This window comes from Rhea pennata, chromosome 10, assembly GCF_028389875.1.
Source record: "Rhea pennata isolate bPtePen1 chromosome 10, bPtePen1.pri, whole genome shotgun sequence".
Taxonomy (NCBI): domain Eukaryota; kingdom Metazoa; phylum Chordata; class Aves; order Rheiformes; family Rheidae; genus Rhea; species Rhea pennata.
The window spans coordinates 24,733,818-24,803,630 of record NC_084672.1 but is presented as its reverse complement, the minus strand read 5'-3'; positions in this window follow the sequence as shown (position 1 = coordinate 24,803,630).

The window sequence follows — 69,813 nt, the reverse complement described above, 5'->3', positions numbered from 1 at the left end:
TTCTGCAGGGAGAGAAGTCTCTCGCGGTCAACCCGAGTCCCTCCACTGGAGGCACTCGAGAGCTGCCTTGAGGTGTACTTCACGGCCGGAGAGCAGCACGGCTCATGGCCACGCTCACCACGGGGAGAGGCGGACGAGCCAAAGGCAATCCACATGACGCAAAGCCACTTCAAACCTCTGCGGACAGCTAGCCTGAGGCCTCCGAGTTTACGGGCCCTAGCAGTCCGCAGTGGTGGCTGCGACACCGATCAGTCCTTCCAACGTCAACTCGTCTGAAGTGGGAGGCAAGCATTTCAGCTGAGAGAGGCAAGGGCTTAATCACCAGCGACAGCAGCAGCAACTACGAGGTGCTCAGGTGCTTCATGAGCAAGGAATGTTTTGGGCCCCCTGGGGCTCTGGGACACAGCATAAAAGGCCTGTGTTGTGCCCAGCTCTGCCATCCTCCACTCTCTGCCTCGCTTTCCTGGGGCAACCAGGTAAGCCGGGGTCTGCTCCCTCGCTTCCTACGGGCTGACTTGCTCTCACGCTGGCTGCTCGGCTTTGATCCATGCCTGATAAGCTTGGCACTTGAACAGAAGTATTTCAGGGCCTTTACCTCTTTCTCTTTTCCAGGGGGGTGGTGAGGGCAAGCTGGGAAGGGGAGGGTTCTTTCCAGGAGAAGGCGGATCTCTGGGTTCAGCTGTGGGCATGCAAGCATGCAAGAATTCCCACCTGCAGCAGGTCACCTCCAACCAAATAGCCAAGCGCATCCTCTACCACCTTGAACGCAGAAACATCCGTTCTGGAGATGTGGCACGACTGGTCTTTAGGCAGGCGCGCACTAATGGATTTCATGGGAAAAGCTGGTCAGCATTCCCGTGCCGTGCTACTTGCCGCGACCATGCCTCTTGAGGTCTCTCTGAGAGTAGGAGGGAAGGGGGCCCTCAGCAGCCTCCACCCGCTCTCAGAGAGGAGGGCATGCGTGAGAAGAGGGAGCAGAGCTCTTCCAGCCCGGGGATTTCTAACAGGGCAGCTACACGGGAAGGCCTGCGTGGCACGGGGGACCAAGGGGCAGGGGAAGGCATTGTGGGTTTGCCCAAACCACGTCTGCAGCTCCTTGCGGGGTCTCGTCCGAGCATATGGCTGGCCTTGCTAAATTGGTTCTGCTCCAGGCTCGGGCGCGGGGCTGTTGCCACGCACTCTCCGTTGCCCGGGGCCCTCCAACTTCTGCGCTCTTTTCCCTCCCCTGCTCTATGTTTCAGCCTTGCCTCTGTCCTCGAGAGATGTCTTGCTTCAGACCTTGCCCGCCACGCCCCTGCGGCACCTCTGGCCCAACCCCACTTGCAAGCAGCTGCAGTGAGCCCTGCATCGCCCGCTGCGCTGACTCGACGGTTGCCATCCAGGCCTCCCCGGTCGTGGTGACCCTGCCTGGCCCCATCCTCACCTCCTTCCCTCAGAGCACAGCCGTGGGATCCTCTCTGTCAGCTGCTGTTGGGAGCTCCCTCAGTGCTGCGGGGGTGCCCATCACCTCTGGGGGCTCCCTTGATCTGGGTGCGGCCGGCCTGTGTCTGCCTCCCCTGCGCTGCAGTCTAAACTGCTGAAGCCAGTCCGTCCTCCCCTTCGCGGCCACCACCCAGGACCCTGGAAGGAAACGGGGAGCCGAGACTGCAAGCACAGCCACGGCTCGCAGATGAGCTGCGTGCCCCCATCCCACCCAGGACGAGGGAACGGGGCCCGCTGCTCCTCGCTGCATGGCCGCTCTTGCCATGCTGCCGCTGGCTCTCTTTTACTCTGAGCTCCTGCGGAGCGTTCTTGGCTGAATCTTCTCTTGGTGGGGGGAGGGTACCTGGGTTAGGAATTGCTGTTGCGGGGACGTGATTGCCACAAGGCAGAGGTGAAAAGGGAAAAGGCAAGCACTTTGCATGGTGCTTGTGCTGGGGAAACGAGCAATTGCCTGTGCTTCACTGAACCCTGGAAACACGTGTCCTGTGGTGCTTCCCTGCCTTTTTTCTTCCTTCCCTCTCATTAAAGACGTTGTGCAGCATAGCTGGAGACTTGTGGTGAAGTTCCTGTCTCCTCCAGCCTCCCTTAGCTGCCTGCTGGACTGCTGCGTGCCTTTCTCAGCCTCCCGGAACGAGGGAGACAGACTTACTGTCTCAGAGGGCCGTCATCAGTGGTGTGCAGTCTAGTTGGAGGCCGGTGGCTAATGGTGTCCCCCGGGCTCAGTACTGGGTCCCACCCTGTTCAACTTTTTCATCAACGACCTGGACGAGGGGACGGAGTGCATCCTCAGCAAGTTTGCTGACGATACCAAGCTGGGAGGAGTGGCTGACACACCTGAGGGCTGTGCTGCCATACAGAGAGACCTGGACAGGCTGGAGAGTTGGGCAGAGAGGAACCTCATGAGGTTCAACAAGGGCAAGTGCAGAGTCCTGTACCTAGGGAAAGATAACCCTAGGCAGCAGTACAAGCTGGGGGCTGACCTTCTGGAGAGCAGCTCTGCAGAGAAAGACCTGGGAGTGCTGGTGGGTGACAGATTGACCATGAGCCAGCAATGTGCCCTTGTGGCCACGAAGGCCAATGGTATCCTGGGGTGCATTAGGAAGAGTGTTGCCAGCAGGTCGAGGGAGGTGATCCGGCCCCTCTTCTCAGCCCTGGTGAGGCCTCATCTCGAGTACTGTGTCCAGTTCGGGGCTCCCCAGGACAAGAGAGACAGGGAGCTACTGGAGAGAGTCCAGCGTGGGGCTACAAAGATGATCAGAGGGCTGGAGCACCTGCCCTACGAGGAAAGGCTGCGAGAGCTGGGCCTCTTTAGCCTGGGGAAGAGAAGACTGCAGGGGGATCTTACCAATGTGTACAAGTACCTGAAGGGAGGGTGTCAAGGGGATGGGGCCAAACTCTTTTCAGTTGCCCCGTGTGACAGGACAAGAGGCAATGGGCAGAAACTGAAGCACAGGACGTTCCGCCTGAATGTGAGGGGGAATTTCTTCACTGGGAGAGTGACGGAGCACTGGACCAGGTTGCCCAGAGAGGTTGCGGCATCTCCTTCTCTGGAGATCTTCAAGGCCCGCCTGGACGCGACCCTGTCTAGCATGCTCTAGGTGACCCTGCTGAGCGGGGAGGTTACACTAGATGATCTCCAGAGGACCCTTCCAACCTTACTGATTCTATGATTCTACTGGCGTGAGCCCAGCAAAGGGCCATGAAAACATTACGGCCTTGGATCATCCGTCATGCCAGGAGAGGCTGGGAGAGAGCTGGGCTTGATGAGCTTGGAGGAGAGAAGGGAGGGCTCGGGGCAGACCTTATGGGTACGTGCCAATACCTGAGGCAGTGGAGGGGGCAGGGGCAGGGGGGTAAAGAAGAAAGAGCCAGCCGCTTCTCAGCGGGGCCCCATGACGGGGCAAGCGGTAGTGGCAACAATCTGAAATGGAGCAAATCCCACCTAAACACGCAGAAGACAACTCTTCTACTGTGAGGGTGCTCAAACACAGGAACGGGTTCCCCAGGCAGCTCGTGCAGTCCCCGTCCTTGGAGACGTTCTCCACCTGACTGCACAAGGCCCTGAGCAGCCTCCTCTGCTGGGCCCTGCTTTGAGCATGGGGGTGGACTAGACGATCTCCAGAGGATCCTGCCCACCTCAGCTCTTCCGTCGTTCTGTGCTCATTGGATCATTTCGGGGGAAGAACAGAGCCGGAGGGGCAGGGAAGGAAGGAAGGCTGGAGTGCCTGAAGCAATCTGCCCCACAGCAACGCACGGGTGCAAAAAATGCAAAGGCGTGAGGAAAGCCACCAGCGAAGCAGCAGCTTGAGGTCCCACGGAGGTCTGACCTCACAGCTGCAGTTTCAGAGCACAGAGGGAGGCAGCGCCGTCACTCCTGGGGGCTCCCTTCTGCAGAGCTTTGGCTTGGGGGGAGGCCGTGGGGCAAGGTAGGCAGGTTGGAGGTGTGGTGCTGGGAGAAGTGCTGTGCTGGGAGTCAGACCGCCTTCTGAGGCATCCCCCGGGGAGCATCAGGCAGCTCTGCTTCTCCTCTCACAGGCTGCCCAAGCAAGTAGGGGCCACCCATGCACTGGTTTAACACCCTTCCCGGTCAGGAGGACATCCTGGATTCACCTTGTAGAAATGCCTGCGTTGTGAGCTTTTATCACAGAAAGCTCCCTGTCCAAAACGGATCACCCAGGACGTTTCAGGAGGGCCTTGAGGACCAGTTCCGGACACAGGCGGCGGCGGAGCTGACGAGGGCAGGCGCTCGGCTGGACCTCACCTTCACAAACAAGGAAGACTTAACTGGTTGGGACCGTGGCGGCTGGGAGCAACCTTGGCACAGTGGTTCTCATGGGATGGAGTTCAGGCTGCTGAGCGGAGGAGAAAAAGCCCAAAGCCACGATCACAGCCCCGGCCTTCCGAAGAGCAGGCTCCAGCCTCTTCAGAAATCTGCTTGGAAGAATCCCGGGGGACACCCTCCTGGAGAGAAGAGGGGTCCCGGCGTGATGGCTGAGTTTCAAGGATCACCTCCTCCGAGCTCCAGAATGGTCCATCCCCACAAGCAAAGGCGGCAGGAGGCCCCGCATGGGCGCACAAGGAGCTCCTGACAGAACTCCGACATTAACGGGAAGCAGACTGGAGGCGGAGGCAGGGCCACGTGAGCTGGGAAGAATACAGAGACTCTGTCCAAGCATGCAGGCATGGGGTCAGGAAGGCCAAGGGCCACCTGGGCCTTACGTGGTAAGGGAGTTGGCCGATGTCATTGTGAGACTACACTCCACTGTCCGTGAAAGGTCACGATGACGGGGAGAGGTTCCTGAGGACTGGAAGAAAGCAAAGGTCACCCCTAGGATCCCAAGAAGGATGATCCTGGAGAACTACACTTGGGTGGGCCGCGCCTTGATCCCTGGGAAGGTAATGGAGCGACTAATCCTGGAATCGTTTTCAAAGGAAATGGACCAGCCACAAAAAGGCATTGCCCTGGAAGGCGGGAGCAAGAATTTCCACAGAGGCGCCACTTTCAGGAATGATGCTACGCCTTTTGCAAATTCCCTTTGGGAAAGCGGCACTTCAGGAAGAATGGGGACGCGAGCCCACTATCCCTGGCACGCCTGAGGCCAGGACGCTGTCTCCCCTGAAGTCAACAGCAGGGTGACTCATGTTTTCCCGGAGTTCAGGGACTTTCCTAGCTCCGGGAGACCGATCCAGCGTTGCTGTGGAATGAAAAAGGCCTGGACTGGTCACGCTATCGCTGGCCCCGCACAGACAGCCCTAAGCCTGTGGCTCGCTGCTCCGAGCCACTCCTGAAAAGCAGGCCATGCAGGCTTTCGGCCTCCGCGATGAACTTGCTGGGCAAAACAGGCCCGTCTGGGTGGGGGTCACTTTCAGGGAAGGATGCAGGAACCTCTTTGGTCTCCCTCCTACAGCTTCATCTGCTTCTCTGCCCGAGGTTCCCCACCGCCCAAGCAGAGCGCAGACCCCCAGCTGGAAGAAGCACAAAGGCCCGCTGCAGTCCCCTATGCCCAAGGCTATGCTGAGATCCTCCAGAGTGGCTGCTTGCCCTTTCCACACCAGAGGGAACCAATCTGCTCTCTGGCCTCGTTTTCCTCATCATGAACCTGCCGTCCTTCCCAGGCTCCAAGGTGGCCAAAACTGGCTGTGGTGCTGCCTGACCAGCACCAGCACCAGCACCAGCACCAGCACCAGCACCAGCACCAGCACCACAGCCCTCACTGCTGCTTCCCTTGAGGCGCTTCCCTGCAGCCCTCCAGGGTCCTTCCTTGCTGTTGAGCTTTGCCACCACCCAGGAGACCTGAGTCTCTTCTCCCTTACGGCACTGTGCAGTCTTCACGTTCTCCCTGAACTTAGCCCACCACCTCTCGAGCATCTGCCATGTTCTGCAGGGAGAGAAGTCTCTCGCGGTCAACCCGAGTCCCTCCACTGGAGGCACTCGAGAGCTGCCTTGAGGTGTACTTCACGGCCGGAGAGCAGCACGGCTCATGGCCACGCTCACCACGGGGAGAGGCGGACGAGCCAAAGGCAATCCACATGACGCAAAGCCACTTCAAACCTCTGCGGACAGCTAGCCTGAGGCCTCCGAGTTTACGGGCCCTAGCAGTCCGCAGTGGTGGCTGCGACACCGATCAGTCCTTCCAACGTCAACTCGTCTGAAGTGGGAGGCAAGCATTTCAGCTGAGAGAGGCAAGGGCTTAATCACCAGCGACAGCAGCAGCAACTACGAGGTGCTCAGGTGCTTCATGAGCAAGGAATGTTTTGGGCCCCCTGGGGCTCTGGGACACAGCATAAAAGGCCTGTGTTGTGCCCAGCTCTGCCATCCTCCACTCTCTGCCTCGCTTTCCTGGGGCAACCAGGTAAGCCGGGGTCTGCTCCCTCGCTTCCTACGGGCTGACTTGCTCTCACGCTGGCTGCTCGGCTTTGATCCATGCCTGATAAGCTTGGCACTTGAACAGAAGTATTTCAGGGCCTTTACCTCTTTCTCTTTTCCAGGGGGGTGGTGAGGGCAAGCTGGGAAGGGGAGGGTTCTTTCCAGGAGAAGGCGGATCTCTGGGTTCAGCTGTGGGCATGCAAGCATGCAAGAATTCCCACCTGCAGCAGGTCACCTCCAACCAAATAGCCAAGCGCATCCTCTACCACCTTGAACGCAGAAACGTCCGTTCTGGAGATGTGGCACGACTGGTCTTTAGGCAGGCGCGCACTAATGGATTTCATGGGAAAAGCTGGTCAGCATTCCCGTGCCGTGCTACTTGCCGCAACCATGCCTCCTGAGGTCTCTCCGAGAGTAGGAGGGAAGGGGGCCCTCAGCAGCCTCCACCCGCTCTCAGAGAGGAGGGCATGCGTGAGAAGAGGGAGCAGAGCTCTTCCAGCCCGGGGATTTCTAACAGGGCAGCTCCACGGGAAGGCCTGCGTGGCACGGGGGACCAAGGGGCAGGGGAAGGCATTGTGGGTTTGCCCAAACCACGTCTGCAGCTCCTTGCGGGGTCTCGTCCGAGCATAGGGCTGGCCTTGCTAAATTGGTTCTGCTCCAGGCTCGGGCGCGGGGCTGTTGCCACGCACTCTCCGTTGCCCGGGGCCCTCCAACTTCTGCGCTCTTTTCCCTCCCCTGCTCTATGTTTCAGCCTTGCCTCCGTCCTCGAGAGATGTCTTGCTTCAGACCTTGCCCGCCACGCCCCTGCGGCACCTCTGGCCCAACCCCACTTGCAAGCAGCTGCAGTGAGCCCTGCATCGCCCGCTGCGCTGACTCGACGGTTGCCATCCAGGCCTCCCCGGTCGTGGTGACCCTACCTGGCCCCATCCTCACCTCCTTCCCTCAGAGCACAGCCGTGGGATCCTCTCTGTCAGCTGCTGTTGGGAGCTCCCTCAGTGCTGCGGGGGTGCCCATCACCTCTGGGGGCTCCCTTGATCTGGGTGCGGCCGGCCTGTGTCTGCCTCCCCTGCGCTGCAGTCTAAACTGCTGAAGCCAGTCCGTCCTCCCCTTCGCGGCCACCACCCAGGACCCTGGAAGGAAACGGGGAGCCGAGACTGCAAGCACAGCCACGGCTCGCAGATGAGCTGCGTGCCCCCATCCCACCCAGGACGAGGGAACGGGGCCCGCTGCTCCTCGCTGCATGGCCGCTCTTGCCATGCTGCCGCTGGCTCTCTTTTACTCTGAGCTCCTGCGGAGCGTTCTTGGCTGAATCTTCTCTTGGTGGGGGGAGGGTACCTGGGTTAGGAATTGCTGTTGCGGGGACGTGATTGCCACAAGGCAGAGGTGAAAAGGGAAAAGGCAAGCACTTTGCATGGTGCTTGTGCTGGGGAAACGAGCAATTGCCTGTGCTTCACTGAACCCCGGAAACGCGTGTCCTGTGGTGCTTCCCTGCCTTTTTTCTTCCTTCCCTCTCATTAAAGACGTTGTGCAGCATAGCTGGAGACTTGTGGTGAAGTTCCTGTCTCCTCCAGCCTCCCTTAGCTGCCTGCTGGACTGCTGCGTGCCTTTCTCAGCCTCCCGGAACGAGGGAGACAGACTTACTGTCTCAGAGGGCCGTCATCAGTGGTGTGCAGTCTAGTTGGAGGCTGGTGGCTAATGGTGTCCCCCGGGCTCAGTACTGGGTCCCACCCTGTTCAACTTTTTCATCAACGACCTGGACGAGGGGACGGAGTGCATCCTCAGCAAGTTTGCTGACGATACCAAGCTGGGAGGAGTGGCTGACACACCTGAGGGCTGTGCTGCCATACAGAGAGACCTGGACAGGCTGGAGAGTTGGGCAGAGAGGAACCTCATGAGGTTCAACAAGGGCAAGTGCAGAGTCCTGCACCTAGGGAAAGATAACCCTAGGCAGCAGTACAAGCTGGGGGCTGACCTTCTGGAGAGCAGCTCTGCAGAGAAAGACCTGGGAGTGCTGGTGGGTGACAGATTGACCATGAGCCAGCAATGTGCCCTTGTGGCCACGAAGGCCAATGGTATCCTGGGGTGCATTAGGAAGAGTGTTGCCAGCAGGTCGAGGGAGGTGATCCGGCCCCTCTTCTCAGCCCTGGTGAGGCCTCATCTCGAGTACTGTGTCCAGTTCGGGGCTCCCCAGGACAAGAGAGACAGGGAGCTACTGGAGAGAGTCCAGCGTGGGGCTACAAAGATGATCAGAGGGCTGGAGCACCTGCCCTACGAGGAAAGGCTGCGAGAGCTGGGCCTCTTTAGCCTGGGGAAGAGAAGACTGCGGGGGGATCTTACCAATGTGTACGAGTACCTGAAGGGAGGGTGTCAAGGGGATGGGGCCAAACTCTTTTCAGTTGCCCCGTGTGACAGGACAAGAGGCAATGGGCAGAAACTGAAGCACGGGAAGTTCCGCCTGAATGTGAGGGGGAATTTCTTCACTGGGAGAGTGACGGAGCACTGGACCAGGTTGCCCAGAGAGGTTGCGGCGTCTCCTTCTCTGGAGATCTTCAAGGCCCGCCTGGACGCGACCCTGTCTAGCATGCTCTAGGTGACCCTGCTGAGCGGGGAGGTTACACTAGATGATCTCCAGAGGACCCTTCCAACCTTACTGATTCTATGATTCTACTGGCGTGAGCCCAGCAAAGGGCCATGAAAACATTACGGCCTTGGATCATCCGTCATGCCAGGAGAGGCTGGGAGAGAGCTGGGCTTGATGAGCTTGGAGGAGAGAAGGGAGGGCTCGGGGCAGACCTTATGGGTACGTGCCAATACCTGAGGCAGTGGAGGGGGCAGGGGCAGGGGGGTAAAGAAGAAAGAGCCAGCCGCTTCTCAGCGGGGCCCCATGACGGGGCAAGCGGTAGTGGCAACAATCTGAAATGGAGCAAATCCCACCTAAACACGCAGAAGACAACTCTTCTACTGTGAGGGTGCTCAAACACAGGAACGGGTTCCCCAGGCAGCTCGTGCAGTCCCCGTCCTTGGAGACGTTCTCCACCTGACTGCACAAGGCCCTGAGCAGCCTCCTCTGCTGGGCCCTGCTTTGAGCATGGGGGTGGACTAGACGATCTCCAGAGGATCCTGCCCACCTCAGCTCTTCCGTCGTTCTGTGCTCATTGGATCATTTCGGGGGAAGAACAGAGCCGGAGGGGCAGGGAAGGAAGGAAGGCTGGAGTGCCTGAAGCAATCTGCCCCACAGCAACGCACGGGTGCAAAAAATGCAAAGGCGCTGAGGAGAGCCGCCAGCGAAGCAGCAGCTTGAGGTCCCACGGAGGTCTGACCTCACAGCTGCAGTTTCAGAGCACAGAGGGAGGCAGCGCCGTCACTCCTGGGGGCTCCCTTCTGCAGAGCTTTGGCTCGGGGGGAGGCCGTGGGGCAAGGGAGGCAGGTTGGAGGTGTGGTGCTGGGAGAAGTGCTGTGCTGGGGGTCAGACCGCCTTCTGAGGCATCCCCCGGGGAGCATCAGGCAGCTCTGCTTCTCCTCTCACAGGCTGCCCAAGCAAGTAGGGGCCACCCATGCACTGGTTTAACACCCTTCCCGGTCAGGAGGACATCCTGGATTCACCTTGTAGAAATGCCTGCGTTGTGAGCTTTTATCACAGAAAGCTACCTGTCCAAGACGGATCACCCAGGACGTTTCAGGAGGGCCTTGACGACCAGTTCCGGACACAGGCGACGGCGGAGCTGACGAGGGCAGGCGCTCGGCTGGACCTCACCTTCACAAACAAGGAAGACTTAACTGGTTGGGACCGTGGCGGCTGGGAGCAACCTTGGCACAGTGGTTCTCATGGGATGGAGTTCAGGCTGCTGAGCGGAGGAGAAAAAGCCCAAAGCCACGATCACAGCCCCGGCCTTCCGAAGAGCAGGCTCCGGCCTCTTCAGAGATCTGCTTGGAAGAATCCCGGGGGACACCCTCCTGGAGAGAAGAGGGGTCCCGGCGTGATGGCTGAGTTTCAAGGATCACCTCCTCCGAGCTCCAGAATGGTCCATCCCCACAAGCAAAGGCGGCAGGAGGCCCCGCATGGGCGCACAAGGAGCTCCTGACGGAACTCCGACATTAACGGGAAGCGGACCGGAGGCGGAGGCAGGGCCACGTGAGCTGGGAAGAATACAGAGACTCTGTCCAAGCATGCAGGCATGGGGTCAGGAAGGCCAAGGGCCACCTGGGCCTTACGTGGTAAGGGAGTTGGCCGATGTCATTGTGAGACTACACTCCACTGTCCGTGAAAGGTCACGATGACGGGGAGAGGTTCCTGAGGACTGGAAGAAAGCAAAGGTCACCCCTAGGATCCCAAGAAGGATGATCCTGGAGAACTATACTTGGGTGGGCTGCGCCTTGATCCCTGGGAAGGTAATGGAGCGACTAATCCTGGAATCGTTTTCAAAGGAAATGGACCAGCCACAAAAAGGCATTGCCCTGGAAGGCGGGAGCAAGAATTTCCACAGAGGCACCACTTTCAGGAATGATGCTACGCCTTTTGCAAATTCCCTTTGGGAAAGCGGCACTTCAGGAAGAATGGGGACGCGAGCCCACTATCCCTGGCACGCCTGAGGCCAGGACGCTGTCTCCCCTGAAGTCAACAGCAGGGTGACTCATGTTTTCCCGGAGTTCAGGGACTTTCCTAGCTCCGGGAGACCGATCCAGCGTTGCTGTGGAATGAAAAAGGCCTGGACTGGTCACGCTATCGCTGGCCCCGCACAGACAGCCCTAAGCCTGTGGCTTGCTGCTCTGAGTCACTCCTGAAAAGCAGGCCATGCAGGCTTTCGGCCTCCGCGATGAACTTGCTGGGCAAAACAGGCCCGTCTGGGTGGGGGTCACTTTCAGGGAAGGACGCAGGAACCTCTTTGGTCTCCCTCTTACAGCTTCATCTGCTTCTCTGCCCGAGGTTCCCCACCGCCCAAGCAGGGCGCAGACCCTCAGCTGGAAGAAGCACAAAGGCCCGCTGCAGTCCCCTATGCCCAAGGCTATGCTGAGATCCTCCAGAGTGGCTGCTTGCCCTTTCCACACCAGAGGGAACCAATCTGCTCTCTGGCCTCGTTTTCCTCATCATGAACCTGCCGTCCTTCCCAGGCTCCAAGGTGGCCAAAACTGGCTGTGGTGCTGCCTGACCAGCACCAGCACCAGCACCAGCACCAGCACCAGCACCACAGCCCTCACTGCTGCTTCCCTTGAGGTGCTTCCCTGCAGCCCTCCAGGGTCCTTCCTTGCTGTTGAGCTTTGCCACCACCCAGGAGACCTGAGTCTCTTCTCCCTTACGGCACTGTGCAGTCTTCACGTTCTCCCTGAACTTAGCCCACCACCTCTCGAGCATCTGCCATGATGGACTCTGAGTATTAGGCAAAGTAAAAATGTCATATTAAAACTGTAGTTTTAATCCCAAGCCAATGGTTGTACCGTAATTTATTGTAGTAAAATTATAGTCACAAATAGTGATGATGTAACGCTATATTTCAACATATTTTACAGCACCACAATGTTATTCTAGTGATTATACTGTAGTTGGAATAAATATTACTAAATTTGAGACAGATTTATTATGGTTTTAAACTTTGTTCTGTTCAGCCCAGGAAACAGAGGAATTACACAGTAACTCTTATTAACTTTAATGGGCATTAATTGCTTATCTGCCTTGCACACCCTGAGGAGTTTGTATCTCTCTGGCTGTCCAGTATTTTAGCACTTTTAAGGTTTCATTTGGGACTAGAAGTCTCTCGCGGTCAACCCGAGTCCCTCCACTGGAGGCACTCGAGAGCTGCCTTGAGGTGTACTTCACGGCCGGAGAGCAGCACGGCTCATGGCCACGCTCACCACAGGGAGAGGCGGACGAGCCAAAGGCAATCCACATGACGCAAAGCCACTTCAAACCTCTGCGGACAGCTAGCCTGAGGCCTCCGAGTTTACGGGCCCTAGCAGTCCGCAGTGGTGGCTGCGACACCGATCAGTCCTTCCAACGTCAACTCGTCTGAAGTGGGAGGCAAGCATTTCAGCTGAGAGAGGCAAGGGCTTAATCACCAGCGACAGCAGCAGCAACTACGAGGTGCTCAGGTGCTTCATGAGCAAGGAATGTTTTGGGCCCCCTGGGGCTCTGGGACACAGCATAAAAGGCCTGTGTTGTGCCCAGCTCTGCCATCCTCCACTCTCTGCCTCGCTTTCCTGGGGCAACCAGGTAAGCCGGGGTCTGCTCCCTCGCTTCCTACGGGCTGACTTGCTCTCACGCTGGCTGCTCGGCTTTGATCCATGCCTGATAAGCTTGGCACTTGAACAGAAGTATTTCAGGGCCTTTACCTCTTTCTCTTTTCCAGGGGGGTGGTGAGGGCAAGCTGGGAAGGGGAGGGTTCTTTCCAGGAGAAGGCGGATCTCTGGGTTCAGCTGTGGGCATGCAAGCATGCAAGAATTCCCACCTGCAGCAGGTCACCTCCAACCAAATAGCCAAGCGCATCCTCTACCACCTTGAACGCAGAAACGTCCGTTCTGGAGATGTGGCACGACTGGTCTTTAGGCAGGCGCGCACTAATGGATTTCATGGGAAAAGCTGGTCAGCATTCCCGTGCCGTGCTACTTGCCGCAACCATGCCTCCTGAGGTCTCTCCGAGAGTAGGAGGGAAGGGGGCCCTCAGCAGCCTCCACCCGCTCTCAGAGAGGAGGGCATGCGTGAGAAGAGGGAGCAGAGCTCTTCCAGCCCGGGGATTTCTAACAGGGCAGCTCCACGGGAAGGCCTGCGTGGCACGGGGGACCAAGGGGCAGGGGAAGGCATTGTGGGTTTGCCCAAACCACGTCTGCAGCTCCTTGCGGGGTCTCGTCCGAGCATAGGGCTGGCCTTGCTAAATTGGTTCTGCTCCAGGCTCGGGCGTGGGGCTGTTGCCACGCACTCTCCGTTGCCCGGGGCCCTCCAACTTCTGCGCTCTTTTCCCTCCCCTGCTCTATGTTTCAGCCTTGCCTCCGTCCTCGAGAGATGTCTTGCTTCAGACCTTGCCCGCCACGCCCCTGCGGCACCTCTGGCCCAACCCCACTTGCAAGCAACTGCAGTGAGCCCTGCATCGCCCGCTGCGCTGACTCGACGGTTGCCATCCAGGCCTCCCCGGTCGTGGTGACCCTACCTGGCCCCATCCTCACCTCCTTCCCTCAGAGCACAGCCGTGGGATCCTCTCTGTCAGCTGCTGTTGGGAGCTCCCTCAGTGCTGCGGGGGTGCCCATCACCTCTGGGGGCTCCCTTGATCTGGGTGCGGCCGGCCTGTGTCTGCCTCCCCTGCGCTGCAGTCTAAACTGCTGAAGCCAGTCCGTCCTCCCCTTCGCGGCCACCACCCAGGACCCTGGAAGGAAACGGGGAGCCGAGACTGCAAGCACAGCCACGGCTCGCAGATGAGCTGCGTGCCCCCATCCCACCCAGGACGAGGGAACGGGGCCCGCTGCTCCTCGCTGCATGGCCGCTCTTGCCATGCTGCCGCTGGCTCTCTTTTACTCTGAGCTCCTGCGGAGCGTTCTTGGCTGAATCTTCTCTTGGTGGGGGGAGGGTACCTGGGTTAGGAATTGCTGTTGCGGGGACGTGATTGCCACAAGGCAGAGGTGAAAAGGGAAAAGGCAAGCACTTTGCATGGTGCTTGTGCTGGGGAAACGAGCAATTGCCTGTGCTTCACTGAACCCCGGAAACGCGTGTCCTGTGGTGCTTCCCTGCCTTTTTTCTTCCTTCCCTCTCATTAAAGACGTTGTGCAGCATAGCTGGAGACTTGTGGTGAAGTTCCTGTCTCCTCCAGCCTCCCTTAGCTGCCTGCTGGACTGCTGCGTGCCTTTCTCAGCCTCCCGGAACGAGGGAGACAGACTTACTGTCTCAGAGGGCCGTCATCAGTGGTGTGCAGTCTAGTTGGAGGCTGGTGGCTAATGGTGTCCCCCGGGCTCAGTACTGGGTCCCACCCTGTTCAACTTTTTCATCAACGACCTGGACGAGGGGACGGAGTGCATCCTCAGCAAGTTTGCTGACGATACCAAGCTGGGAGGAGTGGCTGACACACCTGAGGGCTGTGCTGCCATACAGAGAGACCTGGACAGGCTGGAGAGTTGGGCAGAGAGGAACCTCATGAGGTTCAACAAGGGCAAGTGCAGAGTCCTGCACCTAGGGAAAGATAACCCTAGGCAGCAGTACAAGCTGGGGGCTGACCTTCTGGAGAGCAGCTCTGCAGAGAAAGACCTGGGAGTGCTGGTGGGTGACAGATTGACCATGAGCCAGCAATGTGCCCTTGTGGCCACGAAGGCCAATGGTATCCTGGGGTGCATTAGGAAGAGTGTTGCCAGCAGGTCGAGGGAGGTGATCCGGCCCCTCTTCTCAGCCCTGGTGAGGCCTCATCTCGAGTACTGTGTCCAGTTCGGGGCTCCCCAGGACAAGAGAGACAGGGAGCTACTGGAGAGAGTCCAGCGTGGGGCTACAAAGATGATCAGAGGGCTGGAGCACCTGCCCTACGAGGAAAGGCTGCGAGAGCTGGGCCTCTTTAGCCTGGGGAAGAGAAGACTGCGGGGGGATCTTACCAATGTGTACGAGTACCTGAAGGGAGGGTGTCAAGGGGATGGGGCCAAACTCCTTTCAGTTGCCCCGTGTGACAGGACAAGAGGCAATGGGCAGAAACTGAAGCACAGGAAGTTCCGCCTGAATGTGAGGGGGAATTTCTTCACTGGGAGAGTGACGGAGCACTGGACCAGGTTGCCCAGAGAGGTTGCGGCATCTCCTTCTCTGGAGATCTTCCAGATCTTCAAGGCCTGCCTGGACACGACCCTGTCTAACATGCTCTAGGTGACCCTGCTGAGCGGGGAGGTTACACTAGATGATCTCCAGAGGACCCTTCCAACCTTACTGATTCTATGATTCTACTGGCGTGAGCCCAGCAAAGGGCCATGAAAACATTACGGCCTTGGATCATCCGTCATGCCAGGAGAGGCTGGGAGAGAGCTGGGCTTGATGAGCTTGGAGGAGAGAAGGGAGGGCTCGGGGCAGACCTTATGGGTACGTGCCAATACCTGAGGCAGTGGAGGGGGCAGGGGCAGGGGGGTAAAGAAGAAAGAGCCAGCCGCTTCTCAGCGGGGCCCCATGACGGGGCAAGCGGTAGTGGCAACAATCTGAAATGGAGCAAATCCCACCTAAACACGCAGAAGACAACTCTTCTACTGTGAGGGTGCTCAAACACAGGAACGGGTTCCCCAGGCAGCTCGTGCAGTCCCCGTCCTTGGAGACGTTCTCCACCTGACTGCACAAGGCCCTGAGCAGCCTCCTCTGCTGGGCCCTGCTTTGAGCATGGGGGTGGACTAGACGATCTCCAGAGGATCCTGCCCACCTCAGCTCTTCCGTCGTTCTGTGCTCATTGGATCATTTCGGGGGAAGAACAGAGCCGGAGGGGCAGGGAAGGAAGGAAGGCTGGAGTGCCTGAAGCAATCTGCCCCACAGCAATGCACGGGTGCAAAAAATGCAAAGGCGCTGAGGAGAGCCGCCAGCGAAGCAGCAGCTTGAGGTCCCACGGAGGTCTGACCTCACAGCTGCAGTTTCAGAGCACAGAGGGAGGCAGCGCCGTCACTCCTGGGGGCTCCCTTCTGCAGAGCTTTGGCTCGGGGGGAGGCCGTGGGGCAAGGGAGGCAGGTTGGAGGTGTGGTGCTGGGAGAAGTGCTGTGCTGGGGGTGAGACCGCCTTCTGAGGCATCCCCTGGGGAGCATCAGGCAGCTCTGCTTCTCCTCTCACAGGCTGCCCAAGCAAGTAGGGGCCACCCATGCACTGGTTTAACACCCTTCCCGGTCAGGAGGACATCCTGGATTCACCTTGTAGAAATGCCTGCGTTGTGAGCTTTTATCACAGAAAGCTCCCTGTCCAAGACGGATCACCCAGGACGTTTCTGGAGGGCCTTGAGGACCAGTTCCGGACACAGGCGACGGCGGAGCTGACGAGGGCAGGCGCTCGGCTGGACCTCACCTTCACAAACAAGGAAGACTTAACTGGTTGGGACCGTGGCGGCTGGGAGCAACCTTGGCACAGTGGTTCTCATGGGATGGAGTTCAGGCTGCTGAGCGGAGGAGAAAAAGCCCAAAGCCACGATCACAGCCCCGGCCTTCCGAAGAGCAGGCTCCGGCCTCTTCAGAGATCTGCTTGGAAGAATCCCGGGGGACACCCTCCTGGAGAGAAGAGGGGTCCCGGCGTGATGGCTGAGTTTCAAGGATCACCTCCTCCGAGCTCCAGAATGGTCCATCCCCACAAGCAAAGGCGGCAGGAGGCCCCGCATGGGCGCACAAGGAGCTCCTGACAGAACTCCGACATTAACGGGAAGCGGACCGGAGGCGGAGGCAGGGCCACATGAGCTGGGAAGAATACAGAGACTCTGTCCAAGCATGCAGGCATGGGGTCAGGAAGGCCAAGGGCCACCTGGGCCTTACGTGGTAAGGGAGTTGGCCGATGTCATTGTGAGACTACACTCCACTGTCCGTGAAAGGTCACGATGACGGGGAGAGGTTCCTGAGGACTGGAAGAAAGCAAAGGTCACCCCTAGGATCCCAAGAAGGATGATCCTGGAGAACTACACTTGGGTGGGCTGCGCCTTGATCCCTGGGAAGGTAATGGAGCGACTAATCCTGGAATCGTTTTCAAAGGAAATGGACCAGCCACAAAAAGGCATTGCCCTGGAAGGCGGGAGCAAGAATTTCCACAGAGGCGCCACTTTCAGGAATGATGCTACGCCTTTTGCAAATTCCCTTTGGGAAAGCGGCACTTCAGGAAGAATGGGGACGCGAGCCCACTATCCCTGGCACGCCTGAGGCCAGGACGCTGTCTCCCCTGAAGTCAACAGCAGGGTGACTCATGTTTTCCCGGAGTTCAGGGACTTTCCTAGCTCCGGGAGACCGATCCAGCGTTGCTGTGGAATGAAAAAGGCCTGGACTGGTCACACTATCGCTGGCCCCACACAGACAGCCCTAAGCCTGTGGCTCGCTGCTCCGAGCCACTCCTGAAAAGCAGGCCATGCAGGCTTTTGGCCTCCACGATGAACTTGCTGGGCAAAACAGGCCCGTCTGGGTGGGGGTCACTTTCAGGGAAGGACGCTGGAACCTCTTTGGTCTCCCTCCTACAGCTTCATCTGCTTCTCTGCCGAGGTTCCCCACCGCCCAAGCAGAGAGCAGACCCCCAGCTGGAAGAAGCACAAAGGCCCGCTGCAGTCCCCTATGCCCAAGGCTATGCTGAGATCCTCCAGAGTGGCTGCTTGCCCTCTCCACACCAGAGGGAACCAATCTGCTCTCTGGCCTCGTTTTCCTCATCATGAACCTGCCATCCTTCCCAGGCTCCAAGGTGGCCAAAACTGGCTGTGGTGCTGCCTGACCAGCACCAGCACCAGCAAGAGCACCAGCACCAGCACCAGCACCACAGCCCTCACTGCTGCTTCCCTTGAGGCGCTTCCCTGCAGCCCTCCAGGGTCCTTCCTTGCTGTTGAGCTTTGCCACCACCCAGGAGACCTGAGTCTCTTCTCCCTTACGGCACTGTGCAGTCTTCACGTTCTCCCTGAACTTAGCCCACCACCTCTCGAGCATCTGCCATGTTCTGCAGGGAGAGAAGTCTCTCACGGTCAACCCGAGTCCCTCCACTGGAAGCACTCGAGAGCTGCCTTGAGGTGTACTTCACGGCCGGAGAGCAGCACGGCTCATGGCCACGCTCACCACGGGGAGAGGCGGACGAGCCAAAGGCAATCCACATGACGCAAAGCCACTTCAAACCTCTGCGGACAGCTAGCCTGAGGCCTCCGAGTTTACGGGCCCTAGCAGTCCGCAGTGGTGGCTGCGACACCGATCAGTCCTTCCAACGTCAACTCGTCTGAAGTGGGAGGCAAGCATTTCAGCTGAGAGAGGCAAGGGCTTAATCACCAGCGACAGCAGCAGCAACTACGAGGTGCTCAGGTGCTTCATGAGCAAGGAATGTTTTGGGCCCCCTGGGGCTCTGGGACACAGCATAAAAGGCCTGTGTTGTGCCCAGCTCTGCCATCCTCCACTCTCTGCCTCGCTTTCCTGGGGCAACCAGGTAAGCCGGGGTCTGCTCCCTTGCTTCCTACGGGCTGACTTGCTCTCACGCTGGCTGCTCGGCTTTGATCCATGCCTGATAAGCTTGGCACTTGAACAGAAGTATTTCAGGGCCTTTACCTCTTTCTCTTTTCCAGGGGGGTGGTGAGGGCAAGCTGGGAAGGGGAGGGTTCTTTCCAGGAGAAGGCGGATCTCTGGGTTCAGCTGTGGGCATGCAAGCATGCAAGAATTCCCACCTGCAGCAGGTCACCTCCAACCAAATAGCCAAGCGCATCCTCTACCACCTTGAACGCAGAAACGTCCGTTCTGGAGATGTGGCATGACCGGTCTTTCCGCAGGCGCTTTAAGCGCGCACTAATGGATTTCATGGGAAAAGCTGGTCAGCATTCCCGTGCCGTGCTACTTGCCGCAACCATGCCTCCTGAGGTCTCTCCGAGAGTAGGAGGGAAGGGGGCCCTCAGCAGCCTCCACCCGCTCTCAGAGAGGAGGGCATGCGTGAGAAGAGGGAGCAGAGCTCTTCCAGCCCGGGGATTTCTAACAGGGCAGCTCCACGGGAAGGCCTGCGTGGCACGGGGGACCAAGGGGCAGGGGAAGGCATTGTGGGTTTGCCCAAACCACGTCTGCAGCTCCTTGCGGGGTCTCGTCCGAGCATGGGGCTGGCCTTGCTAAATTGGTTCTGCTCCAGGCTCGGGCGCGGGGCCGTTGCCACGCACTCTCCGTTGCCCGGGGCCCTCCAACTTCTGCGCTCTTTTCCCTCCCCTGCTCTATGTTTCAGCCTTGCCTCCGTCCTCGAGAGATGTCTTGCTTCAGACCTTGCCCGCCACGCCCCTGCGGCACCTCTGGCCCAACCCCACTTGCAAGCAGCTGCAGTGAGCCCTGCATCGCCCGCTGCGCTGACTCGACGGTTGCCATCCAGGCCTCCCCGGTCGTGGTGACCCTGCCTGGCCCCATCCTCACCTCCTTCCCTCAGAGCACAGCCGTGGGATCCTCTCTGTCAGCTGCTGTTGGGAGCTCCCTCAGTGCTGCGGGGGTGCCCATCACCTCTGGGGGCTCCCTTGATCTGGGTGCGGCCGGCCTGTGTCTGCCTCCCCTGCGCTGCAGTCTAAACTGCTGAAGCCAGTCCGTCCTCCCCTTCGCGGCCACCACCCAGGACCCTGGAAGGAAACGGGGAGCCGAGACTGCAAGCACAGCCACGGCTCGCAGATGAGCTGCGTGCCCCCATCCCACCCAGGACGAGGGAACGGGGCCCGCTGCTCCTCGCTGCATGGCCGCTCTTGCCATGCTGCCGCTGGCTCTCTTTTACTCTGAGCTCCTGCGGAGCGTTCTTGGCTGAATCTTCTCTTGGTGGGGGGAGGGTACCTGGGTTAGGAATTGCTGTTGCGGGGACGTGATTGCCACAAGGCAGAGGTGAAAAGGGAAAAGGCAAGCACTTTGCATGGTGCTTGTGCTGGGGAAACGAGCAATTGCCTGTGCTTCACTGAACCCGGAAACGCGTGTCCTGTGGTGCTTCCCTGCCTTTTTTCTTCCTTCCCTCTCATTAAAGACGTTGTGCAGCATAGCTGGAGACTTGTGGTGAAGTTCCTGTCTCCTCCAGCCTCCCTTAGCTGCCTGCTGGACTGCTGCGTGCCTTTCTCAGCCTCCCGGAACGAGGGAGACAGACTTACTGTCTCAGAGGGCCGTCATCAGTGGTGTGCAGTCTAGTTGGAGGCCGGTGGCTAATGGTGTCCCCCCGGGCTCAGTACTGGGTCCCACCCTGTTCAACTTTTTCATCAACGACCTGGACGAGGGGACGGAGTGCATCCTCAGCAAGTTTGCTGACGATACCAAGCTGGGAGGAGTGGCTGACACACCTGAGGGCTGTGCTGCCATACAGAGAGACCTGGACAGGCTGGAGAGTTGGGCAGAGAGGAACCTCATGAGGTTCAACAAGGGCAAGTGCAGAGTCCTGCACCTAGGGAAAGATAACCCTAGGCAGCAGTACAAGCTGGGGGCTGACCTTCTGGAGAGCAGCTCTGCAGAGAAAGACCTGGGAGTGCTGGTGGGTGACAGATTGACCATGAGCCAGCAATGTGCCCTTGTGGCCACGAAGGCCAATGGTATCCTGGGGTGCATTAGGAAGAGTGTTGCCAGCAGGTCGAGGGAGGTGATCCGGCCCCTCTTCTCAGCCCTGGTGAGGCCTCATCTCGAGTACTGTGTCCAGTTCGGGGCTCCCCAGGACAAGAGAGACAGGGAGCTACTGGAGAGAGTCCAGCGTGGGGCTACAAAGATGATCAGAGGGCTGGAGCACCTGCCCTACGAGGAAAGGCTGCGAGAGCTGGGCCTCTTTAGCCTGGGGAAGAGAAGACTGCGGGGGGATCTTACCAATGTGTACGAGTACCTGAAGGGAGGGTGTCAAGGGGATGGGGCCAAACTCCTTTCAGTTGCCCCGTGTGACAGGACAAGAGGCAATGGGCAGAAACTGAAGCACAGGAAGTTCCGCCTGAATGTGAGGGGGAATTTCTTCACTGGGAGAGTGACGGAGCACTGGACCAGGTTGCCCAGAGAGGTTGCGGCATCTCCTTCTCTGGAGATCTTCAAGGCCCGCCTGGACGCGACCCTGTCTAACATGCTCTAGGTGACCCTGCTGAGCGGGGAGGTTACACTAGATGATCTCCAGAGGACCCTTCCAACCTTACTGATTCTATGATTCTACTGGCGTGAGCCCAGCAAAGGGCCATGAAAACATTACGGCCTTGGATCATCCGTCATGCCAGGAGAGGCTGGGAGAGAGCTGGGCTTGATGAGCTTGGAGGAGAGAAGGGAGGGCTCGGGGCAGACCTTATGGGTACGTGCCAATACCTGAGGCAGTGGAGGGGGCAGGGGCAGGGGGGTAAAGAAGAAAGAGCCAGCCGCTTCTCAGCGGGGCCCCATGACGGGGCAAGCGGTAGTGGCAACAATCTGAAATGGAGCAAATCCCACCTAAACACGCAGAAGACAACTCTTCTACTGTGAGGGTGCTCAAACACAGGAACGGGTTCCCCAGGCAGCTCGTGCAGTCCCCGTCCTTGGAGACGTTCTCCACCTGACTGCACAAGGCCCTGAGCAGCCTCCTCTGCTGGGCCCTGCTTTGAGCATGGGGGTGGACTAGACGATCTCCAGAGGATCCTGCCCACCTCAGCTCTTCCGTCGTTCTGTGCTCATTGGATCATTTCGGGGGAAGAACAGAGCCGGAGGGGCAGGGAAGGAAGGAAGGCTGGAGTGCCTGAAGCAATCTGCCCCACAGCAACGCACGGGTGCAAAAAATGCAAAGGCGCTGAGGAGAGCTGCCAGCGAAGCAGCAGCTTGAGGTCCCACAGAGGTCTGACCTCACAGCTGCAGTTTCAGAGCACAGAGGGAGGCAGCGCCGTCACTCCTGGGGGCTCCCTTCTGCAGAGCTTTGGCTCGGGGGGAGGCCGTGGGGCAAGGGAGGCAGGTTGGAGGTGTGGTGCTGGGAGAAGTGCTGTGCTGGGGGTGAGACCGCCTTCTGAGGCATCCCCTGGGGAGCATCAGGCAGCTCTGCTTCTCCTCTCACAGGCTGCCCAAGCAAGTAGGGGCCACCCATGCACTGGTTTAACACCCTTCCCGGTCAGGAGGACATCCTGGATTCACCTTGTAGAAATGCCTGCGTTGTGAGCTTTTATCACAGAAAGCTCCCTGTCCAAGACGGATCACCCAGGACGTTTCAGGAGGGCCTTGACGACCAGTTCCGGACACAGGCGACGGCGGAGCTGACGAGGGCAGGCGCTCGGCTGGACCTCACCTTCACAAACAAGGAAGACTTAACTGGTTGGGACCGTGGCGGCTGGGAGCAACCTTGGCACAGTGGTTCTCATGGGATGGAGTTCAGGCTGCTGAGCGGAGGAGAAAAAGCCCAAAGCCACGATCACAGCCCCGGCCTTCCGAAGAGCAGGCTCCGGCCTCTTCAGAGATCTGCTTGGAAGAATCCCGGGGGACACCCTCCTGGAGAGAAGAGGGGTCCCGGCGTGATGGCTGAGTTTCAAGGATCACCTCCTCCGAGCTGCAGAATGGTCCATCCCCACAAGCAAAGGCGGCAGGAGGCCCCGCATGGGCGCACAAGGAGCTCCTGACGGAACTCCGACATTAACGGGAAGCAGACTGGAGGCGGAGGCAGGGCCACGTGAGCTGGGAAGAATACAGAGACTCTGTCCAAGCATGCAGGCATGGGGTCAGGAAGGCCAAGGGCCACCTGGGCCTTACGTGGTAAGGGAGTTGGCCGATGTCATTGTGAGACTACACTCCACTGTCCGTGAAAGGTCACGATGACGGGGAGAGGTTCCTGAGGACTGGAAGAAAGCAAAGGTCACCCCTAGGATCCCAAGAAGGATGATCCTGGAGAACTACACTTGGGTGGGCCGCGCCTTGATCCCTGGGAAGGTAATGGAGCGACTAATCCTGGAATCGTTTTCAAAGGAAATGGACCAGCCACAAAAAGGCATTGCCCTGGAAGGCGGGAGCAAGAATTTCCACAGAGGCGCCACTTTCAGGAATGATGCTACGCCTTTTGCAAATTCCCTTTGGGAAAGCGGCACTTCAGGAAGAATGGGGACGCGAGCCCACTATCCCTGGCCCGCCTGAGGCCAGGACGCTGTCTCCCCTGAAGTCAACAGCAGGGTGACTCATGTTTTCCCGGAGTTCAGGGACTTTCCTAGCTCCGGGAGACCGATCCAGCGTTGCTGTGGAATGAAAAAGGCCTGGACTGGTCACGCTATCGCTGGCCCCACACAGACAGCCCTAAGCCTGTGGCTCGCTGCTCCGAGCCACTCCTGAAAAGCAGGCCATGCAGGCTTTCGGCCTCCGCGATGAACTTGCTGGGCAAAACAGGCCCGTCTGGGTGGGGGTCACTTTCAGGGAAGGACGCAGGAACCTCTTTGGTCTCCCTCCTACAGCTTCATCTGCTTCTCTGCCCGAGGTTCCCCACCGCCCAAGCAGAGAGCAGACCCCCAGCTGGAAGAAGCACAAAGGCCCGCTGCAGTCCCCTATGCCCAAGGCTATGCTGAGATCCTCCAGAGTGGCTGCTTGCCCTTTCCACACCAGAGGGAACCAATCTGCTCTCTGGCCTCGTTTTCCTCATCATGAACCTGCCGTCCTTCCCAGGCTCCAAGGTGGCCAAAACTGGCTGTGGTGCTGCCTGACCAGCACCAGCACCAGCACCAGCACCAGCACCACAGCCCTCACTGCTGCTTCCCTTGAGGTGCTTCCCTGCAGCCCTCCAGGGTCCTTCCTTGCTGTTGAGCTTTGCCACCACCCAGGAGACCTGAGTCTCTTCTCCCTTACGGCACTGTGCAGTCTTCACGTTCTCCCTGAACTTAGCCCACCACCTCTCGAGCATCTGCCATGTTCTGCAGGGAGAGAAGTCTCTCGCGGTCAACCCGAGTCCCTCCACTGGAGGCACTCGAGAGCTGCCTTGAGGTGTACTTCACGGCCGGAGAGCAGCACGGCTCATGGCCACGCTCACCACGGGGAGAGGCGGACGAGCCAAAGGCAATCCACATGACGCAAAGCCACTTCAAACCTCTGCGGACAGCTAGCCTGAGGCCTCCGAGTTTACGGGCCCTAGCAGTCCGCAGTGGTGCGACACCGATCAGTCCTTCCAACGTCAACTCGTCTGAAGTGGGAGGCAAGCATTTCAGCTGAGAGAGGCAAGGGCTTAATCACCAGCGACAGCAGCAGCAACTACGAGGTGCTCAGGTGCTTCATGAGCAAGGAATGTTTTGGGCCCCCTGGGGCTCTGGGACACAGCATAAAAGGCCTGTGTTGTGCCCAGCTCTGCCATCCTCCACTCTCTGCCTCGCTTTCCTGGGGCAACCAGGTAAGCCGGGGTCTGCTCCCTCGCTTCCTACGGGCTGACTTGCTCTCACGCTGGCTGCTCGGCTTTGATCCATGCCTGATAAGCTTGGCACTTGAACAGAAGTATTTCAGGGCCTTTACCTCTTTCTCTTTTCCAGGGGGGTGGTGAGGGCAAGCTGGGAAGGGGAGGGTTCTTTCCAGGAGAAGGCGGATCTCTGGGTTCAGCTGTGGGCATGCAAGCATGCAAGAATTCCCACCTGCAGCAGGTCACCTCCAACCAAATAGCCAAGCGCATCCTCTACCACCTTGAACGCAGAAACATCCGTTCTGGAGATGTGGCACGACTGGTCTTTAGGCAGGCGCGCACTAATGGATTTCATGGGAAAAGCTGGTCAGCATTCCCGTGCCGTGCTACTTGCCGCGACCATGCCTCTTGAGGTCTCTCTGAGAGTAGGAGGGAAGGGGGCCCTCAGCAGCCTCCACCCGCTCTCAGAGAGGAGGGCATGCGTGAGAAGAGGGAGCAGAGCTCTTCCAGCCCGGGGATTTCTAACAGGGCAGCTCCACGGGAAGGCCTGCGTGGCACGGGGGACCAAGGGGCAGGGGAAGGCATTGTGGGTTTGCCCAAACCACGTCTGCAGCTCCTTGCGGGGTCTCGTCCGAGCATATGGCTGGCCTTGCTAAATTGGTTCTGCTCCAGGCTCGGGCGCGGGGCTGTTGCCACGCACTCTCCGTTGCCCGGGGCCCTCCAACTTCTGCGCTCTTTTCCCTCCCCTGCTCTATGTTTCAGCCTTGCCTCTGTCCTCGAGAGATGTCTTGCTTCAGACCTTGCCCGCCACGCCCCTGCGGCACCTCTGGCCCAACCCCACTTGCAAGCAGCTGCAGTGAGCCCTGCATCGCCCGCTGCGCTGACTCGACGGTTGCCATCCAGGCCTCCCCGGTCGTGGTGACCCTGCCTGGCCCCATCCTCACCTCCTTCCCTCAGAGCACAGCCGTGGGATCCTCTCTGTCAGCTGCTGTTGGGAGCTCCCTCAGTGCTGCGGGGGTGCCCATCACCTCTGGGGGCTCCCTTGATCTGGGTGCGGCCGGCCTGTGTCTGCCTCCCCTGCGCTGCAGTCTAAACTGCTGAAGCCAGTCCGTCCTCCCCTTCGCGGCCACCACCCAGGACCCTGGAAGGAAACGGGGAGCCGAGACTGCAAGCACAGCCACGGCTCGCAGATGAGCTGCGTGCCCCCATCCCACCCAGGACGAGGGAACGGGGCCCGCTGCTCCTCGCTGCATGGCCGCTCTTGCCATGCTGCCGCTGGCTCTCTTTTACTCTGAGCTCCTGCGGAGCGTTCTTGGCTGAATCTTCTCTTGGTGGGGGGAGGGTACCTGGGTTAGGAATTGCTGTTGCGGGGACGTGATTGCCACAAGGCAGAGGTGAAAAGGGAAAAGGCAAGCACTTTGCATGGTGCTTGTGCTGGGGAAACGAGCAATTGCCTGTGCTTCACTGAACCCTGGAAACACGTGTCCTGTGGTGCTTCCCTGCCTTTTTTCTTCCTTCCCTCTCATTAAAGACGTTGTGCAGCATAGCTGGAGACTTGTGGTGAAGTTCCTGTCTCCTCCAGCCTCCCTTAGCTGCCTGCTGGACTGCTGCGTGCCTTTCTCAGCCTCCCGGAACGAGGGAGACAGACTTACTGTCTCAGAGGGCCGTCATCAGTGGTGTGCAGTCTAGTTGGAGGCCGGTGGCTAATGGTGTCCCCCGGGCTCAGTACTGGGTCCCACCCTGTTCAACTTTTTCATCAACGACCTGGACGAGGGGACGGAGTGCATCCTCAGCAAGTTTGCTGACGATACCAAGCTGGGAGGAGTGGCTGACACACCTGAGGGCTGTGCTGCCATACAGAGAGACCTGGACAGGCTGGAGAGTTGGGCAGAGAGGAACCTCATGAGGTTCAACAAGGGCAAGTGCAGAGTCCTGTACCTAGGGAAAGATAACCCTAGGCAGCAGTACAAGCTGGGGGCTGACCTTCTGGAGAGCAGCTCTGCAGAGAAAGACCTGGGAGTGCTGGTGGGTGACAGATTGACCATGAGCCAGCAATGTGCCCTTGTGGCCACGAAGGCCAATGGTATCCTGGGGTGCATTAGGAAGAGTGTTGCCAGCAGGTCGAGGGAGGTGATCCGGCCCCTCTTCTCAGCCCTGGTGAGGCCTCATCTCGAGTACTGTGTCCAGTTCGGGGCTCCCCAGGACAAGAGAGACAGGGAGCTACTGGAGAGAGTCCAGCGTGGGGCTACAAAGATGATCAGAGGGCTGGAGCACCTGCCCTACGAGGAAAGGCTGCGAGAGCTGGGCCTCTTTAGCCTGGGGAAGAGAAGACTGCAGGGGGATCTTACCAATGTGTACAAGTACCTGAAGGGAGGGTGTCAAGGGGATGGGGCCAAACTCTTTTCAGTTGCCCCGTGTGACAGGACAAGAGGCAATGGGCAGAAACTGAAGCACAGGACGTTCCGCCTGAATGTGAGGGGGAATTTCTTCACTGGGAGAGTGACGGAGCACTGGACCAGGTTGCCCAGAGAGGTTGCGGCATCTCCTTCTCTGGAGATCTTCAAGGCCCGCCTGGACGCGACCCTGTCTAGCATGCTCTAGGTGACCCTGCTGAGCGGGGAGGTTACACTAGATGATCTCCAGAGGACCCTTCCAACCTTACTGATTCTATGATTCTACTGGCGTGAGCCCAGCAAAGGGCCATGAAAACATTACGGCCTTGGATCATCCGTCATGCCAGGAGAGGCTGGGAGAGAGCTGGGCTTGATGAGCTTGGAGGAGAGAAGGGAGGGCTCGGGGCAGACCTTATGGGTACGTGCCAATACCTGAGGCAGTGGAGGGGGCAGGGGCAGGGGGGTAAAGAAGAAAGAGCCAGCCGCTTCTCAGCGGGGCCCCATGACGGGGCAAGCGGTAGTGGCAACAATCTGAAATGGAGCAAATCCCACCTAAACACGCAGAAGACAACTCTTCTACTGTGAGGGTGCTCAAACACAGGAACGGGTTCCCCAGGCAGCTCGTGCAGTCCCCGTCCTTGGAGACGTTCTCCACCTGACTGCACAAGGCCCTGAGCAGCCTCCTCTGCTGGGCCCTGCTTTGAGCATGGGGGTGGACTAGACGATCTCCAGAGGATCCTGCCCACCTCAGCTCTTCCGTCGTTCTGTGCTCATTGGATCATTTCGGGGGAAGAACAGAGCCGGAGGGGCAGGGAAGGAAGGAAGGCTGGAGTGCCTGAAGCAATCTGCCCCACAGCAACGCACGGGTGCAAAAAATGCAAAGGCGTGAGGAAAGCCACCAGCGAAGCAGCAGCTTGAGGTCCCACGGAGGTCTGACCTCACAGCTGCAGTTTCAGAGCACAGAGGGAGGCAGCGCCGTCACTCCTGGGGGCTCCCTTCTGCAGAGCTTTGGCTTGGGGGGAGGCCGTGGGGCAAGGTAGGCAGGTTGGAGGTGTGGTGCTGGGAGAAGTGCTGTGCTGGGAGTCAGACCGCCTTCTGAGGCATCCCCCGGGGAGCATCAGGCAGCTCTGCTTCTCCTCTCACAGGCTGCCCAAGCAAGTAGGGGCCACCCATGCACTGGTTTAACACCCTTCCCGGTCAGGAGGACATCCTGGATTCACCTTGTAGAAATGCCTGCGTTGTGAGCTTTTATCACAGAAAGCTCCCTGTCCAAAACGGATCACCCAGGACGTTTCAGGAGGGCCTTGAGGACCAGTTCCGGACACAGGCGGCGGCGGAGCTGACGAGGGCAGGCGCTCGGCTGGACCTCACCTTCACAAACAAGGAAGACTTAACTGGTTGGGACCGTGGCGGCTGGGAGCAACCTTGGCACAGTGGTTCTCATGGGATGGAGTTCAGGCTGCTGAGCGGAGGAGAAAAAGCCCAAAGCCACGATCACAGCCCCGGCCTTCCGAAGAGCAGGCTCCAGCCTCTTCAGAAATCTGCTTGGAAGAATCCCGGGGGACACCCTCCTGGAGAGAAGAGGGGTCCCGGCGTGATGGCTGAGTTTCAAGGATCACCTCCTCCGAGCTCCAGAATGGTCCATCCCCACAAGCAAAGGCGGCAGGAGGCCCCGCATGGGCGCACAAGGAGCTCCTGACAGAACTCCGACATTAACGGGAAGCAGACTGGAGGCGGAGGCAGGGCCACGTGAGCTGGGAAGAATACAGAGACTCTGTCCAAGCATGCAGGCATGGGGTCAGGAAGGCCAAGGGCCACCTGGGCCTTACGTGGTAAGGGAGTTGGCCGATGTCATTGTGAGACTACACTCCACTGTCCGTGAAAGGTCACGATGACGGGGAGAGGTTCCTGAGGACTGGAAGAAAGCAAAGGTCACCCCTAGGATCCCAAGAAGGATGATCCTGGAGAACTACACTTGGGTGGGCCGCGCCTTGATCCCTGGGAAGGTAATGGAGCGACTAATCCTGGAATCGTTTTCAAAGGAAATGGACCAGCCACAAAAAGGCATTGCCCTGGAAGGCGGGAGCAAGAATTTCCACAGAGGCGCCACTTTCAGGAATGATGCTACGCCTTTTGCAAATTCCCTTTGGGAAAGCGGCACTTCAGGAAGAATGGGGACGCGAGCCCACTATCCCTGGCACGCCTGAGGCCAGGACGCTGTCTCCCCTGAAGTCAACAGCAGGGTGACTCATGTTTTCCCGGAGTTCAGGGACTTTCCTAGCTCCGGGAGACCGATCCAGCGTTGCTGTGGAATGAAAAAGGCCTGGACTGGTCACGCTATCGCTGGCCCCGCACAGACAGCCCTAAGCCTGTGGCTCGCTGCTCCGAGCCACTCCTGAAAAGCAGGCCATGCAGGCTTTCGGCCTCCGCGATGAACTTGCTGGGCAAAACAGGCCCGTCTGGGTGGGGGTCACTTTCAGGGAAGGATGCAGGAACCTCTTTGGTCTCCCTCCTACAGCTTCATCTGCTTCTCTGCCCGAGGTTCCCCACCGCCCAAGCAGAGCGCAGACCCCCAGCTGGAAGAAGCACAAAGGCCCGCTGCAGTCCCCTATGCCCAAGGCTATGCTGAGATCCTCCAGAGTGGCTGCTTGCCCTTTCCACACCAGAGGGAACCAATCTGCTCTCTGGCCTCGTTTTCCTCATCATGAACCTGCCGTCCTTCCCAGGCTCCAAGGTGGCCAAAACTGGCTGTGGTGCTGCCTGACCAGCACCAGCACCAGCACCAGCACCAGCACCAGCACCAGCACCAGCACCAGCACCACAGCCCTCACTGCTGCTTCCCTTGAGGCGCTTCCCTGCAGCCCTCCAGGGTCCTTCCTTGCTGTTGAGCTTTGCCACCACCCAGGAGACCTGAGTCTCTTCTCCCTTACGGCACTGTGCAGTCTTCACGTTCTCCCTGAACTTAGCCCACCACCTCTCGAGCATCTGCCATGTTCTGCAGGGAGAGAAGTCTCTCGCGGTCAACCCGAGTCCCTCCACTGGAGGCACTCGAGAGCTGCCTTGAGGTGTACTTCACGGCCGGAGAGCAGCACGGCTCATGGCCACGCTCACCACGGGGAGAGGCGGACGAGCCAAAGGCAATCCACATGACGCAAAGCCACTTCAAACCTCTGCGGACAGCTAGCCTGAGGCCTCCGAGTTTACGGGCCCTAGCAGTCCGCAGTGGTGGCTGCGACACCGATCAGTCCTTCCAACGTCAACTCGTCTGAAGTGGGAGGCAAGCATTTCAGCTGAGAGAGGCAAGGGCTTAATCACCAGCGACAGCAGCAGCAACTACGAGGTGCTCAGGTGCTTCATGAGCAAGGAATGTTTTGGGCCCCCTGGGGCTCTGGGACACAGCATAAAAGGCCTGTGTTGTGCCCAGCTCTGCCATCCTCCACTCTCTGCCTCGCTTTCCTGGGGCAACCAGGTAAGCCGGGGTCTGCTCCCTCGCTTCCTACGGGCTGACTTGCTCTCACGCTGGCTGCTCGGCTTTGATCCATGCCTGATAAGCTTGGCACTTGAACAGAAGTATTTCAGGGCCTTTACCTCTTTCTCTTTTCCAGGGGGGTGGTGAGGGCAAGCTGGGAAGGGGAGGGTTCTTTCCAGGAGAAGGCGGATCTCTGGGTTCAGCTGTGGGCATGCAAGCATGCAAGAATTCCCACCTGCAGCAGGTCACCTCCAACCAAATAGCCAAGCGCATCCTCTACCACCTTGAACGCAGAAACGTCCGTTCTGGAGATGTGGCACGACTGGTCTTTAGGCAGGCGCGCACTAATGGATTTCATGGGAAAAGCTGGTCAGCATTCCCGTGCCGTGCTACTTGCCGCAACCATGCCTCCTGAGGTCTCTCCGAGAGTAGGAGGGAAGGGGGCCCTCAGCAGCCTCCACCCGCTCTCAGAGAGGAGGGCATGCGTGAGAAGAGGGAGCAGAGCTCTTCCAGCCCGGGGATTTCTAACAGGGCAGCTCCACGGGAAGGCCTGCGTGGCACGGGGGACCAAGGGGCAGGGGAAGGCATTGTGGGTTTGCCCAAACCACGTCTGCAGCTCCTTGCGGGGTCTCGTCCGAGCATAGGGCTGGCCTTGCTAAATTGGTTCTGCTCCAGGCTCGGGCGCGGGGCTGTTGCCACGCACTCTCCGTTGCCCGGGGCCCTCCAACTTCTGCGCTCTTTTCCCTCCCCTGCTCTATGTTTCAGCCTTGCCTCCGTCCTCGAGAGATGTCTTGCTTCAGACCTTGCCCGCCACGCCCCTGCGGCACCTCTGGCCCAACCCCACTTGCAAGCAGCTGCAGTGAGCCCTGCATCGCCCGCTGCGCTGACTCGACGGTTGCCATCCAGGCCTCCCCGGTCGTGGTGACCCTACCTGGCCCCATCCTCACCTCCTTCCCTCAGAGCACAGCCGTGGGATCCTCTCTGTCAGCTGCTGTTGGGAGCTCCCTCAGTGCTGCGGGGGTGCCCATCACCTCTGGGGGCTCCCTTGATCTGGGTGCGGCCGGCCTGTGTCTGCCTCCCCTGCGCTGCAGTCTAAACTGCTGAAGCCAGTCCGTCCTCCCCTTCGCGGCCACCACCCAGGACCCTGGAAGGAAACGGGGAGCCGAGACTGCAAGCACAGCCACGGCTCGCAGATGAGCTGCGTGCCCCCATCCCACCCAGGACGAGGGAACGGGGCCCGCTGCTCCTCGCTGCATGGCCGCTCTTGCCATGCTGCCGCTGGCTCTCTTTTACTCTGAGCTCCTGCGGAGCGTTCTTGGCTGAATCTTCTCTTGGTGGGGGGAGGGTACCTGGGTTAGGAATTGCTGTTGCGGGGACGTGATTGCCACAAGGCAGAGGTGAAAAGGGAAAAGGCAAGCACTTTGCATGGTGCTTGTGCTGGGGAAACGAGCAATTGCCTGTGCTTCACTGAACCCCGGAAACGCGTGTCCTGTGGTGCTTCCCTGCCTTTTTTCTTCCTTCCCTCTCATTAAAGACGTTGTGCAGCATAGCTGGAGACTTGTGGTGAAGTTCCTGTCTCCTCCAGCCTCCCTTAGCTGCCTGCTGGACTGCTGCGTGCCTTTCTCAGCCTCCCGGAACGAGGGAGACAGACTTACTGTCTCAGAGGGCCGTCATCAGTGGTGTGCAGTCTAGTTGGAGGCTGGTGGCTAATGGTGTCCCCCGGGCTCAGTACTGGGTCCCACCCTGTTCAACTTTTTCATCAACGACCTGGACGAGGGGACGGAGTGCATCCTCAGCAAGTTTGCTGACGATACCAAGCTGGGAGGAGTGGCTGACACACCTGAGGGCTGTGCTGCCATACAGAGAGACCTGGACAGGCTGGAGAGTTGGGCAGAGAGGAACCTCATGAGGTTCAACAAGGGCAAGTGCAGAGTCCTGCACCTAGGGAAAGATAACCCTAGGCAGCAGTACAAGCTGGGGGCTGACCTTCTGGAGAGCAGCTCTGCAGAGAAAGACCTGGGAGTGCTGGTGGGTGACAGATTGACCATGAGCCAGCAATGTGCCCTTGTGGCCACGAAGGCCAATGGTATCCTGGGGTGCATTAGGAAGAGTGTTGCCAGCAGGTCGAGGGAGGTGATCCGGCCCCTCTTCTCAGCCCTGGTGAGGCCTCATCTCGAGTACTGTGTCCAGTTCGGGGCTCCCCAGGACAAGAGAGACAGGGAGCTACTGGAGAGAGTCCAGCGTGGGGCTACAAAGATGATCAGAGGGCTGGAGCACCTGCCCTACGAGGAAAGGCTGCGAGAGCTGGGCCTCTTTAGCCTGGGGAAGAGAAGACTGCGGGGGGATCTTACCAATGTGTACGAGTACCTGAAGGGAGGGTGTCAAGGGGATGGGGCCAAACTCTTTTCAGTTGCCCCGTGTGACAGGACAAGAGGCAATGGGCAGAAACTGAAGCACGGGAAGTTCCGCCTGAATGTGAGGGGGAATTTCTTCACTGGGAGAGTGACGGAGCACTGGACCAGGTTGCCCAGAGAGGTTGCGGCGTCTCCTTCTCTGGAGATCTTCAAGGCCCGCCTGGACGCGACCCTGTCTAGCATGCTCTAGGTGACCCTGCTGAGCGGGGAGGTTACACTAGATGATCTCCAGAGGACCCTTCCAACCTTACTGATTCTATGATTCTACTGGCGTGAGCCCAGCAAAGGGCCATGAAAACATTACGGCCTTGGATCATCCGTCATGCCAGGAGAGGCTGGGAGAGAGCTGGGCTTGATGAGCTTGGAGGAGAGAAGGGAGGGCTCGGGGCAGACCTTATGGGTACGTGCCAATACCTGAGGCAGTGGAGGGGGCAGGGGCAGGGGGGTAAAGAAGAAAGAGCCAGCCGCTTCTCAGCGGGGCCCCATGACGGGGCAAGCGGTAGTGGCAACAATCTGAAATGGAGCAAATCCCACCTAAACACGCAGAAGACAACTCTTCTACTGTGAGGGTGCTCAAACACAGGAACGGGTTCCCCAGGCAGCTCGTGCAGTCCCCGTCCTTGGAGACGTTCTCCACCTGACTGCACAAGGCCCTGAGCAGCCTCCTCTGCTGGGCCCTGCTTTGAGCATGGGGGTGGACTAGACGATCTCCAGAGGATCCTGCCCACCTCAGCTCTTCCGTCGTTCTGTGCTCATTGGATCATTTCGGGGGAAGAACAGAGCCGGAGGGGCAGGGAAGGAAGGAAGGCTGGAGTGCCTGAAGCAATCTGCCCCACAGCAACGCACGGGTGCAAAAAATGCAAAGGCGCTGAGGAGAGCCGCCAGCGAAGCAGCAGCTTGAGGTCCCACGGAGGTCTGACCTCACAGCTGCAGTTTCAGAGCACAGAGGGAGGCAGCGCCGTCACTCCTGGGGGCTCCCTTCTGCAGAGCTTTGGCTCGGGGGGAGGCCGTGGGGCAAGGGAGGCAGGTTGGAGGTGTGGTGCTGGGAGAAGTGCTGTGCTGGGGGTCAGACCGCCTTCTGAGGCATCCCCCGGGGAGCATCAGGCAGCTCTGCTTCTCCTCTCACAGGCTGCCCAAGCAAGTAGGGGCCACCCATGCACTGGTTTAACACCCTTCCCGGTCAGGAGGACATCCTGGATTCACCTTGTAGAAATGCCTGCGTTGTGAGCTTTTATCACAGAAAGCTACCTGTCCAAGACGGATCACCCAGGACGTTTCAGGAGGGCCTTGACGACCAGTTCCGGACACAGGCGACGGCGGAGCTGACGAGGGCAGGCGCTCGGCTGGACCTCACCTTCACAAACAAGGAAGACTTAACTGGTTGGGACCGTGGCGGCTGGGAGCAACCTTGGCACAGTGGTTCTCATGGGATGGAGTTCAGGCTGCTGAGCGGAGGAGAAAAAGCCCAAAGCCACGATCACAGCCCCGGCCTTCCGAAGAGCAGGCTCCGGCCTCTTCAGAGATCTGCTTGGAAGAATCCCGGGGGACACCCTCCTGGAGAGAAGAGGGGTCCCGGCGTGATGGCTGAGTTTCAAGGATCACCTCCTCCGAGCTCCAGAATGGTCCATCCCCACAAGCAAAGGCGGCAGGAGGCCCCGCATGGGCGCACAAGGAGCTCCTGACGGAACTCCGACATTAACGGGAAGCGGACCGGAGGCGGAGGCAGGGCCACGTGAGCTGGGAAGAATACAGAGACTCTGTCCAAGCATGCAGGCATGGGGTCAGGAAGGCCAAGGGCCACCTGGGCCTTACGTGGTAAGGGAGTTGGCCGATGTCATTGTGAGACTACACTCCACTGTCCGTGAAAGGTCACGATGACGGGGAGAGGTTCCTGAGGACTGGAAGAAAGCAAAGGTCACCCCTAGGATCCCAAGAAGGATGATCCTGGAGAACTATACTTGGGTGGGCTGCGCCTTGATCCCTGGGAAGGTAATGGAGCGACTAATCCTGGAATCGTTTTCAAAGGAAATGGACCAGCCACAAAAAGGCATTGCCCTGGAAGGCGGGAGCAAGAATTTCCACAGAGGCACCACTTTCAGGAATGATGCTACGCCTTTTGCAAATTCCCTTTGGGAAAGCGGCACTTCAGGAAGAATGGGGACGCGAGCCCACTATCCCTGGCACGCCTGAGGCCAGGACGCTGTCTCCCCTGAAGTCAACAGCAGGGTGACTCATGTTTTCCCGGAGTTCAGGGACTTTCCTAGCTCCGGGAGACCGATCCAGCGTTGCTGTGGAATGAAAAAGGCCTGGACTGGTCACGCTATCGCTGGCCCCGCACAGACAGCCCTAAGCCTGTGGCTTGCTGCTCTGAGTCACTCCTGAAAAGCAGGCCATGCAGGCTTTCGGCCTCCGCGATGAACTTGCTGGGCAAAACAGGCCCGTCTGGGTGGGGGTCACTTTCAGGGAAGGACGCAGGAACCTCTTTGGTCTCCCTCTTACAGCTTCATCTGCTTCTCTGCCCGAGGTTCCCCACCGCCCAAGCAGGGCGCAGACCCTCAGCTGGAAGAAGCACAAAGGCCCGCTGCAGTCCCCTATGCCCAAGGCTATGCTGAGATCCTCCAGAGTGGCTGCTTGCCCTTTCCACACCAGAGGGAACCAATCTGCTCTCTGGCCTCGTTTTCCTCATCATGAACCTGCCGTCCTTCCCAGGCTCCAAGGTGGCCAAAACTGGCTGTGGTGCTGCCTGACCAGCACCAGCACCAGCACCAGCACCAGCACCAGCACCACAGCCCTCACTGCTGCTTCCCTTGAGGTGCTTCCCTGCAGCCCTCCAGGGTCCTTCCTTGCTGTTGAGCTTTGCCACCACCCAGGAGACCTGAGTCTCTTCTCCCTTACGGCACTGTGCAGTCTTCACGTTCTCCCTGAACTTAGCCCACCACCTCTCGAGCATCTGCCATGATGGACTCTGAGTATTAGGCAAAGTAAAAATGTCATATTAAAACTGTAGTTTTAATCCCAAGCCAATGGTTGTACCGTAATTTATTGTAGTAAAATTATAGTCACAAATAGTGATGATGTAACGCTATATTTCAACATATTTTACAGCACCACAATGTTATTCTAGTGATTATACTGTAGTTGGAATAAATATTACTAAATTTGAGACAGATTTATTATGGTTTTAAACTTTGTTCTGTTCAGCCCAGGAAACAGAGGAATTACACAGTAACTCTTATTAACTTTAATGGGCATTAATTGCTTATCTGCCTTGCACACCCTGAGGAGTTTGTATCTCTCTGGCTGTCCAGTATTTTAGCACTTTTAAGGTTTCATTTGGGACTAGAAGTCTCTCGCGGTCAACCCGAGTCCCTCCACTGGAGGCACTCGAGAGCTGCCTTGAGGTGTACTTCACGGCCGGAGAGCAGCACGGCTCATGGCCACGCTCACCACAGGGAGAGGCGGACGAGCCAAAGGCAATCCACATGACGCAAAGCCACTTCAAACCTCTGCGGACAGCTAGCCTGAGGCCTCCGAGTTTACGGGCCCTAGCAGTCCGCAGTGGTGGCTGCGACACCGATCAGTCCTTCCAACGTCAACTCGTCTGAAGTGGGAGGCAAGCATTTCAGCTGAGAGAGGCAAGGGCTTAATCACCAGCGACAGCAGCAGCAACTACGAGGTGCTCAGGTGCTTCATGAGCAAGGAATGTTTTGGGCCCCCTGGGGCTCTGGGACACAGCATAAAAGGCCTGTGTTGTGCCCAGCTCTGCCATCCTCCACTCTCTGCCTCGCTTTCCTGGGGCAACCAGGTAAGCCGGGGTCTGCTCCCTCGCTTCCTACGGGCTGACTTGCTCTCACGCTGGCTGCTCGGCTTTGATCCATGCCTGATAAGCTTGGCACTTGAACAGAAGTATTTCAGGGCCTTTACCTCTTTCTCTTTTCCAGGGGGGTGGTGAGGGCAAGCTGGGAAGGGGAGGGTTCTTTCCAGGAGAAGGCGGATCTCTGGGTTCAGCTGTGGGCATGCAAGCATGCAAGAATTCCCACCTGCAGCAGGTCACCTCCAACCAAATAGCCAAGCGCATCCTCTACCACCTTGAACGCAGAAACGTCCGTTCTGGAGATGTGGCACGACTGGTCTTTAGGCAGGCGCGCACTAATGGATTTCATGGGAAAAGCTGGTCAGCATTCCCGTGCCGTGCTACTTGCCGCAACCATGCCTCCTGAGGTCTCTCCGAGAGTAGGAGGGAAGGGGGCCCTCAGCAGCCTCCACCCGCTCTCAGAGAGGAGGGCATGCGTGAGAAGAGGGAGCAGAGCTCTTCCAGCCCGGGGATTTCTAACAGGGCAGCTCCACGGGAAGGCCTGCGTGGCACGGGGGACCAAGGGGCAGGGGAAGGCATTGTGGGTTTGCCCAAACCACGTCTGCAGCTCCTTGCGGGGTCTCGTCCGAGCATAGGGCTGGCCTTGCTAAATTGGTTCTGCTCCAGGCTCGGGCGTGGGGCTGTTGCCACGCACTCTCCGTTGCCCGGGGCCCTCCAACTTCTGCGCTCTTTTCCCTCCCCTGCTCTATGTTTCAGCCTTGCCTCCGTCCTCGAGAGATGTCTTGCTTCAGACCTTGCCCGCCACGCCCCTGCGGCACCTCTGGCCCAACCCCACTTGCAAGCAACTGCAGTGAGCCCTGCATCGCCCGCTGCGCTGACTCGACGGTTGCCATCCAGGCCTCCCCGGTCGTGGTGACCCTACCTGGCCCCATCCTCACCTCCTTCCCTCAGAGCACAGCCGTGGGATCCTCTCTGTCAGCTGCTGTTGGGAGCTCCCTCAGTGCTGCGGGGGTGCCCATCACCTCTGGGGGCTCCCTTGATCTGGGTGCGGCCGGCCTGTGTCTGCCTCCCCTGCGCTGCAGTCTAAACTGCTGAAGCCAGTCCGTCCTCCCCTTCGCGGCCACCACCCAGGACCCTGGAAGGAAACGGGGAGCCGAGACTGCAAGCACAGCCACGGCTCGCAGATGAGCTGCGTGCCCCCATCCCACCCAGGACGAGGGAACGGGGCCCGCTGCTCCTCGCTGCATGGCCGCTCTTGCCATGCTGCCGCTGGCTCTCTTTTACTCTGAGCTCCTGCGGAGCGTTCTTGGCTGAATCTTCTCTTGGTGGGGGGAGGGTACCTGGGTTAGGAATTGCTGTTGCGGGGACGTGATTGCCACAAGGCAGAGGTGAAAAGGGAAAAGGCAAGCACTTTGCATGGTGCTTGTGCTGGGGAAACGAGCAATTGCCTGTGCTTCACTGAACCCCGGAAACGCGTGTCCTGTGGTGCTTCCCTGCCTTTTTTCTTCCTTCCCTCTCATTAAAGACGTTGTGCAGCATAGCTGGAGACTTGTGGTGAAGTTCCTGTCTCCTCCAGCCTCCCTTAGCTGCCTGCTGGACTGCTGCGTGCCTTTCTCAGCCTCCCGGAACGAGGGAGACAGACTTACTGTCTCAGAGGGCCGTCATCAGTGGTGTGCAGTCTAGTTGGAGGCTGGTGGCTAATGGTGTCCCCCGGGCTCAGTACTGGGTCCCACCCTGTTCAACTTTTTCATGAACGACCTGGACGAGGGGACGGAGTGCATCCTCAGCAAGTTTGCTGACGATACCAAGCTGGGAGGAGTGGCTGACACACCTGAGGGCTGTGCTGCCATACAGAGAGACCTGGACAGGCTGGAGAGTTGGGCAGAGAGGAACCTCATGAGGTTCAACAAGGGCAAGTGCAGAGTCCTGCACCTAGGGAAAGATAACCCTAGGCAGCAGTACAAGCTGGGGGCTGACCTTCTGGAGAGCAGCTCTGCAGAGAAAGACCTGGGAGTGCTGGTGGGTGACAGATTGACCATGAGCCAGCAATGTGCCCTTGTGGCCACGAAGGCCAATGGTATCCTGGGGTGCATTAGGAAGAGTGTTGCCAGCAGGTCGAGGGAGGTGATCCGGCCCCTCTTCTCAGCCCTGGTGAGGCCTCATCTCGAGTACTGTGTCCAGTTCGGGGCTCCCCAGGACAAGAGAGACAGGGAGCTACTGGAGAGAGTCCAGCGTGGGGCTACAAAGATGATCAGAGGGCTGGAGCACCTGCCCTACGAGGAAAGGCTGCGAGAGCTGGGCCTCTTTAGCCTGGGGAAGAGAAGACTGCGGGGGGATCTTACCAATGTGTACGAGTACCTGAAGGGAGGGTGTCAAGGGGATGGGGCCAAACTCTTTTCAGTTGCCCCGTGTGACAGGACAAGAGGCAATGGGCAGAAACTGAAGCACGGGAAGTTCCGCCTGAATGTGAGGGGGAATTTCTTCACTGGGAGAGTGACGGAGCACTGGACCAGGTTGCCCAGAGAGGTTGCGGCGTCTCCTTCTCTGGAGATCTTCAAGGCCCGCCTGGACGCGACCCTGTCTAGCATGCTCTAGGTGACCCTGCTGAGCGGGGAGGTTACACTAGATGATCTCCAGAGGACCCTTCCAACCTTACTGATTCTATGATTCTACTGGCGTGAGCCCAGCAAAGGGCCATGAAAACATTACGGCCTTGGATCATCCGTCATGCCAGGAGAGGCTGGGAGAGAGCTGGGCTTGATGAGCTTGGAGGAGAGAAGGGAGGGCTCGGGGCAGACCTTATGGGTACGTGCCAATACCTGAGGCAGTGGAGGGGGCAGGGGCAGGGGGGTAAAGAAGAAAGAGCCAGCCGCTTCTCAGCGGGGCCCCATGACGGGGCAAGCGGTAGTGGCAACAATCTGAAATGGAGCAAATCCCACCTAAACACGCAGAAGACAACTCTTCTACTGTGAGGGTGCTCAAACACAGGAACGGGTTCCCCAGGCAGCTCGTGCAGTCCCCGTCCTTGGAGACGTTCTCCACCTGACTGCACAAGGCCCTGAGCAGCCTCCTCTGCTGGGCCCTGCTTTGAGCATGGGGGTGGACTAGACGATCTCCAGAGGATCCTGCCCACCTCAGCTCTTCCGTCGTTCTGTGCTCATTGGATCATTTCGGGGGAAGAACAGAGCCGGAGGGGCAGGGAAGGAAGGAAGGCTGGAGTGCCTGAAGCAATCTGCCCCACAGCAACGCACGGGTGCAAAAAATGCAAAGGCGCTGAGGAGAGCCGCCAGCGAAGCAGCAGCTTGAGGTCCCACGGAGGTCTGACCTCACAGCTGCAGTTTCAGAGCACAGAGGGAGGCAGCGCCGTCACTCCTGGGGGCTCCCTTCTGCAGAGCTTTGGCTCGGGGGGAGGCCGTGGGGCAAGGGAGGCAGGTTGGAGGTGTGGTGCTGGGAGAAGTGCTGTGCTGGGGGTCAGACCGCCTTCTGAGGCATCCCCCGGGGAGCATCAGGCAGCTCTGCTTCTCCTCTCACAGGCTGCCCAAGCAAGTAGGGGCCACCCATGCACTGGTTTAACACCCTTCCCGGTCAGGAGGACATCCTGGATTCACCTTGTAGAAATGCCTGCGTTGTGAGCTTTTATCACAGAAAGCTACCTGTCCAAGACGGATCACCCAGGACGTTTCAGGAGGGCCTTGACGACCAGTTCCGGACACAGGCGACGGCGGAGCTGACGAGGGCAGGCGCTCGGCTGGACCTCACCTTCACAAACAAGGAAGACTTAACTGGTTGGGACCGTGGCGGCTGGGAGCAACCTTGGCACAGTGGTTCTCATGGGATGGAGTTCAGGCTGCTGAGCGGAGGAGAAAAAGCCCAAAGCCACGATCACAGCCCCGGCCTTCCGAAGAGCAGGCTCCGGCCTCTTCAGAGATCTGCTTGGAAGAATCCCGGGGGACACCCTCCTGGAGAGAAGAGGGGTCCCGGCGTGATGGCTGAGTTTCAAGGATCACCTCCTCCGAGCTCCAGAATGGTCCATCCCCACAAGCAAAGGCGGCAGGAGGCCCCGCATGGGCGCACAAGGAGCTCCTGACGGAACTCCGACATTAACGGGAAGCGGACCGGAGGCGGAGGCAGGGCCACGTGAGCTGGGAAGAATACAGAGACTCTGTCCAAGCATGCAGGCATGGGGTCAGGAAGGCCAAGGGCCACCTGGGCCTTACGTGGTAAGGGAGTTGGCCGATGTCATTGTGAGACTACACTCCACTGTCCGTGAAAGGTCACGATGACGGGGAGAGGTTCCTGAGGACTGGAAGAAAGCAAAGGTCACCCCTAGGATCCCAAGAAGGATGATCCTGGAGAACTATACTTGGGTGGGCTGCGCCTTGATCCCTGGGAAGGTAATGGAGCGACTAATCCTGGAATCGTTTTCAAAGGAAATGGACCAGCCACAAAAAGGCATTGCCCTGGAAGGCGGGAGCAAGAATTTCCACAGAGGCGCCACTTTCAGGAATGATGCTACGCCTTTTGCAAATTCCCTTTGGGAAAGCGGCACTTCAGGAAGAATGGGGACGCGAGCCCACTATCCCTGGCACGCCTGAGGCCAGGACGCTGTCTCCCCTGAAGTCAACAGCAGGGTGACTCATGTTTTCCCGGAGTTCAGGGACTTTCCTAGCTCCGGGAGACCGATCCAGCGTTGCTGTGGAATGAAAAAGGCCTGGACTGGTCACGCTATCGCTGGCCCCGCACAGACAGCCCTAAGCCTGTGGCTTGCTGCTCTGAGTCACTCCTGAAAAGCAGGCCATGCAGGCTTTCGGCCTCCGCGATGAACTTGCTGGGCAAAACAGGCCCGTCTGGGTGGGGGTCACTTTCAGGGAAGGACGCAGGAACCTCTTTGGTCTCCCTCTTACAGCTTCATCTGCTTCTCTGCCCGAGGTTCCCCACCGCCCAAGCAGGGCGCAGACCCTCAGCTGGAAGAAGCACAAAGGCCCGCTGCAGTCCCCTATGCCCAAGGCTATGCTGAGATCCTCCAGAGTGGCTGCTTGCCCTTTCCACACCAGAGGGAACCAATCTGCTCTCTGGCCTCGTTTTCCTCATCATGAACCTGCCGTCCTTCCCAGGCTCCAAGGTGGCCAAAACTGGCTGTGGTGCTGCCTGACCAGCACCAGCACCAGCACCAGCACCAGCACCAGCACCACAGCCCTCACTGCTGCTTCCCTTGAGGTGCTTCCCTGCAGCCCTCCAGGGTCCTTCCTTGCTGTTGAGCTTTGCCACCACCCAGGAGACCTGAGTCTCTTCTCCCTTACGGCACTGTGCAGTCTTCACGTTCTCCCTGAACTTAGCCCAACACCTCTCGAGCATCTGCCATGTTCTGCAGGGAGAGAAGTCTCTCGCGGTCAACCCGAGTCCCTCCACTGGAGGCACTCGAGAGCTGCCTTGAGGTGTACTTCACGGCCGGAGAGCAGCACGGCTCATGGCCACGCTCACCACGGGGAGAGGCGGACGAGCCAAAGGCAATCCACATGACGCAAAGCCACTTCAAACCTCTGCGGACAGCTAGCCTGAGGCCTCCGAGTTTACGGGCCCTAGCAGTCCGCAGTGGTGGCTGCGACACCGATCAGTCCTTCCAACGTCAACTCGTCTGAAGTGGGAGGCAAGCATTTCAGCTGAGAGAGGCAAGGGCTTAATCACCAGTGACAGCAGCAGCAACTACGAGGTGCTCAGGTGCTTCATGAGCAAGGAATGTTTTGGGCCCCCAGGGGCTCTGGAACACAGCATAAAAGGCCTGTGTTGTGCCCAGCTCTGCCATCCTCCACTCTCTGCCTCGCTTTCCTGGGGCAACCAGGTAAGCCGGGGTCTGCTCCCTCGCTTCCTACGGGCTGACTTGCTCTCACGCTGGCTGCTCGGCTTTGATCCATGCCTGATAAGCTTGGCACTTGAACAGAAGTATTTCAGGGCCTTTACCTCTTTCTCTTTTCCAGGGGGGTGGTGAGGGCAAGCTGGGAAGGGGAGGGTTCTTTCCAGGAGAAGGCGGATCTCTGGGTTCAGCTGTGGGCATGCAAGCATGCAAGAATTCCCACCTGCAGCAGGTCACCTCCAACCAAATAGCCAAGCGCATCCTCTACCACCTTGAACGCAGAAACGTCCGTTCTGGAGATGTGGCACGACTGGTCTTTCCGCAGGCGCGCACTAATGGATTTCATGGGAAAAGCTGGTCAGCATTCCCGTGCCGTGCTACTTGCCGCGACCATGCCTCCTGAGGTCTCTCTGAGAGTAGGAGGGAAGGGGGCCCTCAGCAGCCTCCACCCGCTCTCAGAGAGGAGGGCATGCGTGAGAAGAGGGAGCAGAGCTCTTCCAGCCCGGGGATTTCTAACAGAGCAGCTACACGGGAAGGCCTGCGTGGCACGGGGGACCAAGGGGCAGGGGAAGGCATTGTGGGTTTGCCCAAACCACGTCTGCAGCTCCTTGCGGGGGTCTCGTCCGAGCATGGGGCTGGCCTTGCTAAATTGGTTCTGCTCCAGGCTCGGGCGCGGGGCTGTTGCCACGCACTCTCCGTTGCCCGGGGCCCTCCAACTTCTGCGCTCTTTTCCCTCCCCTGCTCTATGTTTCAGCCTTGCCTCCGTCCTCGAGAGATGTCTTGCTTCAGACCTTGCCCGCCACGCCCCTGCGGCACCTCTGGCCCAACCCCACTTGCAAGCAGCTGCAGTGAGCCCTGCATCGCCCGCTGCGCTGACTCGACGGTTGCCATCCAGGCCTCCCCGGTCGTGGTGACCCTGCCTGGCCCCATCCTCACCTCCTTCCCTCAGAGCACAGCCGTGGGATCCTCTCTGTCAGCTGCTGTTGGGAGCTCCCTCAGTGCTGCGGGGGTGCCCATCACCTCTGGGGGCTCCCTTGATCTGGGTGCGGCCGGCCTGTGTCTGCCTCCCCTGCGCTGCAGTCTAAACTGCTGAAGCCAGTCCGTCCTCCCCTTCGCGGCCACCACCCAGGACCCTGGAAGGAAACGGGGAGCCGAGACTGCAAGCACAGCCACGGCTCGCAGATGAGCTGCGTGCCCCCATCCCACCCAGGACGAGGGAACGGGGCCCGCTGCTCCTCGCTGCATGGCCGCTCTTGCCATGCTGCCGCTGGCTCTCTTTTACTCTGAGCTCCTGCGGAGCGTTCTTGGCTGAATCTTCTCTTGGTGGGGGGAGGGTACCTGGGTTAGGAATTGCTGTTGCGGGGACGTGATTGCCACAAGGCAGAGGTGAAAAGGGAAAAGGCAAGCACTTTGCATGGTGCTTGTGCTGGGGAAACGAGCAATTGCCTGTGCTTCACTGAACCCCGGAAACGCGTGTCCTGTGGTGCTTCCCTGCCTTTTTTCTTCCTTCCCTCTCATTAAAGACGTTGTGCAGCATAGCTGGAGACTTGTGGTGAAGTTCCTGTCTCCTCCAGCCTCCCTTAGCTGCCTGCTGGACTGCTGCGTGCCTTTCTCGGCCTCCCGGAACGAGGGAGACAGACTTACTGTCTCAGAGGGCCGTCATCAGTGGTGTGCAGTCTAGTTGGAGGCCGGTGGCTAATGGTGTCCCCCCGGGCTCAGTACTGGGTCCCACCCTGTTCAACTTTTTCATCAACGACCTGGACGAGGGGACGGAGTGCATCCTCAGCAAGTTTGCTGACGATACCAAGCTGGGAGGAGTGGCTGACACACCTGAGGGCTGTGCTGCCATACAGAGAGACCTGGACAGGCTGGAGAGTTGGGCAGAGAGGAACCTCATGAGGTTCAACAAGGGCAAGTGCAGAGTCCTGCACCTAGGGAAAGATAACCCTAGGCAGCAGTACAAGCTGGGGGCTGACCTTCTGGAGAGCAGCTCTGCAGAGAAAGACCTGGGAGTGCTGGTGGGTGACAGATTGACCATGAGCCAGCAATGTGCCCTTGTGGCCACGAAGGCCAATGGTATCCTGGGGTGCATTAGGAAGAGTGTTGCCAGCAGGTCGAGGGAGGTGATCCGGCCCCTCTTCTCAGCCCTGGTGAGGCCTCATCTCGAGTACTGTGTCCAGTTCGGGGCTCCCCAGGACAAGAGAGACAGGGAGCTACTGGAGAGAGTCCAGCGTGGGGCTACAAAGATGATCAGAGGGCTGGAGCACCTGCCCTACGAGGAAAGGCTGCGAGAGCTGGGCCTCTTTAGCCTGGGGAAGAGAAGACTGCGGGGGGATCTTACCAATGTGTATGAGTACCTGAAGGGAGGGTGTCAAGGGGATGGGGCCAAACTCTTTTCAGTTGCCCCGTGTGACAGGACAAGAGGCAATGGGCAGAAACTGAAGCACAGGAAGTTCCGCCTGAATGTGAGGGGGAATTTCTTCACTGGGAGAGTGACGGAGCACTGGACCAGGTTGCCCAGAGAGGTTGCGGCGTCTCCTTCTCTGGAGATCTTCAAGGCCCGCCTGGACGCGACCCTGTCTAGCATGCTCTAGGTGACCCTGCTGAGCGGGGAGGTTACACTAGATGATCTCCAGAGGACCCTTCCAACCTTACTGATTCTATGATTCTACTGGCGTGAGCCCAGCAAAGGGCCATGAAAACATTACGGCCTTGGATCATCCGTCATGCCAGGAGAGGCTGGGAGAGAGCTGGGCTTGATGAGCTTGGAGGAGAGAAGGGAGGGCTCGGGGCAGACCTTATGGGTACGTGCCAATACCTGAGGCAGTGGAGGGGGCAGGGGCAGGGGGGTAAAGAAGAAAGAGCCAGCCGCTTCTCAGCGGGGCCCCATGACGGGGCAAGTGGTAGTGGCAACAATCTGAAATGGAGCAAATCCCACCTAAACACGCAGAAGACAACTCTTCTACTGTGAGGGTGCTCAAACACAGGAACGGGTTCCCCAGGCAGCTCGTGCAGTCCCCGTCCTTGGAGACGTTCTCCACCTGACTGCACAAGGCCCTGAGCAGCCTCCTCTGCTGGGCCCTGCTTTGAGCATGGGGGTGGACTAGACGATCTCCAGAGGATCCTGCTCACCTCAGCTCTTCCGTCGTTCTGTGCTCATTGGATCATTTCGGGGGAAGAACAGAGCCGGAGGGGCAGGGAAGGAAGGAAGGCTGGAGTGCCTGAAGCAATCTGCCCCACAGCAACGCACGGGTGCAAAAAATGCAAAGGCGCTGAGGAGAGCCGCCAGTGAAGCAGCAGCTTGAGGTCCCACGGAGGTCTGACCTCACAGCTGCAGTTTCAGAGCACAGAGGGAGGCAGCGCCGTCACTCCTGGGGGCTCCCTTCTGCAGAGCTTTGGCTCGGGGGGAGGCCGTGGGGCAAGGGAGGCAGGTTGGAGGTGTGGTGCTGGGAGAAGTGCTGTGCTGGGGGTCAGACCGCCTTCTGAGGCATCCCCCGGGGAGCATCAGGCAGCTCTGCTTCTCCTCTCACAGGCTGCCCAAGCAAGTAGGGGCCACCCATGCACTGGTTTAACACCCTTCCCGGTCAGGAGGACATCCTGGATTCACCTTGTAGAAATGCCTGCGTTGTGAGCTTTTATCACAGAAAGCTCCCTGTCCAAGATGGATCACCCAGGACGTTTCTGGAGGGCCTTGAGGACCAGTTCCGGACACAGGCGACGGCGGAGCTGACGAGGGCAGGCGCTCGGCTGGACCTCACCTTCACAAACAAGGAAGACTTAACTGGTTGGGACCGTGGCGGCTGGGAGCAACCTTGGCACAGTGGTTCTCATGGGATGGAGTTCAGGCTGCTGAGCGGAGGAGAAAAAGCCCAAAGCCACGATCACAGCCCCGGCCTTCCGAAGAGCAGGCTCCGGTCTCTTCAGAGATCTGCTTGGAAGAATCCTGGGGGACACCCTCCTGGAGAGAAGAGGGGTCCCGGCGTGATGGCTGAGTTTCAAGGATCACCTCCTCCGAGCTCCAGAATGGTCCATCCCCACAAGCAAAGGCGGCAGGAGGCCCCGCATGGGCTCACAAGGAGCTCCTGACGGAACTCCGACATTAACGGGAAGCGGACCGGAGGCGGAGGCAGGGCCACGTGAGCTGGGAAGAATACAGAGACTCTGTCCAAGCATGCAGGCATGGGGTCAGGAAGGCCAAGGGCCACCTGGGCCTTACGTGGTAAGGGAGTTGGCCGATGTCATTGTGAGACTACACTCCACTGTCCGTGAAAGGTCACGATGACGGGGAGAGGTTCCTGAGGACTGGAAGAAAGCAAAGGTCACCCCTAGGATCCCAAGAAGGATGATCCTGGAGAACTACACTTGGGTGGGCCGCGCCTTGATCCCTGGGAAGGTAATGGAGCGACTAATCCTGGAATCGTTTTCAAAGGAAATGGACCAGCCACAAAAAGGCATTGCCCTGGAAGGCGGGAGCAAGAATTTCCACAGAGGCGCCACTTTCAGGAATGATGCTACGCCTTTTGCAAATTCCCTTTGGGAAAGCGGCACTTCAGGAAGAATGGGGACGCGAGCCCACTATCCCTGGCACGCCTGAGGCCAGGACGCTGTCTCCCCTGAAGTCAACAGCAGGGTGACTCATGTTTTCCTGGAGTTCAGGGACTTTCCTAGCTCCGGGAGACTGATCCAGCGTTGCTGTGGAATGAAAAAGGCCTGGACTGGTCACGCTATCGCTGGCCCCGCACAGACAGCCCTAAGCCTGTGGCTCGCTGCTCCAAGCCACTCCTGAAAAGCAGGCCATGCAGGCTTTTGGCCTCCACGATGAACTTGCTGGGCAAAACAGGCCCGTCTGGGTGGGGGTCACTTTCAGGGAAGGACGCAGGAACCTCTTTGGTCTCCCTCCTACAGCTTCATCTGCTTCTCTGCCCGAGGTTCCCCACCGCCCAAGCAGGGCGCAGACCCCCAGCTGGAAGAAGCACAAAGGCCCGCTGCAGTCCCCTATGCCCAAGGCTATGCCGAGATCCTCCAGAGTGGCTGCTTGCCCTTTCCACACCAGAGGGAACCAATCTGCTCTCTGGCCTCGTTTTCCTCATCATGAACCTGCCGTCCTTCCCAGGCTCCAAGGTGGCCAAAACTGGCTGTGGTGCTGCCTGACCAGCACCAGCACCAGCACCAGCACCAGCACCACAGCCCTCACTGCTGCTTCCCTTGAGGTGCTTCCCTGCAGCCCTCCAGGGTCCTTCCTTGCTGTTGAGCTTTGCCACCACCCAGGAGACCTGAGTCTCTTCTCCCTTACGGCACTGTGCAGTCTTCACGTTCTCCCTGAACTTAGCCCACCACCTCTCGAGCATCTGCCACGTTCTGCAGGGAGAGAAGTCTCTCGCGGTCAACCCGAGTCCCTCCACTGGAGGCACTCGAGAGCTGCCTTGAGGTGTACTTCACGGCCGGAGAGCAGCACGGCTCATGGCCACGCTCACCACGGGGAGAGGCGGACGAGCCAAAGGCAATCCACATGACGCAAAGCCACTTCAAACCTCTGCGGACAGCTAGCCTGAGGCCTCCGAGTTTACGGGCCCTAGCAGTCCGCAGTGGTGGCTGCGACACCGATCAGTCCTTCCAACGTCAACTCGTCTGAAGTGGGAGGCAAGCATTTCAGCTGAGAGAGGCAAGGGCTTAATCACCAGTGACAGCAGCAGCAACTACGAGGTGCTCAGGTGCTTCATGAGCAAGGAATGTTTTGGGCCCCCTGGGGCTCTGGGACACAGCATAAAAGGCCTGTGTTGTGCCCAGCTCTGCCATCCTCCACTCTCTGCCTCGCTTTCCTGGGGCAACCAGGTAAGCCGGGGTCTGCTCCCTCGCTTCCTACGGGCTGACTTGCTCTCACGCTGGCTGCTCGGCTTTGATCCATGCCTGATAAGCTTGGCACTTGAACAGAAGTATTTCAGGGCCTTTACCTCTTTCTCTTTTCCAGGGGGGTGGTAGGGCAAGCTGGGAAGGGGAGGGTTCTTTCCAGGAGAAGGCGGATCTCTGGGTTCAGCTGTGGGCATGCAAGCATGCAAGAATTCCCACCTGCAGCAGGTCACCTCCAACCAAATAGCCAAGCGCATCCTCTACCACCTTGAACGCAGAAACGTCCGTTCTGGAGATGTGGCACGACTGGTCTTTCCGCAGGCGCGCACTAATGGATTTCATGGGAAAAGCTGGTCAGCATTCCCGTGCCGTACTACTTGCCGCGACCATGCCTCTTGAGGTCTCTCTGAGAGTAGGAGGGAAGGGGGCCCTCAGCAGCCTCCACCCGCTCTCAGAGAGGAGGGCATGCGTGAGAAGAGGGAGCAGAGCTCTTCCAGCCCGGGGATTTCTAACAGGGCAGCTACACGGGAAGGCCTGCGTGGCACGGGGGACCAAGGGGCAGGGGAAGGCATTGTGGGTTTGCCCAAACCACGTCTGCAGCTCCTTGCGGGGTCTCGTCCGAGCATAGGGCTGGCCTTGCTAAATTGGTTCTGCTCCAGGCTCGGGCGCGGGGCTGTTGCCACGCACTCTCCGTTGCCCGGGGCCCTCCAACTTCTGCGCTCTTTTCCCTCCCCTGCTCTATGTTTCAGCCTTGCCTCCGTCCTCGAGAGATGTCTTGCTTCAGACCTTGCCCGCCACACCCCTGCGGCACCTCTGGCCCAACCCCACTTGCAAGCAGCTGCAGTGAGCCCTGCATCGCCCGCTGCGCTGACTCGACGGTTGCCATCCAGGCCTCCCCGGTCGTGGTGACCCTGCCTGGCCCCATCCTCACCTCCTTCCCTCAGAGCACAGCCGTGGGATCCTCTCTGTCAGCTGCTGTTGGGAGCTCCCTCAGTGCTGCGGGGGTGCCCATCACCTCTGGGGGCTCCCTTGATCTGGGTGCGGCCGGCCTGTGTCTGCCTCCCCTGCGCTGCAGTCTAAACTGCTGAAGCCAGTCCGTCCTCCCCTTCGCGGCCACCACCCAGGACCCTGGAAGGAAACGGGGAGCCGAGACTGCAAGCACAGCCACGGCTCGCAGATGAGCTGCGTGCCCCCATCCCACCCAGGACGAGGGAACGGGGCCCGCTGCTCCTCGCTGCATGGCCGCTCTTGCCATGCTGCCGCTGGCTCTCTTTTACTCTGAGCTCCTGCGGAGCGTTCTTGGCTGAATCTTCTCTTGGTGGGGGGAGGGTACCTGGGTTAGGAATTGCTGTTGCGGGGATGTGATTGCCACAAGGCAGAGGTGAAAAGGGAAAAGGCAAGCACTTTGCATGGTGCTTGTGCTGGGGAAACGAGCAATTGCCTGTGCTTCACTGAACCCCGGAAACGCGTGTCCTGTGGTGCTTCCCTGCCTTTTTTCTTCCTTCCCTCTCATTAAAGACGTTGTGCAGCATAGCTGGAGACTTGTGGTGAAGTTCCTGTCTCCTCCAGCCTCCCTTAGCTGCCTGCTGGACTGCTGCGTGCCTTTCTCGGCCTCCCAGAACGAGGGAGACAGACTTACTGTCTCAGAGGGCCGTCATCAGTGGTGTGCAGTCTAGTTGGAGGCCGGTGGCTAATGGTGTCCCCCCGGGCTCAGTACTGGGTCCCACCCTGTTCAACTTTTTCATCAACGACCTGGACGAGGGGACGGAGTGCATCCTCAGCAAGTTTGCTGACGATACCAAGCTGGGAGGAGTGGCTGACACACCTGAGGGCTGTGCTGCCATACAGAGAGACCTGGACAGGCTGGAGAGTTGGGCAGAGAGGAACCTCATGAGGTTCAACAAGGGCAAGTGCAGAGTCCTGCACCTAGGGAAAGATAACCCTAGGCAGCAGTACAAGCTGGGGGCTGACCTTCTGGAGAGCAGCTCTGCAGAGAAAGACCTGGGAGTGCTGGTGGGTGACAGATTGACCATGAGCCAGCAATGTGCCCTTGTGGCCACGAAGGCCAATGGTATCCTGGGGTGCATTAGGAAGAGTGTTGCCAGCAGGTCGAGGGAGGTGATCCGGCCCCTCTTCTCAGCCCTGGTGAGGCCTCATCTCGAGTACTGTGTCCAGTTCGGGGCTCCCCAGGACAAGAGAGACAGGGAGCTACTGGAGAGAGTCCAGCGTGGGGCTACAAAGATGATCAGAGGGCTGGAGCACCTGCCCTACGAGGAAAGGCTGCGAGAGCTGGGCCTCTTTAGCCTGGGGAAGAGAAGACTGCGGGGGGATCTTACCAATGTGTATGAGTACCTGAAGGGAGGGTGTCAAGGGGATGGGGCCAAACTCTTTTCAGTTGCCCCGTGTGACAGGACAAGAGGCAATGGGCAGAAACTGAAGCACAGGAAGTTCCGCCTGAATGTGAGGGGGAATTTCTTCACTGGGAGAGTGACGGAGCACTGGACCAGGTTGCCCAGAGAGGTTGCGGCGTCTCCTTCTCTGGAGATCTTCAAGGCCCGCCTGGACGCGACCCTGTCTAGCATGCTCTAGGTGACCCTGCTGAGCGGGGAGGTTACACTAGATGATCTCCAGAGGACCCTTCCAACCTTACTGATTCTATGATTCTACTGGCGTGAGCCCAGCAAAGGGCCATGAAAACATTACGGCCTTGGATCATCCGTCATGCCAGGAGAGGCTGGGAGAGAGCTGGGCTTGATGAGCTTGGAGGAGAGAAGGGAGGGCTCGGGGCAGACCTTATGGGTACGTGCCAATACCTGAGGCAGTGGAGGGGGCAGGGGCAGGGGGGTAAAGAAGAAAGAGCCAGCCGCTTCTCAGCGGGGCCCCATGACGGGGCAAGTGGTAGTGGCAACAATCTGAAATGGAGCAAATCCCACCTAAACACGCAGAAGACAACTCTTCTACTGTGAGGGTGCTCAAACACAGGAACGGGTTCCCCAGGCAGCTCGTGCAGTCCCCGTCCTTGGAGACGTTCTCCACCTGACTGCACAAGGCCCTGAGCAGCCTCCTCTGCTGGGCCCTGCTTTGAGCATGGGGGTGGACTAGACGATCTCCAGAGGATCCTGCCCACCTCAGCTCTTCCGTCGTTCTGTGCTCATTGGATCATTTCGGGGGAAGAACAGAGCCGGAGGGGCAGGGAAGGAAGGAAGGCTGGAGTGCCTGAAGCAATCTGCCCCACAGCAACGCACGGGTGCAAAAAATGCAAAGGCGCTGAGGAGAGCCGCCAGTGAAGCAGCAGCTTGAGGTCCCACGGAGGTCTGACCTCACAGCTGCAGTTTCAGAGCACAGAGGGAGGCAGCGCCGTCACTCCTGGGGGCTCCCTTCTGCAGAGCTTTGGCTCGGGGGGAGGCCGTGGGGCAAGGGAGGCAGGTTGGAGGTGTGGTGCTGGGAGAAGTGCTGTGCTGGGGGTCAGACCGCCTTCTGAGGCATCCCCCGGGGAGCATCAGGCAGCTCTGCTTCTCCTCTCACAGGCTGCCCAAGCAAGTAGGGGCCACCCATGCACTGGTTTAACACCCTTCCCGGTCAGGAGGACATCCTGGATTCACCTTGTAGAAATGCCTGCGTTGTGAGCTTTTATCACAGAAAGCTCCCTGTCCAAGATGGATCACCCAGGACGTTTCTGGAGGGCCTTGAGGACCAGTTCCGGACACAGGCGACGGCGGAGCTGACGAGGGCAGGCGCTCGGCTGGACCTCACCTTCACAAACAAGGAAGACTTAACTGGTTGGGACCATGGCGGCTGGGAGCAACCTTGGCACAGTGGTTCTCATGGGATGGAGTTCAGGCTGCTGAGCGGAGGAGAAAAAGCCCAAAGCCACGATCACAGCCCCAGCCTTCCGAAGAGCAGGCTCCGGTCTCTTCAGAGATCTGCTTGGAAGAATCCTGGGGGACACCCTCCTGGAGAGAAGAGGGGTCCCGGCGTGATGGCTGAGTTTCAAGGATCACCTCCTCCGAGCTCCAGAATGGTCCATCCCCACAAGCAAAGGCGGCAGGAGGCCCCGCATGGGCTCACAAGGAGCTCCTGACGGAACTCCGACATTAACGGGAAGCGGACCGGAGGCGGAGGCAGGGCCACGTGAGCTGGGAAGAATACAGAGACTCTGTCCAAGCATGCAGGCATGGGGTCAGGAAGGCCAAGGGCCACCTGGGCCTTACGTGGTAAGGGAGTTGGCCGATGTCATTGTGAGACTACACTCCACTGTCCGTGAAAGGTCACGATGACGGGGAGAGGTTCCTGAGGACTGGAAGAAAGCAAAGGTCACCCCTAGGATCCCAAGAAGGATGATCCTGGAGAACTACACTTGGGTGGGCCGCGCCTTGATCCCTGGGAAGGTAATGGAGCGACTAATCCTGGAATCGTTTTCAAAGGAAATGGACCAGCCACAAAAAGGCATTGCCCTGGAAGGCGGGAGCAAGAATTTCCACAGAGGCGCCACTTTCAGGAATGATGCTACGCCTTTTGCAAATTCCCTTTGGGAAAGCGGCACTTCAGGAAGAATGGGGACGCGAGCCCACTATCCCTGGCACGCCTGAGGCCAGGACGCTGTCTCCCCTGAAGTCAACAGCAGGGTGACTCATGTTTTCCTGGAGTTCAGGGACTTTCCTAGCTCCGGGAGACTGATCCAGCGTTGCTGTGGAATGAAAAAGGCCTGGACTGGTCACGCTATCGCTGGCCCCGCACAGACAGCCCTAAGCCTGTGGCTCGCTGCTCCAAGCCACTCCTGAAAAGCAGGCCATGCAGGCTTTTGGCCTCCACGATGAACTTGCTGGGCAAAACAGGCCCGTCTGGGTGGGGGTCACTTTCAGGGAAGGACGCAGGAACCTCTTTGGTCTCCCTCCTACAGCTTCATCTGCTTCTCTGCCCGAGGTTCCCCACCGCCCAAGCAGGGCGCAGACCCCCAGCTGGAAGAAGCACAAAGGCCCGCTGCAGTCCCCTATGCCCAAGGCTATGCCGAGATCCTCCAGAGTGGCTGCTTGCCCTTTCCACACCAGAGGGAACCAATCTGCTCTCTGGCCTCGTTTTCCTCATCATGAACCTGCCGTCCTTCCCAGGCTCCAAGGTGGCCAAAACTGGCTGTGGTGCTGCCTGACCAGCACCAGCACCAGCACCAGCACCAGCACCACAGCCCTCACTGCTGCTTCCCTTGAGGTGCTTCCCTGCAGCCCTCCAGGGTCCTTCCTTGCTGTTGAGCTTTGCCACCACCCAGGAGACCTGAGTCTCTTCTCCCTTACGGCACTGTGCAGTCTTCACGTTCTCCCTGAACTTAGCCCACCACCTCTCGAGCATCTGCCACGTTCTGCAGGGAGAGAAGTCTCTCGCGGTCAACCCGAGTCCCTCCACTGGAGGCACTCGAGAGCTGCCTTGAGGTGTACTTCACGGCCGGAGAGCAGCACGGCTCATGGCCACGCTCACCACGGGGAGAGGCGGACGAGCCAAAGGCAATCCACATGACGCAAAGCCACTTCAAACCTCTGCGGACAGCTAGCCTGAGGCCTCCGAGTTTACGGGCCCTAGCAGTCCGCAGTGGTGGCTGCGACACCGATCAGTCCTTCCAACGTCAACTCGTCTGAAGTGGGAGGCAAGCATTTCAGCTGAGAGAGGCAAGGGCTTAATCACCAGCGACAGCAGCAGCAACTACGAGGTGCTCAGGTGCTTCATGAGCAAGGAATGTTTTGGGCCCCCTGGGGCTCTGGGACACAGCATAAAAGGCCTGTGTTGTGCCCAGCTCTGCCATCCTCCACTCTCTGCCTCGCTTTCCTGGGGCAACCAGGTAAGCCGGGGTCTGCTCCCTCGCTTCCTACGGGCTGACTTGCTCTCACGCTGGCTGCTCGGCTTTGATCCATGCCTGATAAGCTTGGCACTTGAACAGAAGTATTTCAGGGCCTTTACCTCTTTCTCTTTTCCAGGGGGGTGGTAGGGCAAGCTGGGAAGGGGAGGGTTCTTTCCAGGAGAAGGCGGATCTCTGGGTTCAGCTGTGGGCATGCAAGCATGCAAGAATTCCCACCTGCAGCAGGTCACCTCCAACCAAATAGCCAAGCGCATCCTCTACCACCTTGAACGCAGAAACGTCCGTTCTGGAGATGTGGCACGACTGGTCTTTCCGCAGGCGCGCACTAATGGATTTCATGGGAAAAGCTGGTCAGCATTCCCGTGCCGTGCTACTTGCCGCGACCATGCCTCTTGAGGTCTCTCTGAGAGTAGGAGGGAAGGGGGCCCTCAGCAGCCTCCACCCGCTCTCAGAGAGGAGGGCATGCGTGAGCTCTTCCAGCCCGGGGATTTCTAACAGGGCAGCTCCACGGGAAGGCCTGCGTGGCACGGGGGACCAAGGGGCAGGGGAAGGCATTGTGGGTTTGCCCAAACCACGTCTGCAGCTCCTTGCGGGGTCTCGTCCGAGCATAGGGCTGGCCTTGCTAAATTGGTTCTGCTCCAGGCTCGGGCGCGGGGCTGTTGCCACGCACTCTCCGTTGCCCGGGGCCCTCCAACTTCTGCGCTCTTTTCCCTCCCCTGCTCTATGTTTCAGCCTTGCCTCCGTCCTCGAGAGATGTCTTGCTTCAGACCTTGCCCGCCACGCCCCTGCGGCACCTCTGGCCCAACCCCACTTGCAAGCAGCTGCAGTGAGCCCTGCATCGCCCGCTGCGCTGACTCGACGGTTGCCATCCAGGCCTCCCCGGTCGTGGTGACCCTGCCTGGCCCCATCCTCACCTCCTTCCCTCAGAGCACAGCCGTGGGATCCTCTCTGTCAGCTGCTGTTGGGAGCTCCCTCAGTGCTGCGGGGGTGCCCATCACCTCTGGGGGCTCCCTTGATCTGGGTGCGGCCGGCCTGTGTCTGCCTCCCCTGCGCTGCAGTCTAAACTGCTGAAGCCAGTCCGTCCTCCCCTTCGCGGCCACCACCCAGGACCCTGGAAGGAAACGGGGAGCCGAGACTGCAAGCACAGCCACGGCTCGCAGATGAGCTGCGTGCCCCCATCCCACCCAGGACGAGGGAACGGGGCCCGCTGCTCCTCGCTGCATGGCCGCTCTTGCCATGCTGCCGCTGGCTCTCTTTTACTCTGAGCTCCTGCGGAGCGTTCTTGGCTGAATCTTCTCTTGGTGGGGGGAGGGTACCTGGGTTAGGAATTGCTGTTGCGGGGACGTGATTGCCACAAGGCAGAGGTGAAAAGGGAAAAGGCAAGCACTTTGCATGGTGCTTGTGCTGGGGAAACGAGCAATTGCCTGTGCTTCACTGAACCCCGGAAACGCGTGTCCTGTGGTGCTTCCCTGCCTTTTTTCTTCCTTCCCTCTCATTAAAGACGTTGTGCAGCATAGCTGGAGACTTGTGGTGAAGTTCCTGTCTCCTCCAGCCTCCCTTAGCTGCCTGCTGGACTGCTGCGTGCCTTTCTCGGCCTCCCGGAACGAGGGAGACAGACTTACTGTCTCAGAGGGCCGTCATCAGTGGTGTGCAGTCTAGTTGGAGGCCGGTGGCTAATGGTGTCCCCCGGGCTCAGTACTGGGTCCCACCCTGTTCAACTTTTTCATCAACGACCTGGACGAGGGGACGGAGTGCATCCTCAGCAAGTTTGCTGACGATACCAAGCTGGGAGGAGTGGCTGACACACCTGAGGGCTGTGCTGCCATACAGAGAGACCTGGACAGGCTGGAGAGTTGGGCAGAGAGGAACCTCATGAGGTTCAACAAGGGCAAGTGCAGAGTCCTGCACCTAGGGAAAGATAACCCTAGGCAGCAGTACAAGCTGGGGGCTGACCTTCTGGAGAGCAGCTCTGCAGAGAAAGACCTGGGAGTGCTGGTGGGTGACAGATTGACCATGAGCCAGCAATGTGCCCTTGTGGCCACGAAGGCCAATGGTATCCTGGGGTGCATTAGGAAGAGTGTTGCCAGCAGGTCGAGGGAGGTGATCCGGCCCCTCTTCTCAGCCCTGGTGAGGCCTCATCTCGAGTACTGTGTCCAGTTCGGGGCTCCCCAGGACAAGAGAGACAGGGAGCTACTGGAGAGAGTCCAGCGTGGGGCTACAAAGATGATCAGAGGGCTGGAGCACCTGCCCTACGAGGAAAGGCTGCGAGAGCTGGGCCTCTTTAGCCTGGGGAAGAGAAGACTGCGGGGGGATCTTACCAATGTGTATGAGTACCTGAAGGGAGGGTGTCAAGGGGATGGGGCCAAACTCTTTTCAGTTGCCCCGTGTGACAGGACAAGAGGCAATGGGCAGAAACTGAAGCACAGGAAGTTCCGCCTGAATGTGAGGGGGAATTTCTTCACTGGGAGAGTGACGGAGCACTGGACCAGGTTGCCCAGGGAGGTTGCGGCGTCTCCTTCTCTGGAGATCTTCAAGGCCCGCCTGGACGCGACCCTGTCTAGCATGCTCTAGGTGACCCTGCTGAGCGGGGAGGTTACACTAGATGATCTCCAGAGGACCCTTCCAACCTTACTGATTCTATGATTCTACTGGCGTGAGCCCAGCAAAGGGCCATGAAAACATTACGGCCTTGGATCATCCGTCATGCCAGGAGAGGCTGGGAGAGAGCTGGGCTTGATGAGCTTGGAGGAGAGAAGGGAGGGCTCGGGGCAGACCTTATGGGTACGTGCCAATACCTGAGGCAGTGGAGGGGGCAGGGGCAGGGGGGTAAAGAAGAAAGAGCCAGCCGCTTCTCAGCGGGGCCCCATGACGGGGCAAGTGGTAGTGGCAACAATCTGAAATGGAGCAAATCCCACCTAAACACGCAGAAGACAACTCTTCTACTGTGAGGGTGCTCAAACACAGGAACGGGTTCCCCAGGCAGCTCGTGCAGTCCCCGTCCTTGGAGACGTTCTCCACCTGACTGCACAAGGCCCTGAGCAGCCTCCTCTGCTGGGCCCTGCTTTGAGCATGGGGGTGGACTAGACGATCTCCAGAGGATCCTGCTCACCTCAGCTCTTCCGTCGTTCTGTGCTCATTGGATCATTTCGGGGAAGAACAGAGCCGGAGGGGCAGGGAAGGAAGGAAGGCTGGAGTGCCTGAAGCAATCTGCCCCACAGCAACGCACGGGTGCAAAAAATGCAAAGGCGCTGAGGAGAGCCGCCAGCGAAGCAGCAGCTTGAGGTCCCACGGAGGTCTGACCTCACAGCTGCAGTTTCAGAGCACAGAGGGAGGCAGCGCCGTCACTCCTGGGGGCTCCCTTCTGCAGAGCTTTGGCTCGGGGGGAGGCCGTGGGGCAAGGGAGGCAGGTTGGAGGTGTGGTGCTGGGAGAAGTGCTGTGCTGGGGGTCAGACCGCCTTCTGAGGCATCCCCCGGGGAGCATCAGGCAGCTCTGCTTCTCCTCTCACAGGCTGCCCAAGCAAGTAGGGGCCACCCATGCACTGGTTTAACACCCTTCCCGGTCAGGAGGACATCCTGGATTCACCTTGTAGAAATGCCTGCGTTGTGAGCTTTTATCACAGAAAGCTCCCTGTCCAAGATGGATCACCCAGGACGTTTCTGGAGGGCCTTGAGGACCAGTTCCGGACACAGGCGACGGCGGAGCTGACGAGGGCAGGCGCTCGGCTGGACCTCACCTTCACAAACAAGGAAGACTTAACTGGTTGGGACCATGGCGGCTGGGAGCAACCTTGGCACAGTGGTTCTCATGGGATGGAGTTCAGGCTGCTGAGCGGAGGAGAAAAAGCCCAAAGCCACGATCACAGCCCCAGCCTTCCGAAGAGCAGGCTCCGGTCTCTTCAGAGATCTGCTTGGAAGAATCCCGGGGGACACCCTCCTGGAGAGAAGAGGGGTCCCGGCGTGATGGCTGAGTTTCAAGGATCACCTCCTCCGAGCTCCAGAATGGTCCATCCCCACAAGCAAAGGCGGCAGGAGGCCCCGCATGGGCTCACAAGGAGCTCCTGACGGAACTCCGACATTAACGGGAAGCGGACCGGAGGCGGAGGCAGGGCCACGTGAGCTGGGAAGAATACAGAGACTCTGTCCAAGCATGCAGGCATGGGGTCAGGAAGGCCAAGGGCCACCTGGGCCTTACGTGGTAAGGGAGTTGGCCGATGTCATTGTGAGACTACACTCCACTGTCCGTGAAAGGTCACGATGACGGGGAGAGGTTCCTGAGGACTGGAAGAAAGCAAAGGTCACCCCTAGGATCCCAAGAAGGATGATCCTGGAGAACTACACTTGGGTGGGCCGCGCCTTGATCCCTGGGAAGGTAATGGAGCGACTAATCCTGGAATCGTTTTCAAAGGAAATGGACCAGCCACAAAAAGGCATTGCCCTGGAAGGCGGGAGCAAGAATTTCCACAGAGGCGCCACTTTCAGGAATGATGCTACGCCTTTTGCAAATTCCCTTTGGGAAAGCGGCACTTCAGGAAGAATGGGGACGCGAGCCCACTATCCCTGGCACGCCTGAGGCCAGGACGCTGTCTCCCCTGAAGTCAACAGCAGGGTGACTCATGTTTTCCCGGAGTTCAGGGACTTTCCTAGCTCCGGGAGACTGATCCAGCGTTGCTGTGGAATGAAAAAGGCCTGGACTGGTCACGCTATCGCTGGCCCCGCACAGACAGCCCTAAGCCTGTGGCTCGCTGCTCCAAGCCACTCCTGAAAAGCAGGCCATGCAGGCTTTTGGCCTCCACGATGAACTTGCTGGGCAAAACAGGCCCGTCTGGGTGGGGGTCACTTTCAGGGAAGGACGCAGGAACCTCTTTGGTCTCCCTCCTACAGCTTCATCTGCTTCTCTGCCCGAGGTTCCCCACCGCCCAAGCAGGGCGCAGACCCCCAGCTGGAAGAAGCACAAAGGCCCGCTGCAGTCCCCTATGCCCAAGGCTATGCCGAGATCCTCCAGAGTGGCTGCTTGCCCTCTCCACACCAGAGGGAACCAATCTGCTCTCTGGCCTCGTTTTCCTCATCATGAACCTGCCGTCCTTCCCAGGCTCCAAGGTGGCCAAAACTGGCTGTGGTGCTGCCTGACCAGCACCAGCACCAGCACCAGCACCAGCACCACAGCCCTCACTGCTGCTTCCCTTGAGGTGCTTCCCTGCAGCCCTCCAGGGTCCTTCCTTGCTGTTGAGCTTTGCCACCACCCAGGAGACCTGAGTCTCTTCTCCCTTACGGCACTGTGCAGTCTTCACGTTCTCCCTGAACTTAGCCCACCACCTCTCGAGCATCTGCCACGTTCTGCAGGGAGAGAAGTCTCTCGCGGTCAACCCGAGTCCCTCCACTGGAGGCACTCGAGAGCTGCCTTGAGGTGTACTTCACGGCCGGAGAGCAGCACGGCTCATGGCCACGCTCACCACGGGGAGAGGCGGACGAGCCAAAGGCAATCCACATGACGCAAAGCCACTTCAAACCTCTGCGGACAGCTAGCCTGAGGCCTCCGAGTTTACGGGCCCTAGCAGTCCGCAGTGGTGGCTGCGACACCGATCAGTCCTTCCAACGTCAACTCGTCTGAAGTGGGAGGCAAGCATTTCAGCTGAGAGAGGCAAGGGCTTAATCACCAGCGACAGCAGCAGCAACTACGAGGTGCTCAGGTGCTTCATGAGCAAGGAATGTTTTGGGCCCCCTGGGGCTCTGGGACACAGCATAAAAGGCCTGTGTTGTGCCCAGCTCTGCCATCCTCCACTCTCTGCCTCGCTTTCCTGGGGCAACCAGGTAAGCCGGGGTCTGCTCCCTCGCTTCCTACGGGCTGACTTGCTCTCACGCTGGCTGCTCGGCTTTGATCCATGCCTGATAAGCTTGGCACTTGAACAGAAGTATTTCAGGGCCTTTACCTCTTTCTCTTTTCCAGGGGGGTGGTAGGGCAAGCTGGGAAGGGGAGGGTTCTTTCCAGGAGAAGGCGGATCTCTGGGTTCAGCTGTGGGCATGCAAGCATGCAAGAATTCCCACCTGCAGCAGGTCACCTCCAACCAAATAGCCAAGCGCATCCTCTACCACCTTGAACGCAGAAACGTCCGTTCTGGAGATGTGGCACGACTGGTCTTTCCGCAGGCGCGCACTAATGGATTTCATGGGAAAAGCTGGTCAGCATTCCCGTGCCGTGCTACTTGCCGCGACCATGCCTCTTGAGGTCTCTCTGAGAGTAGGAGGGAAGGGGGCCCTCAGCAGCCTCCACCCGCTCTCAGAGAGGAGGGCATGCGTGAGAAGAGGGAGCAGAGCTCTTCCAGCCCGGGGATTTCTAACAGGGCAGCTCCACGGGAAGGCCTGCGTGGCACGGGGGACCAAGGGGCAGGGGAAGGCATTGTGGGTTTGCCCAAACCACGTCTGCAGCTCCTTGCGGGGTCTCGTCCGAGCATAGGGCTGGCCTTGCTAAATTGGTTCTGCTCCAGGCTCGGGCGCGGGGCTGTTGCCACGCACTCTCCGTTGCCCGGGGCCCTCCAACTTCTGCGCTCTTTTCCCTCCCCTGCTCTATGTTTCAGCCTTGCCTCCGTCCTCGAGAGATGTCTTGCTTCAGACCTTGCCCGCCACACCCCTGCGGCACCTCTGGCCCAACCCCACTTGCAAGCAGCTGCAGTGAGCCCTGCATCGCCCGCTGCGCTGACTCGACGGTTGCCATCCAGGCCTCCCCGGTCATGGTGACCCTGCCTGGCCCCATCCTCACCTCCTTCCCTCAGAGCACAGCCGTGGGATCCTCTCTGTCAGCTGCTGTTGGGAGCTCCCTCAGTGCTGCGGGGGTGCCCATCACCTCTGGGGGCTCCCTTGATCTGGGTGCGGCCGGCCTGTGTCTGCCTCCCCTGCGCTGCAGTCTAAACTGCTGAAGCCAGTCCGTCCTCCCCTTCGCGGCCACCACCCAGGACCCTGGAAGGAAACGGGGAGCCGAGACTGCAAGCACAGCCACGGCTCGCAGATGAGCTGCGTGCCCCCATCCCACCCAGGACGAGGGAACGGGGCCCGCTGCTCCTCGCTGCATGGCCGCTCTTGCCATGCTGCCGCTGGCTCTCTTTTACTCTGAGCTCCTGCGGAGCGTTCTTGGCTGAATCTTCTCTTGGTGGGGGGAGGGTACCTGGGTTAGGAATTGCTGTTGCGGGGACGTGATTGCCACAAGGCAGAGGTGAAAAGGGAAAAGGCAAGCACTTTGCATGGTGCTTGTGCTGGGGAAACGAGCAATTGCCTGTGCTTCACTGAACCCCGGAAACGCGTGTCCTGTGGTGCTTCCCTGCCTTTTTTCTTCCTTCCCTCTCATTAAAGACGTTGTGCAGCATAGCTGGAGACTTGTGGTGAAGTTCCTGTCTCCTCCAGCCTCCCTTAGCTGCCTGCTGGACTGCTGCGTGCCTTTCTCGGCCTCCCAGAACGAGGGAGACAGACTTACTGTCTCAGAGGGCCGTCATCAGTGGTGTGCAGTCTAGTTGGAGGCCGGTGGCTAATGGTGTCCCCCCGGGCTCAGTACTGGGTCCCACCCTGTTCAACTTTTTCATCAACGACCTGGACGAGGGGACGGAGTGCATCCTCAGCAAGTTTGCTGACGATACCAAGCTGGGAGGAGTGGCTGACACACCTGAGGGCTGTGCTGCCATACAGAGAGACCTGGACAGGCTGGAGAGTTGGGCAGAGAGGAACCTCATGAGGTTCAACAAGGGCAAGTGCAGAGTCCTGCACCTAGGGAAAGATAACCCTAGGCAGCAGTACAAGCTGGGGGCTGACCTTCTGGAGAGCAGCTCTGCAGAGAAAGACCTGGGAGTGCTGGTGGGTGACAGATTGACCATGAGCCAGCAATGTGCCCTTGTGGCCACGAAGGCCAATGGTATCCTGGGGTGCATTAGGAAGAGTGTTGCCAGCAGGTCGAGGGAGGTGATCCGGCCCCTCTTCTCAGCCCTGGTGAGGCCTCATCTCGAGTACTGTGTCCAGTTCGGGGCTCCCCAGGACAAGAGAGACAGGGAGCTACTGGAGAGAGTCCAGCGTGGGGCTACAAAGATGATCAGAGGGCTGGAGCACCTGCCCTACGAGGAAAGGCTGCGAGAGCTGGGCCTCTTTAGCCTGGGGAAGAGAAGACTGCGGGGGGATCTTACCAATGTGTATGAGTACCTGAAGGGAGGGTGTCAAGGGGATGGGGCCAAACTCTTTTCAGTTGCCCCGTGTGACAGGACAAGAGGCAATGGGCAGAAACTGAAGCACAGGAAGTTCCGCCTGAATGTGAGGGGGAATTTCTTCACTGGGAGAGTGACGGAGCACTGGACCAGGTTGCCCAGGGAGGTTGCGGCGTCTCCTTCTCTGGAGATCTTCAAGGCCCGCCTGGACGCGACCCTGTCTAGCATGCTCTAGGTGACCCTGCTGAGCGGGGAGGTTACACTAGATGATCTCCAGAGGACCCTTCCAACCTTACTGATTCTATGATTCTACTGGCGTGAGCCCAGCAAAGGGCCATGAAAACATTACGGCCTTGGATCATCCGTCATGCCAGGAGAGGCTGGGAGAGAGCTGGGCTTGATGAGCTTGGAGGAGAGAAGGGAGGGCTCGGGGCAGACCTTATGGGTACGTGCCAATACCTGAGGCAGTGGAGGGGGCAGGGGCAGGGGGGTAAAGAAGAAAGAGCCAGCCGCTTCTCAGCGGGGCCCCATGACGGGGCAAGTGGTAGTGGCAACAATCTGAAATGGAGCAAATCCCACCTAAACACGCAGAAGACAACTCTTCTACTGTGAGGGTGCTCAAACACAGGAACGGGTTCCCCAGGCAGCTCGTGCAGTCCCCGTCCTTGGAGACGTTCTCCACCTGACTGCACAAGGCCCTGAGCAGCCTCCTCTGCTGGGCCCTGCTTTGAGCATGGGGGTGGACTAGACGATCTCCAGAGGATCCTGCCCACCTCAGCTCTTCCGTCGTTCTGTGCTCATTGGATCATTTCGGGGGAAGAACAGAGCCGGAGGGGCAGGGAAGGAAGGAAGGCTGGAGTGCCTGAAGCAATCTGCCCCACAGCAACGCACGGGTGCAAAAAATGCAAAGGCGCTGAGGAGAGCCGCCAGCGAAGCAGCAGCTTGAGGTCCCACGGAGGTCTGACCTCACAGCTGCAGTTTCAGAGCACAGAGGGAGGCAGCGCCGTCACTCCTGGGGGCTCCCTTCTGCAGAGCTTTAGCTCGGGGGGAGGCCGTGGGGCAAGGGAGGCAGGTTGGAGGTGTGGTGCTGGGAGAAGTGCTGTGCTGGGGGTCAGACCGCCTTCTGAGGCATCCCCCGGGGAGCATCAGGCAGCTCTGCTTCTCCTCTCACAGGCTGCCCAAGCAAGTAGGGGCCACCCATGCACTGGTTTAACACCCTTCCCGGTCAGGAGGACATCCTGGATTCACCTTGTAGAAATGCCTGCGTTGTGAGCTTTTATCACAGAAAGCTCCCTGTCCAAGATGGATCACCCAGGACGTTTCTGGAGGGCCTTGAGGACCAGTTCCGGACACAGGCGACGGCGGAGCTGACGAGGGCAGGCGCTCGGCTGGACCTCACCTTCACAAACAAGGAAGACTTAACTGGTTGGGACCATGGCGGCTGGGAGCAACCTTGGCACAGTGGTTCTCATGGGATGGAGTTCAGGCTGCTGAGCGGAGGAGAAAAAGCCCAAAGCCACGATCACAGCCCCAGCCTTCCGAAGAGCAGGCTCCGGTCTCTTCAGAGATCTGCTTGGAAGAATCCCGGGGGACACCCTCCTGGAGAGAAGAGGGGTCCCGGCGTGATGGCTGAGTTTCAAGGATCACCTCCTCCGAGCTCCAGAATGGTCCATCCCCACAAGCAAAGGCGGCAGGAGGCCCCGCATGGGCTCACAAGGAGCTCCTGACGGAACTCCGACATTAACGGGAAGCGGACCGGAGGCGGAGGCAGGGCCACGTGAGCTGGGAAGAATACAGAGACTCTGTCCAAGCATGCAGGCATGGGGTCAGGAAGGCCAAGGGCCACCTGGGCCTTACGTGGTAAGGGAGTTGGCCGATGTCATTGTGAGACTACACTCCACTGTCCGTGAAAGGTCACGATGACGGGGAGAGGTTCCTGAGGACTGGAAGAAAGCAAAGGTCACCCCTAGGATCCCAAGAAGGATGATCCTGGAGAACTACACTTGGGTGGGCCGCGCCTTGATCCCTGGGAAGGTAATGGAGCGACTAATCCTGGAATCGTTTTCAAAGGAAATGGACCAGCCACAAAAAGGCATTGCCCTGGAAGGCGGGAGCAAGAATTTCCACAGAGGCGCCACTTTCAGGAATGATGCTACGCCTTTTGCAAATTCCCTTTGGGAAAGCGGCACTTCAGGAAGAATGGGGACGCGAGCCCACTATCCCTGGCCCGCCTGAGGCCAGGACGCTGTCTCCCCTGAAGTCAACAGCAGGGTGACTCATGTTTTCCCGGAGTTCAGGGACTTTCCTAGCTCCGGGAGACTGATCCAGCGTTGCTGTGGAATGAAAAAGGCCTGGACTGGTCACGCTATCGCTGGCCCCGCACAGACAGCCCTAAGCCTGTGGCTCGCTGCTCCAAGCCACTCCTGAAAAGCAGGCCATGCAGGCTTTTGGCCTCCACGATGAACTTGCTGGGCAAAACAGGCCCGTCTGGGTGGGGGTCACTTTCAGGGAAGGACGCAGGAACCTCTTTGGTCTCCCTCCTACAGCTTCATCTGCTTCTCTGCCCGAGGTTCCCCACCGCCCAAGCAGGGCGCAGACCCCCAGCTGGAAGAAGCACAAAGGCCCGCTGCAGTCCCCTATGCCCAAGGCTATGCCGAGATCCTCCAGAGTGGCTGCTTGCCCTCTCCACACCAGAGGGAACCAATCTGCTCTCTGGCCTCGTTTTCCTCATCATGAACCTGCCGTCCTTCCCAGGCTCCAAGGTGGCCAAAACTGGCTGTGGTGCTGCCTGACCAGCACCAGCACCAGCACCAGCACCAGCACCACAGCCCTCACTGCTGCTTCCCTTGAGGTGCTTCCCTGCAGCCCTCCAGGGTCCTTCCTTGCTGTTGAGCTTTGCCACCACCCAGGAGACCTGAGTCTCTTCTCCCTTACGGCACTGTGCAGTCTTCACGTTCTCCCTGAACTTAGCCCACCACCTCTCGAGCATCTGCCACGTTCTGCAGGGAGAGAAGTCTCTCGCGGTCAACCCGAGTCCCTCCACTGGAGGCACTCGAGAGCTGCCTTGAGGTGTACTTCACGGCCGGAGAGCAGCACGGCTCATGGCCACGCTCACCACGGGGAGAGGCGGACGAGCCAAAGGCAATCCACATGACGCAAAGCCACTTCAAACCTCTGCGGACAGCTAGCCTGAGGCCTCCGAGTTTACGGGCCCTAGCAGTCCGCAGTGGTGGCTGCGACACCGATCAGTCCTTCCAACGTCAACTCGTCTGAAGTGGGAGGCAAGCATTTCAGCTGAGAGAGGCAAGGGCTTAATCACCAGCGACAGCAGCAGCAACTACGAGGTGCTCAGGTGCTTCATGAGCAAGGAATGTTTTGGGCCCCCTGGGGCTCTGGGACACAGCATAAAAGGCCTGTGTTGTGCCCAGCTCTGCCATCCTCCACTCTCTGCCTCGCTTTCCTGGGGCAACCAGGTAAGCCGGGGTCTGCTCCCTCGCTTCCTACGGGCTGACTTGCTCTCACGCTGGCTGCTCGGCTTTGATCCATGCCTGATAAGCTTGGCACTTGAACAGAAGTATTTCAGGGCCTTTACCTCTTTCTCTTTTCCAGGGGGGTGGTAGGGCAAGCTGGGAAGGGGAGGGTTCTTTCCAGGAGAAGGCGGATCTCTGGGTTCAGCTGTGGGCATGCAAGCATGCAAGAATTCCCACCTGCAGCAGGTCACCTCCAACCAAATAGCCAAGCGCATCCTCTACCACCTTGAACGCAGAAACGTCCGTTCTGGAGATGTGGCACGACTGGTCTTTCCGCAGGCGCGCACTAATGGATTTCATGGGAAAAGCTGGTCAGCATTCCCGTGCCGTGCTACTTGCCGCGACCATGCCTCTTGAGGTCTCTCTGAGAGTAGGAGGGAAGGGGGCCCTCAGCAGCCTCCACCCGCTCTCAGAGAGGAGGGCATGCGTGAGAAGAGGGAGCAGAGCTCTTCCAGCCCGGGGATTTCTAACAGGGCAGCTCCACGGGAAGGCCTGCGTGGCACGGGGGACCAAGGGGCAGGGGAAGGCATTGTGGGTTTGCCCAAACCACGTCTGCAGCTCCTTGCGGGGTCTCGTCCGAGCATAGGGCTGGCCTTGCTAAATTGGTTCTGCTCCAGGCTCGGGCGCGGGGCTGTTGCCACGCACTCTCCGTTGCCCGGGGCCCTCCAACTTCTGCGCTCTTTTCCCTCCCCTGCTCTATGTTTCAGCCTTGCCTCCGTCCTCGAGAGATGTCTTGCTTCAGACCTTGCCCGCCACACCCCTGCGGCACCTCTGGCCCAACCCCACTTGCAAGCAGCTGCAGTGAGCCCTGCATCGCCCGCTGCGCTGACTCGACGGTTGCCATCCAGGCCTCCCCGGTCATGGTGACCCTGCCTGGCCCCATCCTCACCTCCTTCCCTCAGAGCACAGCCGTGGGATCCTCTCTGTCAGCTGCTGTTGGGAGCTCCCTCAGTGCTGCGGGGGTGCCCATCACCTCTGGGGGCTCCCTTGATCTGGGTGCGGCCGGCCTGTGTCTGCCTCCCCTGCGCTGCAGTCTAAACTGCTGAAGCCAGTCCGTCCTCCCCTTCGCGGCCACCACCCAGGACCCTGGAAGGAAACGGGGAGCCGAGACTGCAAGCACAGCCACGGCTCGCAGATGAGCTGCGTGCCCCCATCCCACCCAGGACGAGGGAACGGGGCCCGCTGCTCCTCGCTGCATGGCCGCTCTTGCCATGCTGCCGCTGGCTCTCTTTTACTCTGAGCTCCTGCGGAGCGTTCTTGGCTGAATCTTCTCTTGGTGGGGGGAGGGTACCTGGGTTAGGAATTGCTGTTGCGGGGACGTGATTGCCACAAGGCAGAGGTGAAAAGGGAAAAGGCAAGCACTTTGCATGGTGCTTGTGCTGGGGAAACGAGCAATTGCCTGTGCTTCACTGAACCCCGGAAACGCGTGTCCTGTGGTGCTTCCCTGCCTTTTTTCTTCCTTCCCTCTCATTAAAGACGTTGTGCAGCATAGCTGGAGACTTGTGGTGAAGTTCCTGTCTCCTCCAGCCTCCCTTAGCTGCCTGCTGGACTGCTGCGTGCCTTTCTCGGCCTCCCAGAACGAGGGAGACAGACTTACTGTCTCAGAGGGCCGTCATCAGTGGTGTGCAGTCTAGTTGGAGGCCGGTGGCTAATGGTGTCCCCCCGGGCTCAGTACTGGGTCCCACCCTGTTCAACTTTTTCATCAACGACCTGGACGAGGGGACGGAGTGCATCCTCAGCAAGTTTGCTGACGATACCAAGCTGGGAGGAGTGGCTGACACACCTGAGGGCTGTGCTGCCATACAGAGAGACCTGGACAGGCTGGAGAGTTGGGCAGAGAGGAACCTCATGAGGTTCAACAAGGGCAAGTGCAGAGTCCTGCACCTAGGGAAAGATAACCCTAGGCAGCAGTACAAGCTGGGGGCTGACCTTCTGGAGAGCAGCTCTGCAGAGAAAGACCTGGGAGTGCTGGTGGGTGACAGATTGACCATGAGCCAGCAATGTGCCCTTGTGGCCACGAAGGCCAATGGTATCCTGGGGTGCATTAGGAAGAGTGTTGCCAGCAGGTCGAGGGAGGTGATCCGGCCCCTCTTCTCAGCCCTGGTGAGGCCTCATCTCGAGTACTGTGTCCAGTTCGGGGCTCCCCAGGACAAGAGAGACAGGGAGCTACTGGAGAGAGTCCAGCGTGGGGCTACAAAGATGATCAGAGGGCTGGAGCACCTGCCCTACGAGGAAAGGCTGCGAGAGCTGGGCCTCTTTAGCCTGGGGAAGAGAAGACTGCGGGGGGATCTTACCAATGTGTATGAGTACCTGAAGGGAGGGTGTCAAGGGGATGGGGCCAAACTCTTTTCAGTTGCCCCGTGTGACAGGACAAGAGGCAATGGGCAGAAACTGAAGCACAGGAAGTTCCGCCTGAATGTGAGGGGGAATTTCTTCACTGGGAGAGTGACGGAGCACTGGACCAGGTTGCCCAGAGAGGTTGCGGCGTCTCCTTCTCTGGAGATCTTCAAGGCCCGCCTGGACGCGACCCTGTCTAGCATGCTCTAGGTGACCCTGCTGAGCGGGGAGGTTACACTAGATGATCTCCAGAGGACCCTTCCAACCTTACTGATTCTATGATTCTACTGGCGTGAGCCCAGCAAAGGGCCATGAAAACATTACGGCCTTGGATCATCCGTCATGCCAGGAGAGGCTGGGAGAGAGCTGGGCTTGATGAGCTTGGAGGAGAGAAGGGAGGGCTCGGGGCAGACCTTATGGGTACGTGCCAATACCTGAGGCAGTGGAGGGGGCAGGGGCAGGGGGGTAAAGAAGAAAGAGCCAGCCGCTTCTCAGCGGGGCCCCATGACGGGGCAAGTGGTAGTGGCAACAATCTGAAATGGAGCAAATCCCACCTAAACACGCAGAAGACAACTCTTCTACTGTGAGGGTGCTCAAACACAGGAACGGGTTCCCCAGGCAGCTCGTGCAGTCCCCGTCCTTGGAGACGTTCTCCACCTGACTGCACAAGGCCCTGAGCAGCCTCCTCTGCTGGGCCCTGCTTTGAGCATGGGGGTGGACTAGACGATCTCCAGAGGATCCTGCCCACCTCAGCTCTTCCGTCGTTCTGTGCTCATTGGATCATTTCGGGGGAAGAACAGAGCCGGAGGGGCAGGGAAGGAAGGAAGGCTGGAGTGCCTGAAGCAATCTGCCCCACAGCAACGCACGGATGCAAAAAATGCAAAGGCGCTGAGGAGAGCCGCCAGTGAAGCAGCAGCTTGAGGTCCCACGGAGGTCTGACCTCACAGCTGCAGTTTCAGAGCACAGAGGGAGGCAGCGCCGTCACTCCTGGGGGCTCCCTTCTGCAGAGCTTTGGCTCGGGGGGAGGCCGTGGGGCAAGGGAGGCAGGTTGGAGGTGTGGTGCTGGGAGAAGTGCTGTGCTGGGGGTCAGACCGCCTTCTGAGGCATCCCCCGGGGAGCATCAGGCAGCTCTGCTTCTCCTCTCACAGGCTGCCCAAGCAAGTAGGGGCCACCCATGCACTGGTTTAACACCCTTCCCGGTCAGGAGGACATCCTGGATTCACCTTGTAGAAATGCCTGCGTTGTGAGCTTTTATCACAGAAAGCTCCCTGTCCAAGATGGATCACCCAGGACGTTTCTGGAGGGCCTTGAGGACCAGTTCCGGACACAGGCGACGGCGGAGCTGACGAGGGCAGGCGCTCGGCTGGACCTCACCTTCACAAACAAGGAAGACTTAACTGGTTGGGACCGTGGCGGCTGGGAGCAACCTTGGCACAGTGGTTCTCATGGGATAGAGTTCAGGCTGCTGAGCGGAGGAGAAAAAGCCCAAAGCCACGATCACAGCCCCAGCCTTCCGAAGAGCAGGCTCCGGTCTCTTCAGAGATCTGCTTGGAAGAATCCTGGGGGACACCCTCCTGGAGAGAAGAGGGGTCCCGGCGTGATGGCTGAGTTTCAAGGATCACCTCCTCCGAGCTCCAGAATGGTCCATCCCCACAAGCAAAGGCGGCAGGAGGCCCCGCATGGGCTCACAAGGAGCTCCTGACGGAACTCCGACATTAACGGGAAGCGGACCGGAGGCGGAGGCAGGGCCACGTGAGCTGGGAAGAATACAGAGACTCTGTCCAAGCATGCAGGCATGGGGTCAGGAAGGCCAAGGGCCACCTGGGCCTTACGTGGTAAGGGAGTTGGCCGATGTCATTGTGAGACTACA